This window comes from Carassius carassius, chromosome 23, assembly GCF_963082965.1.
Source record: "Carassius carassius chromosome 23, fCarCar2.1, whole genome shotgun sequence".
Taxonomy (NCBI): Eukaryota; Metazoa; Chordata; class Actinopteri; order Cypriniformes; family Cyprinidae; genus Carassius; species Carassius carassius.
In genome coordinates this window covers 2,148,581-2,220,669 of record NC_081777.1, presented here as the reverse complement: position 1 = coordinate 2,220,669, position 72,089 = coordinate 2,148,581, and the positions used below count along the sequence as shown (strand labels likewise).

The 72,089-nt window shown below is 39.6% G+C and overlaps 4 protein-coding genes across 7 annotated transcripts in view; 3 read left to right on the top strand and 1 right to left on the bottom strand.

Annotated features, from left to right (window-relative positions):
* The window catches only part of LOC132101146 (uncharacterized protein C14orf132), a 10,568-nt gene extending 2,905 nt beyond the window's left edge, over positions 1 to 7,663 (top strand). Inside the window, exon 3 of the mRNA XM_059505861.1 lies at positions 6,738 to 7,663. Within this exon, the coding sequence (XP_059361844.1) occupies positions 6,738 to 6,956 (219 nt within the window). The 3' untranslated portion in view covers positions 6,957 to 7,663. The remainder of the gene's footprint in view (positions 1 to 6,737) is intronic.
* A 7,743-nt stretch (positions 7,664 to 15,406) lies between these two features.
* On the top strand, positions 15,407 to 34,546 carry LOC132101197 (HHIP-like protein 1). The gene is made up of 9 exons (XM_059505933.1): positions 15,407 to 16,210; positions 24,949 to 25,595; positions 26,623 to 26,766; positions 29,128 to 29,456; positions 30,307 to 30,433; positions 30,721 to 30,866; positions 30,963 to 31,044; positions 31,633 to 31,715; positions 33,646 to 34,546. The coding sequence occupies exons 1-9, from the start codon at positions 15,851 to 15,853 to the stop codon at positions 34,305 to 34,307; spliced, it is 2,580 nt and encodes an 859-aa protein (XP_059361916.1). The 5' UTR covers positions 15,407 to 15,850; the 3' UTR covers positions 34,308 to 34,546.
* A 1,893-nt stretch (positions 34,547 to 36,439) lies between these two features.
* LOC132101845 (protein YIF1B-like) lies at positions 36,440 to 52,109 on the top strand. 3 transcript variants are annotated; one of them, XM_059507060.1, is made up of 8 exons: positions 36,440 to 36,677; positions 37,109 to 37,329; positions 39,535 to 39,639; positions 40,813 to 40,891; positions 41,018 to 41,075; positions 43,261 to 43,416; positions 45,387 to 45,499; positions 51,531 to 51,586. In XM_059507060.1, the coding sequence occupies exons 1-8, from the start codon at positions 36,635 to 36,637 to the stop codon at positions 51,569 to 51,571; spliced, it is 816 nt and encodes a 271-aa protein (XP_059363043.1). In that variant the 5' UTR covers positions 36,440 to 36,634; the 3' UTR covers positions 51,572 to 51,586. The 3 variants fall into 3 exon arrangements, with proteins under 3 accessions (XP_059363043.1, XP_059363042.1, XP_059363041.1); XM_059507059.1 differs by lacking the exon at positions 51,531 to 51,586 and adding an exon at positions 51,595 to 52,109 and having other exon boundaries at positions 36,442 to 36,668; positions 45,387 to 45,480; XM_059507058.1 differs by lacking the exon at positions 51,531 to 51,586 and adding an exon at positions 51,595 to 52,109 and having other exon boundaries at positions 36,442 to 36,677; positions 45,387 to 45,480.
* A 4,010-nt stretch (positions 52,110 to 56,119) lies between these two features.
* LOC132101196 (mRNA decay activator protein ZFP36L1-like) lies at positions 56,120 to 71,081 on the bottom strand. Of its 2 annotated transcripts, XR_009423150.1 has the most exons (3): positions 70,928 to 71,081; positions 69,089 to 70,377; positions 56,120 to 56,135 (listed from the first exon to the last, which is right to left on the bottom strand). XR_009423150.1 is itself a non-coding variant. In XM_059505932.1 (2 exons), the coding sequence occupies exons 1-2, from the start codon at positions 70,979 to 70,981 to the stop codon at positions 69,370 to 69,372; spliced, it is 1,062 nt and encodes a 353-aa protein (XP_059361915.1). In that variant the 5' UTR covers positions 70,982 to 71,081; the 3' UTR covers positions 68,405 to 69,369. The 2 variants fall into 2 exon arrangements, 1 of the variants encoding a protein (XP_059361915.1); XM_059505932.1 differs by lacking the exon at positions 56,120 to 56,135 and having other exon boundaries at positions 68,405 to 70,377.
* Positions 71,082 to 72,089: the final 1,008 nt, after the last annotated feature.

The following is a 72,089-nucleotide window of genomic DNA, read 5'->3' as shown; positions in this document are numbered from 1 at the left end:
TTTCAAGTGATTAATTTTTATTTCTTTTTTAGTTAACTATAATGACCGTGTGTCTGACAATGTCCCCCCTGAACCTTCACAAACACCAGTGCCAACAGTTTTTCTTTTTCAAGCTCATTACACATTACATTATTTCAAGATGTAATGAAGACGTTTTAAACCATGGGTGTCGAACAAAATGGTGAAACATCTAACCAGAGCGATTACTTTGAGACCATATGAAGCAGTTCTTCTCCAACCTTCAAACAGCTGTTCTGAGGTCAGATGACGAGCGATGATCTGATGAATGGAGCTTGTCATTGTGTAGATAGAGGAGCAATGAGGTGATGAAGGGCAACAGAACAAAATGAGCATCATTACCCAGAATGCACCTGGAGACTGATGACATCACATGCCAGATGGGAGCCATCAGAACATTATATGACAAATAGTTTTTTTTCCATCATCAAACATCTCAGAGCAGGAAAGTCAAGCTTTTGCGAATGTTATCCAAAACGCTTGTCTATGTGAAATGCAGTTTGCAAAGAATTTTATTTTCATAAACTTTCAACTTTTTTTTATTTTATTTTTTTTACTTTTATTAATTGGGATTTTTATTTTTTGACATTTTTTAACCATTTTTGTTCACACTTTATTTTAAGGTCCAAATCTTGCTATTTACAAACCAGTAAATTTGACTTTTGCCTCATTGAAGTGCTAATTTGCTGTTTATTAATAATTAGCAAGGTTGTTGTTAAGTTTGGGTATTGGGCAGGATTAGGGATGCATAATATGTTAAATAAGTAATAATAAACAGCCACTATATTAATAATAGGCACGCTAATAAGCAACTAGTAAATGGTGTGAATCGGTCCCTATAGTAAAATGTTACCCTATTTTTAATAACATTCTACATAAAATGACCCTACTCTTAATGAACTTTGACACTGTCATTGAACTGAATAGAGCTGAATAATGACACGGTTGTCTTCTGTAGAGCAGCTTTACAGTGGAAATTTAATTTGTTTCATAAATCAACTTTGCAACATTTTGTAACCCCATTGCCTGTGTATTACTGTAAAGCTGCTTTGATACAGTCTGCATTGCAGAACATGCTATAGAAATACATTTGGCTTCACTAGGCAAATCCACTTTAAGATGGAGTTTACACAACACAGTTTTTGACTAAAAACAGAAAGATGTTTATGCATTTTGGCCATTCATTTATTCAACAACAGCGTTTTAAGTGTGTAATAAATGCTAACTTTTGAAAACAAGGTTTTAAAGTGTGTAATGCATTACTTAAAGGGTTGGTTCACCCAAAAATTAAAATTATGTCATTAATAACTCACCCTCATGTTGTTCCAAACCAGTAAGACCTCCGTTTATCTTCAGAACACAGTTTAAGATATTTTAGATTTAGTCCGAGAGCTCTCAGTCCCTCCATTGAAGCTGTGTGTACGGTATACGGTCCATGTCCAGAAAGGTAAGAAAAACATCTTCAAAGTAGTCCATGTGACATCAGAGGGTCAGTTAGAATATTTCGAAAGCATCGAAAATACATTTTGGTCCAAAAATAGCAAAAACTACGACTTTATTCAGCATTGTCTTCTCTTCCGGGTCTGCTGTGAGCGCGATCAAAACACAACAGTTCAATGATATCCGGTTCACGAACGAATCATTTGATGTAACCGGATCTTCTTGAACCAGTTCACCAAATCGAACTGAATCGTTTTAAACGGTTCGCATCTCTAATACGCATTAATCCACAAATGATTTAAGCTGTTAACTTTTTTTTAATGTGGCTGACACTCCCTCTGAGTTCAAACAAACCAATATCCCGGAGTAATGCATGCACTCAAACAGTACACTGACTGAACTGCTGTGAAGAGAGAACTGAAGATGAACACCGAGCCGAGCCAGATAACGAACAAAAGACTGACTCGTTCTCGAGTCAAGAACCGGTTGCATCGGTTTTCGGATCACCAGTAGTTCTTTCGGAAAGTTCGATTCAATAAACCGGTTGAAGAAAACGGTTCAACGGTTCTTTTGCGCTCGACGTAATGCCGTCATTTGCGATGATTGCCCTTGATTCAAGCCTTCGGTTTACCCGCGCTCATAACACTAGCACAGAATCAGTTCAGAATCAATCAACAAAAGAATCAGTTCGGTTCAGACGCTCTGTGTGTCGGTCTGCTTTACATTATCATCAGCTCCTCGATTCTCGAATCGGAATCGTCTGACAGGAATGGTTCTTGACTCGAGAACGAGTCAGTCTTTTGTTCGTTATCTGGCTCGGCTCGGTGTTCATCTTCAGTTCTCTCTTCACAGCAGTTCAGTCAGTGTACTCTTTGAGTAAATGAATTACTCCGGGATATTGGTTTGTTTGAACTCAGAGGGAGTGTCAGGCACGTTAAACAAGTTAACAGCTTAAGTCATTTGTGGATTAATGCGTATTAGAGATGCGAACCGTTTAAAACGATTCAGTTCGATTTGGTGAACTGGTTCAAGAAGATCTGGTTACATCGAATGATTCGTTCTTGAACCGGATATGACAAACTGCTTTGTTTTGAACTCTCTCACAACAGACACGGAAGAGAAGACAATGCTGAAATAAGTCGTAGTTTTTGCTATTTTTGGACCAAAATGTATTTTCGATGCTTTCGAAATATTCTAACCGACCCTCTGATGTCACATGGACTACTTTGATGATGTTTTTCTTACCTTTCTGGACATGGACAGTAGACCGTACACACAGCTTCAATGGAGGGACTGAGAGCTCTCGGACTAAATCTAAAATATCTTAAACTGTGTTCTGAAGATAAACGGAGGTCTTACTGGTTTGGAACGACATGAGGGTGAGTTATTAATAACATAATTTTCATTTTTGGGTGAACTAACCCTTTAAGCCCCTTTCACACTGCACATCGGACCCGGCAAATTGGCAGAACATTGCCGGGTCGCCTTCTGTGTGAAAGCAAACACGTCCCGGGATTGATTCCGGCAAACTGTAATGAAGCAGAGAACAGTTTGTTCCTCACTTTTCGCGCTGACGCCGAGATCGTTCACCAGCTTCAGTGAAAGTATAACATGCCTAACGTTTTCGACTCGTACATTACACGTCGCGTCCTGATGTCACGTGTCGTTATGGGACCTTTACGGGTTGTGTGTGAAAGCACGCACATATCCCGGGTAATCACTGGCAGTGTGAAAGTGCACAATCTAGCTGTCACGGCAGGGATCCAATGAGGCACAGAGATAGAACCAATTGCGAGTAAGTCTTTTATTAAGGGCAATCCAAAAGGGTAAACAGTCCAGGCAGAGGTCGATACCAAACAAAACCAAACCAAACATAAACAAACAAGGACACAAGGCAAGAGCACGACAAGATGACGGACATGAATTAAACAACGACTCCGTGACACATACTAAGACAGACCGGGTTATATACACAAAAGGATAATGGGGAAACAGGAGACAGGTGGGGAACAATCAATTAACTAAACAAGGAGGAAGGTGACCAAATAAGGAGACAGGAAGTGATAATATGATAAACACCGTGGGAACTGAGGACACCTAGTGGAACCCCAGGGAACACAACCCAGACACTGTGACAGTACCCCCCTTCTACGGAGCGGCTCCCAGACGCTCCAAGACAGACACAAAACAGAGACCAGGAGGGAGGTGGACAGGTGGAGGCTCAGGGGGAGGGACGGAGGGCCAGAAAAGAAAAACATGGGGAACAGGCACCAGAATGTAAACACAACCCAGAAAGACCAGGAGGGAGGAGGACAGGAGGAGGTTCAGGGGGAGGGACGGAGGGCCAGACTAACAGAAAGGAACAGGGACAGACATTAACACAAAAACCAAAGGAAAAAACAACATGAAGCCCCCCAGGGCGGAGCAGAAGACCACCACACCCTTGTGGTCAAGGCCAGAGCCCTCCAGGGCGGAGCGGAAGACCACCACAACCGTGTAGTCAGGGCAAGCGCCCCCCAGTGCGGAGCGGAAGACCACCATGTCCGTGTGGTCAGAGCGGAAGCCCCCCAGGGCGGAGCAGAAGACCACCATGTCCGTGTGGTCAGAGCGGAAGCCCTCCAGGGAAGAGCAGAAGACCACTACAACCCTGTGGTCGATGCACAAAGCCCCAGGGCGGATCAGAAGCCCACCACTTCCGTGCGGCCGGATCAACGGGAGGACGAGACTCTGGTAATTCCATGGTGTCTCTACTGGACTCCAGAAGATCGGTGCTGGCCTGACACTGCTCATGAAGATCATTGGTGACTTGCATTTGCTCATGAAGATCAATGGTGACTTGCCTTTGTTCATGAAGATCAGAGGTGACTTGCCTTTGTTCATGAAGATCAGAGGTGACTTGACTCAGTCCTTGAAGATCACCGGTGACTTGACTCAGTCCTTGAAGATCACCGGTGACTTGACTCAGCTCTGAAAGGTCAAAGGTGACTTGACTTGACTCTGAAAGGTCAACGGTGACTAGCCCTGACTCTGGAGCATCAGCGGTGACTAGCCCTGACTCTGGAGGGTTAACAGTGACTAGCCTTGACTCTGGAGGGTCATCTGGAACCCGACTCGACTCTGGAGGGTCATCAATGACTAGCCCTGACTCTGGAAGGTCATCGGTGGCTAGCCCTGGCTCTGGAAGGTCATCGGTGACTAGCCCTGACTCTGGGAGGTCATCGGTGACTAGCCCTGACTCTGGAGGGTCATCGGTGACTAGCCCTGACTCTGGAGGGTCACCGGTGATAAGCCCTGACTCTGGAGGGTCACCGGTGATAAGCCCTGACTCTGGAAGGTCATCGGTGATAAGCCCTAACTCTGGAGAGTTCCCTGGCACCTGACTCGACTCTGGAGGATCAGCGGTGACTAGCCCTGACTCTGGAGGATCAGCGGTGACTAGCCCTGACTCTGGAGGATCAGCGGTGACTGGCACCTGACTCGACTCCGGAGGATCCACGGGCACCTGACTCGACTCTGGAGGGTCAGCTGAGACTCTCATCCTGTGCAGCGGCGCTGGGCAAGCAGCCATCTTGGGCCATGACTCTGGACAGGCGGCCATCTTGTACTGTGGTGCTGGGCTGGCGGCCATCTGGGGTTGTGGTGCTGGACTGGCAGCCATCTTGTACTGTGGCGCTGGACCGGTGGCCAATTTGGGCATTGGCGCTGGGCTAGCGGCCATCTTGTGCTGTGGCGCTAGACTGACGGCCATCTTGGGCTGTGGCACTGAACCGTTGGCCAAAGTGGGCATTGGCGCTGGGCTGGCGGCCATCTTGTACTGTGGCGCTGGACTGGTGGCCAATTTGGGCATTGGCGCTGGGTTGGCGGACATCTTGGGCTGTGGCGCTGGAACGGTGGCCAATTTGGGCATTGGCGCTGGGTTAGCGGCCATCTTGTGCTGTGGCGCTTGGCTGGTAGCCATCCTGGGCAGTGATGCTGGACTGGCGGCCATCTTGGATGGTGGCACTTGGCTGGTAGCCATCCTGGGCAGTGGTGCTGGACTGGCGGCCATCTTGGGTTGTGGCGCTGGAACGGTGGCCAATTTGGGCATTGGCGCTGGGTTAGTGGCCATCTTGTGCGGTGGCGCTTGGCTGGTAGCCATCCTGGGCAGTGGTGCTGGACTGGGGGTCATCTTGGGTTGTGGCGCTTGGCTGGTTGCCATCCTGGGCAGTGGTGCTGGGCTGACGACCACCCCGCCGGAAGAGACAGAAGTGGCTGGGGCATCCCACCGAAGCAGATGCTGCAGGTAGCGCACAAATTCCCAGAATTCCAGTGTCTCTAACTGCGCCATCTCCTCCTGAGACACTGGATCATCCAGCCCGCCATTGAAATAATCCTTGAGGGCCGCATCATTGTAGCCCATGCCCTCGGCCAGGCACCAGAACACCTGAGCCAGGGCACCCACTTCATTTCCCTCTTGGCGGAGGGCGATCAACCGAAGATACTTGGCTCGCCGCTCCGCCATCTTGGCTGGGGAACGGAAAGACGACATACCGATGGTTCCTAGAATGACGGAGTCGTTCTGTCACGGCAGGGATCCAATGAGGCACGGAGATAGAACCAATTGCGAGTAAGTCTTTTATTAAGGGCAATCCAAAAGGGTAAACAGTCCAGGCAGAGGTCGATACCAAACAAAACCAAACCAAACATAAACAAACAAGGACACAAGGCAAGAGCACGACAAGATGACGGACATGAATTAAACAACGACTCCGTGACACATACTAAGACAGACCGGGCTATATACACAAAAGGATAATGGGGAAACAGGAGACAGGTGGGGAACAATCAATTAACTAAACAAGGAGGAAGGTGACCAAATAAGGAGACAGGAAGTGATAATATGATAAACACCGTGGGAACTGAGGACACCTAGTGGAACCCCAGGGAACACAACCCAGACACTGTGACACTAGCGACCCGGGAACAACTGCCGGAACACTTTACCCGTGTATTATCCGGAATCGCAAGTGTGAAAGGGGCTTTAGTAATTAATTACTGTAAGATAATTAGTTTTCCCTTCAAAAGCAAAGCACTGAATTACTAAAATTAATGTAATTTAATTACAGTGATGAATCTGCATTAAATACTGTATAGACTATAAAACAATTCTATATAAAACAATAGAATGAAATAAAACACTTTTGACTTTACTTTGTTCTAGTGTAAATGTACCCTCAGACTGAGAATAATTACATTATTCTTTGCTCCATTACAAATATTTTTTTTCCCTTTTTTTACAGCATTTGCAAGCAGTCAGCTTGGCCTTCATGGATTCTCCATACAATGGCAACACGTCTCTCCAGACGTCCACCTCCAACCTCAACACCAGCTTCTCCAGACCAGCGGAGCAGGAAGAGGAGGGCAAGTTCTCCAGTGATGCCATCTGGCTGTGGGTGGCTGTCATTGCAACCATTGGCAACATTGTGGTGGTCGCGGTGGTGTGCGCCTGTGCCTTTTAGACCCCGTAGTCATCAAGAACACAGCCTGATCCCTCACCCGTCTACACTTAGCACACTATGTAGTATGCAAGCAACAACCTTCTGTCTCCTTCCTCCAAAATCATCTACTTTGAGTGCATTTAAAGGCAGTCTATCGATTTCTATTTTATTACCACTCATTCTATAGATCTGTTTTGTGTCTAAACCAAATAACGGGTCAGTTTATTCCTCAGAAGGGGTTGGTTACAGTTTGCTTGTGTATGTAATCCAGCATTACACAACATCTGTCAACTGTTGATCCACCAAATCCATGGGACACGTGTCTCCGGATAGGGCTCAACTAAGTGTGCACGTTTGTGCGTGTCAGTTCTCGCTAAATCAGACAGATGGTACCATGAGTTAACTTTGCTTCTGGTCATTCTGCCCTCTTCTCTCTGCTTCTGCCTCTTCTGGTGGAGACAACACTGTTTCGGTCTATTTTGGGACAATACAGGACTAATATATGAGCCATGACGACATATATTATCTGCAAGTGTGAAATGTGTTGGTGCATTCAAGTCAAGTCAGAAATACTGCATTTGATTAGAATTTTGTAGCACACTCTGTTCTATTTTTTATCTAAGCTACTCGTTTTCTTTTATTTATTAAAAAAACTTTACCCCCTAACACTAGCATTCACTGTTCTTTTTCTATTCTATCTACTAGTTTTCTTATTTAATATATATATATATATATATAAATGTTCAGGTTAATCTACCTACGAATGACTGATAGTCTCTGCACATTAAACCTGAATAGGACAAGTGTTTTAAAAAAAAAAAAAAAGCAAAAAAAAAAAACATCACTTTTCATATTTTGTCCTGCTTTAGTAAATCATAATACCAACCAATTAGTGGTGCAGAGTCCAAAAACCCAGTGCTCTCTCGTTTAATTGGGTGTTTTCAGCACAGTCTCTTGTGTTGTTAAAAGTAACATTAGCCCTGTCAGCTTCAGTCCGAGTTCATATTTTAGTGATCACGTGCATGATAATATTAGTGCTTGAATGATCCTGAATCTCTTCATCTGTGGGTTGCAGAAATGCCACCTCATTACTTCAATCAAAGCTCATTTTTTTCAAAGCCTGTTGATGGTCCACACAGTTACTAATGGTCTGCTGGATCTCTGAACTGAGACGTGAGTTCAGTTCCAGCGCGTTTAATCAGACGGTCGGGGAGAGCTGCAGGTTCAGAGGTTAAGACACGTTTAGCATGCAGTCGCTCTGTGTTATTCAGTCATGGGGTTTGGTTCAGACATGATGTAGTGTGGTATAAACCCTCTGTTGCATGATGTTGCCTCAGGTCTTTACTCGGCAAACACATTAATGAATATAGAATGGGAATAATACTTAATGATGTGATGAGATTAAGTGAACAAAAAGAATAAATAATAATTCTTGGCACATACATGAAGGATACACATATATTCACACCCAAATTCTTTCAAAATGTGTTTCAATATTTTGAGTTAAGGAATTAAATCTTAAATTCATCAGGCTCAGACTTGTTTCTCTGTGCTGGAGCCGGCTGAAGGCTTGAATAATGCCCTGTAATTTCCTTCAGGAGTTTGGCAGCAGAGCTGTGGTGTTTTTCTGGCCGTGATTTGATCTCAGATATGTGGCACAGCCGGTGTCGTGTTTAACTCTGTTTGTGTGCTTGGCTCCGGAGTCAGTGGAGACATAGGTGTCCATCACACCTCACCACAATGTGTGTTAGAGAACATGAAGCTGCTCCGGCGTGGAGTGAACCGTCTTGTTTTGGAAGTAAGTTTCCTTTATAGTAAATGTGAAGAAACTTAAACACCTTGACCTCAGGCCTGTCAGCTCTAAGCACAATATCCAGGTTCTCTTCCAGGGGCAGTAAGTGTGGCTCACAGCATGACGCTCACATGTGGAGGATGTTATATCCATGCAAAGACCACAAGGACACTCTCAACGGATTATATAATCCATTACTCCACTCTCTGGGATAATTCGTGACCCTGGACCACAAAACCAGTCATAAGGGTCATTTTTTTGAAACTGAGATATATACATCATTTATAAATCAAAGCCGAATAAATAATCTTTCCATTGATGTATGGTTTGTTATTATCGGTCAATATTTGTCTGAGATACTACTATTTGAAAATCTGGAATCTGAGGGTGCAACAAAATCTAAATACTGAGAAAATCATCTTTAAAGTTGTTCTTAGCAATGCATATTACTAATCAAAAATTGAGTTTTGATACATTTACAGTAGGTCTTCATGGAACATGATCTTTACTTAATATCCTAATGATTTTTGGTATAAAAGAAAAATCTAAAATTATTTTTTAATTCAAATACACCCCAGAGACTTGAGACTGGTTTTGTGCTCCATGGTTATATTTATTCTCAGTGGGCATTTGCATCACATGCAGTATTTGCATTCCCTGTCTTCTGCACTGTACAGTAACGCTCAGTAGTTTGGAATCATTTATGTTTTTAAAACAAGCCTTTTGTGTGAATTAAAGCTGTGTTTATTTAATAAAAAAAAAAAAAAACATTTTCTATTTTAATATGTTAAAATGGTTTAAGTGTGTTTCGAACATAATAATAATAATCAGAAATGTTTCTTGAGCAGTAAATCAGTATATTTTCATGATTTCTGAAGATCATGTGACACTGAAGACTGGAGGAATGATGCTGAAAATACAGCGGAGCATCACAGGAATACATTACACTTTAAAACATATTCACATAGAAAATAGTTATTTGACGTTATAAAAAAAAAACAAAAAAAAAACAATATTACTGTTTTTACTGCATGTTTTTATTAAATAGCATAAATACATATACATATTTTTATTTATTTTCATTGGTAAGTAGCCATGTTCTATGGGAAATAATGTACAATCAGGTTTCAGGATCCTGTTGGTTTTTATTTTTTTATTTTTTATAATGACCATGAAAATGGTTATTTACTCTTAAATATTTGCTTCCAGCTCACTCGCCTTGAATCAAAATTAGTCATTGTATCCATTCTGCAACAAAGAAATGATATCCACGGTTCGAAAACATGATTTTAAAGAGCACGGCCATGATAAGAGCTCATCAAAACTGTCCTTGACAGCCACAAATCTGGAGTTCATCATCTGCATGTGTTTGTTCAGAGGATTTGATTTAAAACATTTCTACATTGTTCTGTATTCTTATATATATTACTGACTCTTGCAAATGCATCTACTGTATGAGGTCTCTTCTGAGCGTTGAACATCTCTTCTTGTCTTTCAGACTGAAAGAAACATGTTGCAATCTAACGGACGTTTATATTAAAGCATATTTTCTAAAGAATGAAATGCGTCGAGACTCTTTGTTTGCTGCGAGAGCACAGTGGAAACCTGGTCAGAAGACACAGAAGTGGAGGAGCTTCAAATGAACAATATCTACCGTTGTCTGATTATCAACCGAATTCATGTTGGAGAAACAGAGTCATATATGTGCTCTAAATGTCTTCAAATGTTAGTATTAGTAGAATGAATTAGTTTGTTCTTGTATTTCATAGTTGAGTCACAAAATGCATTTCACATTTTGGCTATGTGGTAAAGACAGACTGTTTAAAATGTGGAGAATTCCTCTCAAAAATGAGCCAAATAATTAAAACAAAGATAACAAATAATCGTTTAATGATAATATGCATCTAATTGTTGATTGTTGTTTATGCATTAATTAAAAACAAGTGCATAGTTGATGACATACATAACATATATTGTGTATAAATGGAGAAAATGCACGCACGTACAGTATGTGCTGGTCAGTAGGAGACTGAGTCTAGCTTTTGAATTCAAGCATCAGCTGTTCACACATGTACAAATGCAAATGAATGAACTGTTTGCTCAAAATCAGTGATTTGTGAGCTAGTATCACCGGACGCTCGGGGATGCTCTTTGTAAACACCAGATTTATACAGCACTGTGTTTCACTCGACTGATTCGTTGCTGGAAAATCCAAGCACTTACCGTCATCACAAATTCTACCGTTAAATGTTTGAAATTAAGTTAAGTAAGGATCATATAAAAACAACCACCAAGAAGTGTCAGAATGTGTCTCATTCATCCCTAAACAAAACATTCAGCCTAGATTTCATTAAAGTCATCACTTCTCTAAGTTTTGCCTTAACTATGTGACGGCGGTTGTTTGCACATGATGTACAATTTAACTTATTTCATTCATGCATATTTTTTTTAGTAAGATAAAACATTCAAAAGAAGATGAATGTTATTTATATATTTATATTTCCCTCCAGTCATTAGCACTGTTAGATGATTGACACTGTCTTGCGTGGGACATATCTCTGTTCTGCTGTTATTTTTATGCAAGTATTATTGTCTATACAGTACGTCCAAAATGTGTAAAACTTAAGGATTCCTTTATGCATCTTTTTTAAATGTTTATGCAGTAAATAAGTTGCACTCACAGTACAGTACACTATTCGTTTCATTTTGGACACAAACAGCCAATTTATGTCATTAGTATTTATTTATTTATTTAACTGTAGTAAAAATTTGCATTGTTTGTGTCTAGATTTATGATCCAGATGTGAACTTTAATGATGTTTAAATAACTTTTATCAAGTTTGTCTTTTTCCTGTATATTCTCAGAAAAGAAAGTGCAAAAGCTGTATTATTTTAATAAGTAATATGAACCTTTTAAACACTAATATGCACACTTTAGGTATAAAGGTGTACCTTTCGAAAAGGTTTCGTCCCAGTAGCATCTTTTGTACTTTTTTTTTTTCAGAGAACGTTCTTCTGTGTTAGTGCTGCAAGAACAAGTCAATATAAAGGTCTATTGGACACAAGTGTGCATATACCCTTTAGTGACTGTTCATCTCTTACAGTTCAGTCACCATGATAGTCTAATGTTTGTTGGGAACAAATGCAATAATCTGCAGTCTTTCCTCTGGTTCTTTTGACCTGGAATGACCTGCGTCCGCCGTCTGGAGGCTTGACCATCTGCTGGAAACCAACCGTGAAACCTCTGTCTCTGCATTTAATGGTCTCTCAATAGTAATTACACACCACAGACCAGCCAGAGATCGCCGATAGAGGGGCATTAGATGATGTAGCACTATTTCTCTCTGTCTCATACACTCTTTTTTTCATCACAAATGCGCTAAGCATTAGCATTTCCGTTCAGCCCAGAAGGTAACTGTGATTCTGTAGTTTTGTATTTAACCAGCAGGGGCCAAGTGGAGAGTGCTGTAACCTGCCAAACACAACAGAAGACAAATTATCATCACGATTTGTTTTCCAGTTTCCCCTGGGCCGGTTGTTCAAGTGACCGGTCATCTAGTAATGGATGCCATCTGCTCTGACTGTGTGTAATCACTTCTGTTGTCTCACACAATGACTAAATGATCCAATTAAACATCATTTGTGAGGATTACAATAATCTTAGCTGTTCTTTATCATTTTCAAAGCAGGTTAACAGGTGAAAACAATTAGTATAACATTATTTACAGTTTCTAAAAATATTCTTGACAAACGTTTATTTTTCCTTTTCCAAAGCTGCAGGATTTAAATAAATAAATGAATAAATAAACTGATATTTTGTGCAAAATTCATAAAAGTTTGGACATTTATATTGTTAATTGTAATTGTTAACTTATTTTCAAAACGGGTTAATATAGGCCATTTATATGTGTTTTAACAGTGAAATTCTGAGATCATTTAAATATTTAATTCTGTAATATTTATTCTGTTAATTAATTTTTAATGTATTTTTTTTGCATTAAGGACAAAAACAATGCATAACGCCAGTTATATCCATTTAAATGTTTTAACAATGACATTTGGGGAAAAAAATAAAATAAAAATCGTCACAAACAGTAGTACCTCATAGATGTAGGATTACAGTTACGGAAAACATATTTTCTGAATTTTTGTAAATGTGTAAACATGAAATAACGTTTAAAATGGAGTAACAAACATTCACACTTGTGTTTGTTTACTGTTGTTTATTGAGTTTTAATTCTTGTATGAGAAGCTGCATGAAGATTCTGCGTGGAGTGATCTGAGTAACAGCAGATTCTTCTCACTGCTGCTGTGTCCTCATGACCACTAAACCCTTGTCTCTCACTACTCTCCTCAAGGACCATCTGAACCTCTCGTCATAACAGAGACAGTGACTCAACACACGTCTAACGGCACGCTACAGCGACACTTAATCTCTACGATAACGAGTCCAACTTCATTCCATCCTCCCGACTGACTGCAACAATTAAAGGGAAAGTTCACCCTAAAAATGAAATCTGCTGTTAATTTATTCGCTTTCAGGCCATTCGAGATGTAGATGACTTTTTAATTGTTTAGCAGAACAGTAAAAAAAAAAAACGTGCTCCTGGGTGATTCTGATTCATATAAATCCAAATCAATGGCTACCATCAAAAAGTAAAAAAAAAAAAAGAGCATACACAGGCAACACATAATTAATACATGTGGCTCCTGATGATAAATTGAGATCTTATGAAGCAAAATGATGAGTCTATGTAAGAAACTGAACATTATTCCCTATAAACAGATTTACCTGTTCGCTGAGGCGGTGGATTACTGCACAGACCAATCGTTTCGCTTCATAAGACCTCAAAACATCATCTCGAGCCACAGGTATTATTTGTGTCTTGACTGTGGTAGACACTGACTTGCATTTTATGAATCATAACCACAGTTTCAAGTAAAAAATCTTCTTGACTTCTACTGAAAAAGTTTCCTTATGAAAATGTATCATGGTTTTATTATGCTAAAAGTGTAGTAACATTATGTTAATGTGCCTTTGATATCACATTATTTTATTACTATAATCATAAATGATTATGAATCGGACGTCTCACACATTGAGTTGTGCATTGTTGCTTATACAGAATAAATTTCATTATTTCCATATCTAAGTAAAGAAACAGATTCAAAAAGGTTTTTCATGACTGGATAATGAACATCCTCCAGATTCAAGCTGAGAAGCTCCCAGAAGTCTTCTTATTATTCAGGATGTTCTTCTTAGAAATGCTGCTCTTTAAGTGTCGTCCAAAACATGCTGGCACTGCCACGTTCCTCTTCTCTATCTGCTGTGTTCAGGAGCCTTGGTCACGTTGACAGACGTCGTTAAGATGTAGTTTCCCAGAAGGTCTCCACATGGTGTGGCGCTGAAACACCAGGTTCAGATTACTGGACTTCCTTCCAAGAATCGCTCACCATTTACAAAACAAGTCCTCTTTTGCTTCTCTCAGACACAGTGGGATGTGGATCAAACTTTGTTATGCTCTTTTAGCAAGAGTCCAAGTTTATTAAGCCTTTGGCAGAGAGTCTCCGGCAAAGACATTCAAAGCAACTGGAGCTCTTGTTTTATAACAAGCAAGCATGAAAGTTTAATTTCCAAAAGACCAATATAATATCATATTCAGAGCAAACAGGGATATTAAGAAAAGTGCACCTGGGTTTACAAAAACAAGCGCAATACAATGCATCATATCTGAACTCAGTCGAAAACATTGAATGGAATCAGGTTTTTCAAGGATGTGACACAGATTCACTGGTATAATCAAATACAAAACCCTCAATATAATTAAACCAAATGAACATTCAGCCTGCACTGTTCTTGTCTCTGTGATTTGATGCTTTGAAGGAGGCTCAAGCTCTTGATCTGCGGTTACGTGAGAGAACCGATGCTCCTCATGGCTGTCTGACAGGACAATTAAAATCAGATGAGACGTACATTCAGATTTCATCTGAGAAATGTATAGAGTTGAAAGAGAGAAAGTTAGAGATTATCAACAGCTGACATACAAGCTCTCTAGCTGCCTATAGACAGGATTTTAAGGCATCATATGCTCTTGGTCGTTTCAAAAGACAAAATCTATACAAGGAAAGCATGTGAAAAACTAACAAACAGACTAACAAACATCTAAGACAGCAGGCAAAGCACTAAACATATTAATTATTGATATACTTACATTTCATTCATTAATGAAAAATGAAAATAGCACTATATATTACACTTGAGCATTTTTATATATATATTTTGTTTAAGCGTGTAGTAAAAATGCTTAACTGTATATATATATATATATATATATATATATATATATATATATATATATATATATATATATATATATATATATATATATATATTAAAGAAATTAAAAATGGCCAAATAATGTATGAGGGGAAATGCCCCATTTTTTTTATTTGTTTGTTTGTTTTCTTCTCTTTTTGATAGCAAAATATTTTTTTCTTTTTTCTATTATTGTTTACCATTGTACTTGGCAATTTCACTACCATTTGCACTACTTAATCTAACACTTTAATGCCATTTCTATTAAATATAAATGTATTATAAAGTTAAACATTTAATTTTAAATTATTATAAAGCACACATTTTAAAAGTTCTTCTTCTTCATCATCATCATAATTTTTTTTAACAAAGATATGTAAGCTGTTTGAAATAGGTCATCGGGTTACTGAGGTGCAGTTTATGTCAGGATCAGATCAGACAGTAAAACAGCTCACCGGTGTTTGGAGAAGAGCCATAAAATCAGTGGAGAAAACCCAGAACCCACCACAAACAGAGAGCAATGTTGCATCATACTGAAAACGTCATTGAACTGACTCAATCTAGGCTACATGGGAGGTTGAGACAATCAGATTTTTATGACAAATGCATAAACAGAAGCTGGCAAAATGAAAGGACTAACATGAGAGAAAGAGGCTCGGGTGTAATCGGGGGAGGCCAGCCGCGAGAAGAAGGAATGTGTCTGCTGGAGAATGAGAGAAAGCGAGGGAAACGCAGAGGAGGAGACCGGGTGGAAAGTGGGAGGGAGTAGAGAGGCATGCATGTGTGTGTGTGTGGCATGGCTGTTGAATGAGTGGGCCTTGTGTAGCTGCTTCTCTAGTAGTATTTCTCAAACTCAGCACAAGCCAGCCTTCGTATAGAGTTCTCTCCTGTGCGATGAGAGGAATGACAGTGTGGAGGGCTCAGAGTGTGTTTCTGGTGGTCCTTGTGATCTCTCAGCAGGGCAATGCCCACCCACAGTGCCTGGACTACAAGCCTCCGTTCCAGCCTCCAGAGCCCCTGCTCTTCTGCAAGGAGTATGCCAAATTTGGATGCTGTGACTTGGACAGGGATAACCAAATATCCCAGCACTTTTATCAGATCATGGACTACTTTGATCAGACTGGTATCATGGCCTGTGGGAAGTACATCCGCAGCATTCTTTGCCAGGTGAGTATCGGGTCATTCTCTGTAGAAATGCACAAAGAGTTACATCATTTTTGTTTTAGCTATTTTTTATAAAGCTGGATTACTTTGATTTTAATGTAAAATATTACTAGTTATGGTAATTTTGTGTGAATTTGAATATATTTCATACATACAGTACAGACCAAAAGTTTGGACACACCTTCTCATTCAAAGAGTTTTCTTTATTTTCATGACTATGAAAATTGTAGATTCACACTGAAGGCATCAAAACTATGAATTAACACGTGGAATTTTATATGGAATTATATACATAACAAAAAAGTGTGAAACAACTGAAAATATGTCATATTGTAGGTTCTTCAAAGTAGCCACCTTTTGCTTTGATTACTGCTTTTCACAATCTTGGCGTTCTCTTGATGAGCTTCAAGAGGTAGTCACCTGAAATGGTCTTCCAACAGTCTTGAAGGAGTTCCCCGAGAGATGCTTAGCACTTGTTGGCCCTTTTGCCTTCTGTCTGCGGTCCAGCTCACCCCTAAACCATCTCGATTGGGTTCAGGTCCGGTTCGATTGGAGCAGCACCCCATCACTCTCCTTCTTGGTCAAATAGCCCTTGATGCCTTCAGTGTGACTCTACAATTTTCATAGTCATGAAAATAAAGAAAGCTCTTTGAATGAGAAGGTGTGTCCAAACTTTTGGTCTGTATATATATATATATATATATATATATATATATATATATATATAAAACCATAATTCCTATCTAGGGGCCAACCAAAACTAAACTAACATCCAATTCAAATTATGGTTGCTTACTTACATCATTGCAACTTCAAGGCTACTGGGATTAAATGATGATAATTTAGCATATGGTTTTGAGATTTCAGTGGGATTGTGGTTGGCTAAGGGAACACCTGATTTATTTGACTACTTAGTGGTGAAGCTGAGCTCAGTGATGGTCTCTGTTTGAACATTTATCCCAGATACAGGGAGCTGCTTGTGTTCTCCAACCTGCAGAGAAGCAAATATATGCTTCCTCTCTAACTAGGCATATCATATTCCTGTGTAAAGGTCAGGGCAGCAAGATACTGAAGAAAGAGAGAAAGAAAGAGCGAGAGTAGACGATAGGCTACTAAATGTTAATAATGCTGATAATAATTTCAACAGCACTATCTGTGTTTGTGCTTTCCAGACATTCATCAGTAGAGATCGACAATGAATTATTCAGCATTTAACACGCTGATTTATTTGGGATCCAAACATGATCACAGTCTATAAGAAGGTATCATTGAATTATTCACTCAACCAGTTCACATGCATTCTTTCTGGATCAAACCAGGTGACCATCTATGAGTGAGTGATTGAATTGTTCACTCAGCCAATTAATTCAACAATTCAGATTCTTTCGGGAACATACTTTAATTACACTACTGTTTGTTTGTTTCTTGGAGAACTTGACAGACCAAAAATAGAAATATCACAATAATATTTTGTTTATTATGAGTGCTCACTGCAGTTCCCTTTCAGTCAGTCACGTTCGACGTTACGAATGGGATCTCGCCCGAGAGCCCAATCACCTTCGAGTGGTACAAAACGAGCCAATGGTACACAAAGTACCTTGAGCTCCGCCCCGCAGAGCGGGTATATAAGGAGCAACATGAGCAACTCGCATTCAAGCTTTCGCTTCGGAGCCGAGCACATCGCTTGCTGCTTTCACCGTAGTGCTACAAGCAAGAGTCACTGGTGTTGGTGTGACGGCGCGATTCAGCGGTTCGTCTGGGTTTCCTGCGACAGCTCTCGCGTTCCCCTGAGCGCTTCAACAACTCTGAAAGAGCAAATTTCTTTCACAAAAGAGATACGGGCCGATTTGCGTCTTTTTAAAGATGTCATTTCGCCCGTGTGTTTCTGGGTGAGGTCGATACATCGCTCCTCGTGACGGCCACGATCGCTGTGTCACGTGTCTGGGCTTCCAGCACGCTGAGACTGCGTTTGTGGATGGCTCATGTTCTCATTGCGGGGACATGACCATCTCGGCGTTGAGATCAAGACTCGATTACCTTAAAAGGTATAGAGTCCCCTCTGCCACACCCAGTTCTAGCTCCTCTTCTCATAAGAGGGCTACTTCGGCTGGTGGCCAGGGTGATCTGAGGGTTACTGTGTGGGCTTCCCCGACGAGCCAACCTCCTCGGGCCACACCCCCCTCACATACGCCGCAGCCGGTTGAGTTTCCGGATGAGTTTGCTGGACCCTCTCAGGCTCCTGACATCTCATTCAGGGCTCGCGAAGAGGACCGTATGTCGATTGCCGCATCACAAGGCGGGCTTGAGTCCTCGGGAGATGAGGATTCGGCTGCGTTGCCTCCCTCGGGAGTGCCAGCGTTGTCCGAGTCCGATCCCGAGCTGACGGCCGTGCTTTCCTGGGCAGCGGAGAGCATCGGGCTTGAGTGGAATCATCCGCCCTGTCCCGAGTGCTCGAGGCTGGATGATTGCTCATGCGGATCGCCAGCACCCCCCTCTGGTTCCTTTCTTCCCGGAAGTGCACAAGGAAGTGACCAGTTCATGGAAGGCACCTTTAACTGCCCCCGAAACTGTTCTGGTACTTCCTCCGCCTTCACTGCCCTCGATGGCGGGGTGGCCAAGGGGTATTCTGGGATTCCCCCGGTGGAGCGTTCTGTTGCAATGCAGCTGTGTCCACAGAGCGCCTCCGCTTGGCGTGGTGGTCCCAAGCTGCCCTCCAAGGCCTGTAATTTCTCATCCACGCTTGTGGCCAAGGCTTACAGAGCAGCGGAAGACAGGTGGGTTACGGCCAATCCTGGACTTGCATGCTTTGAACCGAGCTCTGCACAGGCTCCCGTTCAAGATGCTAATGCCCAAGCGCATTTTCGAATGCATTTGTCCGATGGATTGGTTTGCAGCGATCGACCTGAAGGACGCGTACTTTCATGTCTCCATTCTTCCTCGACACAGACCGTTTCTTCGGCAGGCATATCAGTACAAGGTTCTCCTATTCGGGTTGGCCCTGTCTCCCCGCGTCTTTACAAAGGTCACGGAGGGAGCCCTGGCTCCTCTCAGGGAACAAGGTGTCCGTATCCTCAACTACCTCGACGACTGGCTAATCCTGGCTCACTCTTGAGAGCGGTTGTGCGAGCACAGGGATCTGGTGCTCAGACACCTCGGCCGACTGGGTCTGCAGGTCAACTGGGAAAAGAGCAAGCTCTCCCCTGTGCAGAGGATCCCTTTTCTCGGTATGGAAATATACTCGGTCACCATGTTCGCGCGGCTTACGAACGAGCGCGCGCAGTCACTGCTGAATTGCCTCAGACAATTCGAGGGCAAGAGAGCAGTTCCACTGAAACTGTTTCAGAGGCTCCTGGGGCATATGGCGTCCGCGCCAGCAGTCATACTGCTCAGGTTACTCCACATGAGACTGCTTCAGCACTGGCTTCACGACCGAGTCCCGAGATGGGCATGGCAACAGGGCACGCTCCGAGTGACCATCACTCCGGCCTGCCGCCGAAACTTCACCCCGTTGTTGGACCCCTCATTTCTACAGGCCGGCGTGCCCCTAGAACTGGTGTCCAGACATGTTGTTGTGTCAACAGATGCCTCTGCCACGGGCTGGGGTGCCATGTGCAATGGGAATGCTGCGTCGGGCTCCTGGACAGGACCCCGACTTCAGTGGCATGTCAATTGCCTCGAGTTGCTAGCAGTACGTCTTGCTCTGCACTGCTTCAGGGCCCTGCTGAAGGACAAGCACGTTCTGGTCCGTACAGACAACACTGCGACCTTAGCGTGGATCAACCCTCAGGGTGGTCTACGCTCATGCTGCATGTCGCAACTCGCTCGACATCTCCTCTTGTGGAGTCACAAGCATCTGAGGTCGCTTCGTGCCATTCACATTCCGGGCAGGCTCAATCGTGCAGCCGACGAGCTCTCACGGCAGCAGTCTCGCCCCGGGGAATGAAGACTCCACCCCCAGTCGGTTCAGCTGATTTGGGAACACTTCGGAGACGCTCAGGTAGACCTGTTTGCCTCTCCACAAAATTCCCACTGCAAGTTGTTTTACTCCCTGACCGAGGGCACCCTCGGCACGGACGCCCTGGCACACAGCTGGCCGCTGGGCCTGCGCAAGTATGCGTTTCCCCCACTGAGCCTTCTTGCACAGACGTTGTGCAAGATCAGGGAGGACGAGGAACAGGTCCTCATGGTTGTGCCTTTTTGGCCCGGCCGGACCTGGTTCCCCGAACTTGTACTTCTCTCGACAGCCCCTCCCTGGGCAATTCCTCTGAGGAAGGACCTTCTTTCTCAGAGACTGGGCACCCTCTGGCACCCACGTCCCGATCTGTGGAACCTACATGTGTGGGTTCTGGACGGGTCACGGAAGGTTTAGGTACCTTGCCACCACAGGTGGTAGCTACCATCACTTCAGCTAGAGCCATGTCCACCAGACATGCCTATGCATTGAAGAGGAACCTCTTCGTCACTTGGTGTTTTTGGAAATGTCCGATTGGGTCAGTGCTTTCCTTTCTTCAGGAGGGGTTGGAATGAAGGTTGTCTCCTTCCACCCTCAAGGTCTATGTGGCCGCCATTTCAGCTCACCATGACCCTGTTGAAGGTAAGTCTCTTGGGAGGCACGATCTGATCATCAGGTTCCTGAGAGGAGCAAGGAGGCTCAATCCGCCTCGCCCTCAGAAAGTCCCCTCTTGGGACCTCACAGTGGTTCTATCAGCACTGCAGAGAGCTCCCTTCGAACCCTTGCCCTCAGTAGAGCTAAAGTTTTTATCTTTGAAAACTGCGCTCCTGACGGCTTTGGCTTCGGTGAAGAGGGTCGGGGACCTGCAGGCATTTTCAGTTGACGAAGCATGCCTGGAATTCGGGCCTCTCACGTTATCTTGAGACCCCGGCCTGGGTACGTGCCCAAAGTTCCAACCACTCCTTTCAGGGATCAGGTGGTGAACTTGCAAGCGCTGCCCCTGGAGGAGGCTGACCCAGCCCTGGCGCTGCTCTGTCCAGTACGTGCGCTCCGCACCTACATGGACAGAACTCGGTGCCTTAGGACCTCAGACCAGCTCTTTGTCTTTTACGGAGGCCAGCAGAAGGGAAAGGCTGTCTCCAAGCAGAGGTTATCCCACTGGATAGTGGATGCTATTGTCCTGGCTTATCAGGCTCAAGACCTGCAAAGCCCCCTAGGGGTGAGAGCTCACTCAACTAGTAGTGTAGCTTCCTCCTGGGTGCTAGCGCATGGCGCCTCGCTAGCAGACATCTGTAGAGCTGCGGGCTGGGCGAGATTTTATAATCTCTGTGTAGTGCCCGTGTCCTCCCGGGTACTCGCCCCTTCGGGCCAGTAAAGACCTGCTCGGTGTCAATCCGCTTGCTGCGCCATTCCACTCTGCGGACTGGATGCGTGCGCTATTCCCCTCAGGTGAGCTCCTCAGTCAGAACCCTGGATTCCTCCAGCACTGTTGATGTCCAACACTTGCGTACATGCCCTTTGGTCAGCCCTGTGTGGGACTAGGTGCCTCCATGTGTTGTGATTCCCCTTTTCTGGGCAATCCCACGTGTGTATGTCCACAGTAAGTCTCTCCACAGCATGTGTCTTTCCCTTGGCAAGCCCCTTGCCAGCTCTGTCGTTGAAACTTCCACCCTGCGGTCTGGGTACCTCAGAGTTCTTATGTATCACCACCTTGGTAGATACCTGCCTTCTGTAAGTCCTCCCACGGGCAGGCAGCCTGCTAGCATACGTCCAGCTGGAATATGCTACCCAGTGTATTCGGTGTAAGCTATAGGCCCTCACTCGTGCTGGCCTCACGACAGGATGCTATCACTCACACGGGTCGCTGGAAGACAGCCATGTGGCGTTTTGTAAGGGACCCCATTTGTAACGTTGAACGTGACCGACTGAAAGGGAACGTCTTGGTTACGTATGTAACCCTGGTTCCCTGAAGGAGGGAACGGAGACGTTACGTCCCCTTGCCACATCGCTGTTCCGCTGAACGGCCGGGTCACTGGCTCGGCTACTCAGCGAAGACTTGAATGCGAGTTGCTCGCGTTGCTCCTTATATACTCGCTCTGCGGGGCGGAGCTCGCGATGCAAATCACGCAGACCAAGGTACTTTGTGTACCATTGGCTCGTTTTGTACCACTCTAAGGTGATTGGGCTCTCGGGTGAGATCCCATTCGTAACGTCTTCGTTCCCTCCTTCAGGGAACGAGGGTTACATATGTAACCAAGACGTTTTCTCATCTGCAACTTTACATGCAGTGGCTATTTAAAGCTGGATGGATTTTAATTGGCTGTCAGTGTTTTTTTCAGCTATATAAAAAAAGTGATTTTAATTAAATTGTTTGGTCTAATGATCTAAATATCCACTTGGTTGTGACTCAGAGCCTACAGAGCTCTCTTGCTTATGTTATTGCATTAATTAATAGCTGAATTTGGCATTGAATATGTAATTAGTAATCGTATTCTCATGGTCACAACTTTGAAAGCCCTCCTGGTTTTTCATTTATTTATTTATTTGTTTGAGAACTAAAATCAGATATGTAAGAAATGTTTGTTTCATGATGCATTTCCTATTAAAAGGGTTACAATTATAACTCTTTCAGCAAGTTGTAAACTCATAATTACCTAATGAGTGACGGGCACATACATATAAGGGCACATACATATAAGCTAATGGGCTTTCAGGCCTAGTAGAGTGGAGCAAATGTGCTGATGATTGAAACCCTGCAGGGACCATCTGTTGAACAAAACCTATGAGGAGTTTGACAACAACAGAGATTGTGAGCTCCTACAGACTCTCATAATTACAGAAGCATACAATCAAAATTATACTAAGGACAAAAACAGAAGAACACAATGACTGGGCAAGAACTCACAATAGGATCAGAAGGTATGGAGGGCAAAAATATGCAGTGCATCTGAAGAAAAGAGAGCATTGGAATTGGTTTGGAGTAGACACTTGGCATTTTACTTAGAAGTGTTTACTATAATCTTGCATGTGAAACATGCAACACAAGTCCTCAACTCATCTTATATGATATCCATGAAGAAAAAAATGCATAAAAAGAATTAAAAAAAAAAAGTATTTTATTGGACATTTGAGGGTGATACATTGACCCATGACCAACAGTTTTTTTTTTTAAAGCCTGAAAACTACAGTAGAATTATGTAGATTCAGAAGTTTCCTTGACATAGACACTCATTCCAACTCATTGTTGCCCTTTCTACAAGGTTTTTCCTCAATGCTAACAGGATATTACATAACGTTGTGTGTTGTTTAGGAAAAGCTGAACTCATTTATACCACATAACCCCCCTCAACAGGTCTATATTTTGTTTGAATTGCAATCAAACATCATTAGAGAGCCTTGAAACATTATTCATCCACCTTTTGGCCACATTACAGTGCCTGTGATGTGTTACGAGCGAGTTAGCCCATCAATCCAAGCCACCTTCAGGTCAGCTATTTATTTAATGTCATTATAGTAATCTCGGATATCTTTCAGTCCCGAGCTGGCAGTATCATTGCCAAAGCTTGCTCGCTCCTCTGATGGGTGTGGTGTTGTGGTTAAGGCATAATGAGGGCCTGGTTATCCCAAAATGTCCAAGAGTTACTGTATTTATAGCTCAAACGATCATCAGCAGCTGCTGGATTGAATCCTGGGATCCCGGCTGTAGAGAAGACGTGCAGAATGCCACGTTTGCCAGATTATGAGGAGCGATGCAGAAAGCCTTGCACAGCAAATACTTTTCAGATGCATTAGTTATTTGAGATTAACTGAAAGTTTATTGTGGATAGGAGCAAGTCATTGTTCATGGGTCAATGACATGACACTTTCTTATGGATCTATACATTTATAAAAAAAATGCAGTACATTAAAAAATGCAACTCATACACAAAGGTTATTTATTTGCATATATGGTTCTATGAAAGAGAATCTTTATAGGACATTTTCCCCCCTTTTTTCTTTTTAGTATTAAAGTGTTCTTCACACTAAGCAAAAATGTTTACTCAAAGGTTTTCTAAGAACCCAAAATGGCTCTTCTAATCACATTGCATAAAAATAAAATAAATAAATAAACATTCTGAAAAAACAAAAACAAAAAAAAAATATTGATGACAAACTACTTGACTTAAACCATATTATGCACCAAAATGAGGAACAAAAACATAAATCAGTAAATGCTGTCATATCGGGTCATTTGAAAATGTATTTTAAAATTATTTTCAAAAGTAATAATTAAGATATGTACACTTGCTTTCAGTGTGTAAGAATAATGGCATGTAGCATGTGGCAAGGTTTTATATATATATATATATATATATAAAACTATATATATATATATATAACTAATTGTCATAAAGTCTCATACTCTTACTCTTGCGTAACACTTAATAGTTTATAGTTTACATTATAGTACATTTTGTCATCATTTTTCTCAGCTTCAAGTTGTTCCAAAATGAATTTCTTTCTTCTATTCTTCTATGAAACACAAAATAAGATATTTTGAAGAGTCGATAACCAAAGTTTCAGTCCCCATTGTTCATGCAAATTTGCCACATTCACCATGCTTAAGTAAGGAATAATGCATGGCTAACTGTGCATTACATGATTTTACAGAATACCTGCCAGCCAATCAGAATCCAGTATTCAGACAGACCATGGTATAATATAGCATATCACCACACTAATGACAACAGGTAATAGGGCTTTAGCCAAACCTTCACTAATGTGACGCACTTTGATTTGTTTGTTTCAGGAGTGCTCTCCGTACGCAGCTCATCTGTACGATGCAGAAGACGCAAACACCCCGATGCGGGAGCTTCCTGGCCTCTGCGGAAACTACTGTCAGGATTTCTGGCTCCACTGCCGTTACACTCTCAGCCTTCTGATCAATAACAACCAAACGTATGCTATTGAAGAAGACCGGAGCAAGTTCTGCAAGTATCTTGAGCTGAAAGATCCCGAGTACTGTTACCCAAACGTCCTCTCCAACGCCGAGCTCAATGCCAACCTGGGAGACGTGAAGGCGGACCCGGAGGGCTGCATTCAGTTATGTCTGGAAGAAGTGGCGAATGGGCTTCGCAATCCTGTGGCGATGATACACGCCAATGACGGCACGCACCGCTTCTTCGTGGCGGAGCAGCTGGGTTACGTGTGGACTTACCTGGCCAATGGTTCTCGGATCGACAGGCCCTTCCTGAACCTGACCAGAGCGGTTCTGACCTCACCGTGGGCCGGAGATGAGCGAGGGTTCCTCTGCATCGCACTGCATCCGCGATTCACAACGGTCAAAAAGGCCTATGTTTACTATTCGGTGTCTGTGAAGAAGCAGGAGAAGATTCGCATCAGTGAGTTTCTTGTGTCTGATTCAGATATGAATATGCTGGATCACTCCTCAGAAAGGTGAGAGACAGATATCAGATATTCACATGTTCCACTTAACTCAGCCCGCGTATTTCATGGTTAAAAACCATATATATATATATATATATATATATATATATATATATATTGGTATGCCAATTTCAGAGAGTATTTTTTATTTATTTTTATATTTTTCTTTAGATACTTATATCCAAAGAAACATATACTCTCTGTTTATATATTTATATATATATACACATATTGGTATAAGGTTTTTGTTTTGTTTTTCACTTGATCGGAATGGTACAAATTTTGATAAAGGTTTTGAAACTTGCTATGTGACAGAAAAAAATAATAATAATTTACATAATTCTAAAAAGGTTACATAGTCTAATAAATAATAATAATAATAATAATAATAATAATAATAATAATAAAACATGGAAATAAATAAAGCATGAAAGGTTCAATTGGCCCTTTCATAAATATTATTTTCTATATCCCCTAAAAATACAAAACATTAAATAAAAAACTTTGACAAGCTAAAATATAGTACAATCTTTTTATTGAAATATAATAATTTAGAGTACTTATTTGATAAATAATTACATTATATTTATAGTAAAGGTTTAAAGGTTTACAAATTGGTGCCATACCCTAACTGATCATTTTTTTGCAGTATGCATCACATGCTGTCATTAAGGCTTAAAATTGCACTAAGAAACACTATATAGTTGTAGAGGCTATACTCTATATCTTATAATTATATTGGTGAACTTGTTCAGATCTGCTCTGAACCACAAACCAAGAATTGCATAATGCTGAAGTGCATAAAATAATGATAATAATAAATAAAATAAATAAAAAAAACACTTCCTCTTGCAATACAGGTGTCAAGAGAGCTAGCTTTATTTACATGTCAGGCAGATGCCTTTGTCCAAAGCTACAGGAAAGGATACATTATTTGATTAGTCAGCAGCTCATAGTTAACATATTCTGAAATAAAGGACTTTCTCTTAGATGTTTTTAACTATTTACGACTATTGATGCTTATTTTGGTTCCCAGGACGCTTCTAGAAGTTGACGAGCCTGCATCAAACCACAATGGAGGTCAGCTATTGTTTGGGTCGGACGGATATCTGTACATATTCATAGGAGATGGTGGCAAAGCGGGAGACCCTTTCGGAAAGTTTGGGAATTCTCAAAACAAGTAAAGCATCTTTATTCGACACACTTGTCTTTTACAGAATGCACTTAACACCTTTTTTTTTTTTTTTTTTACTGGAAATCTATGACACAATGCCATGCAAACATTCACATAATCACATCTGCTAACTACAGAAGCCTGTTTCCACCATAGAATTAAACATGAAATAAATAAATAAATAAAATTCTGAATTGAGAAATTTAATCTGAACTCTGAGATTGTGAGTTCAAATGTTTTTCCCTTAGAATTGTAAGTATTTGTTATTAGAATATTGCACATATTAATTAATTCATTATACATATGAACTAAAAAATAAATGAAAACAAATGAACATTTTACAAAAACCAGCTCTTAAGGGGATAATGCAATACAAAAAAAATCTGTATTTACTCATCCTCATGTCACTTATATTAAGAAACATATACTCTCTGTTTAAATATATATACACGCATACATACATACATTCACTCACACACAATGGTATATGTCATTGAATTCTTTTCCACACACTTCTTTTGATTAAAATGTTAAAATGCTTTAACCCTCTGGTGCTATTTGGTCATTTGGCTATTTGCTGGCTCATGTCATTTCAATTCCTTATGCATTTGTTTCTTCTGTGGAACAGAATAAAATAGATTTTGTTGAATGAATTAGCTGTTCTTAACACACTGGTGCAGTCAAGCTTCAAGTATAGGATAAGAAAATCACAATCAAAAAAGTTCAAAACCTACAAAACTTATATTGTAGGCTTTCAACAGATGTAGATGCATCAACTTTATTGCTATTTTAATAATGATGTTTTTGTCATTGCATTATTCAGGTTCAGATTTTGGCGTTGATTTGGCCCGTTTGAGTAATGCACATTTAGTCAGACAGACACACAGCTTCACAATATTAGCCTTGGCTCTGCCGCCCTGTTTTCCCTGCGTGACATAAGCAGAGCTGACAGAGCAGGGTGAATATAGACTCACAGACTCACACGTGCACAGCGAGCCTTTCATCCTCACAAAGAGATCTGTCAGAGCCACAGCGGTCCTGGAGTCCTGCTGCCGATGACGAGCAGAGGAGCACATTACATTGACTCTACATGTTGAATGTGGTTCTTCAGTCTCATCACACTGTTAGGTCTTCTGTGCTTCCACAGTATGGAAAAGCTTAAAACCTTATATCAGCATGATCAGCATCATGGTAACTTTTAATTAAACTTTGTAAAACAGAGCAGTGTAGTTATAAGCAGAGGTTAACTAGAGTATGCTAACCAGCCTTAATCTCCAATAACAGCCTATTTGCAAAGCCTGCATTGAAAATATAACCAATGCATATGACCTGCATACTAATTAACACTTTAACTTTGACAAATGTTGCATACATTTTATAGATGAAACATTTGTGTTCATAAGGTTGAAATAATGTCTGTTTATTTATTTGTTCATGCATTTGATTATTTATTCACTGTGTGAAGCAGTATCACTGAGATACTACTGTGGTTTTTATTTATATTTTGAATTCCATTTTAATTTGAATAAACTTTTTTTTTGTCATTTGAATAATTTGAATAATAAGTCTATATATAGTTTGTATTTCTATCTCAGTTTTAGCTGTAGTTAAAAACATTGCCCTGGAATCTAGCTGAAATAAAACACTATTGTAGGCTACTTTTTTTTCACAAAAAAAAAATAAATAAAAAAAATTGCAGTAAATAAACAAATACTGCAGTGCATTAAATTGTCTTTGCATTTTGATAAATGCACAAAGCCATATCACAATTATGGTTTTGTTTTAGCTGATTATTTTCACCAGTTGTGCAGCCCTTCATTTTTATTGTATTTTATTTTTTAATGTCTAAAACTGTATTAACCTTGGTCTGAATTTGTCTTATCTCAACATTTTAATCCATAAATGTAACTCACAGTGATTTAGATGTTTGTTTGTTCTGTTCTGTGATGCTAGACAATATTTAACCTTGTCAATTAACCAAAAACAACAGATAAAAACAGCAAAAGCAGAAAATAATGAGAGACAGTGAATGAAGGACAGATCTAAGCCAGCAGTCGCTCCAGCTCTTTTCACAGGAGGAAAAATGAGTGAAGAGGCCCTTCTCAGACGGTTCAGAGCCATGCCAGGGTCAATATTGACACAGGGGCATTGTGGGCTACGTGAGGTTAGAGAAGATGCGGTTGAGTGAGAGAAAGAAACAGCAGATGGTGCAAATGTTTATAGGGCAGGTTAAAACTGCAAATGCAATCCTAAGGACAAAGTCTTATTTTAATGTTATGCAAACCCTTTTTATAGAACACAAACACTTCTGAATGCAGCACAAATCATTTATTTCTACTTCGTGTAAAAACAAACGCTGCTTTACAGGTCCACTCTTCTGGGCAAGGCCCTGCGGATCGATGTGGACAACAATGACTATAGCGCCCCCTACAGCATCCCATCAGACAATCCTTTCGTGGGAGAGACGGATGCGAGGCCAGAGATCTACGCCTATGGTGTGAGGAACATGTGGAGGTGCTCCATCGACAGGGGCGACCCGGTCAGCGGTCAGGGCCACGGCAGAATGCTCTGTGGGGACGTCGGTCAGAATAAATATGAGGAAGTGGATCTCATCCAAAAAGGAGGGAACTACGGATGGAGGGCAAAGGAGGGCTTCTCTTGTTATGACAAGAAACTCTGCACCAACTCATCACTCAGTGAGCAAACCTTTCAAATGTGGCTATTTATGTTTAATATAGGCCCGATTCACAAAACACTAAAAGTGAAATTAACCATGTTCTTCATATATTGTCTATTAAGGTTTAGGATGAGTTTGTGTCTTCATCAGTTTTGGAGAAATGTAGCATTGCATCAGTGTCTGCTCTGCAGTAAATGGGTGCCGTCAGAATGAGAGTCCAAACAGCTGATATAAACATCACAATAATCCAGAAATTATATAAAAAAAGAAAAAAAAAGAAAAAGTAAAAGTGCATCTGCTGTTGTCTTTTACATAGAAATCCAGACACATATTTGTTTAGAGCTGTTTGAACAGTGCTTGATCTGTGCAGATTTCTCTCCAGATTCAGACCACTTTTTCACTGGAGGAAGTTATTAAGTCATGTGGATAATTGTGATGTTTTTATCAGCTGTTTGGACTCTTATTCTGACGGCACCCATTCACATCCATTGCTGAGACACTAATGCAATGCTACATTTATCCAAATCTGATGAAGAAACAAATTCATCTAGATTTCGGTTGGACAGAGGATGAGCACATTTTCTTTCTTTTGTTCAATCTTGTCATGAATTCTAAAAGATATTTTAAGGCAATATTATTATTGCTTACTGTTGTTTTCTGTCAGTTAAAGATTTTTAACCTCAATAGACATTTCATGCACTGTCAAACAATTATTTATCAGTGTTGAAGTAGCATTTGTTGTATTAGATAAGGCAATCTCACATGCAGGCTAGTATATAACCAAACTACATCACAGGCCATTAAACATAATGTTAAAGAGTATATGAGAGTAAACATCTAAACTTTTTTTTTCTTCACTTTTTCTCAAGATGATATCCTTCCGATTTTTGCTTACCCACATAAAATTGGCAAGTCTGTCACTGGCGGCTACATCTACAGAGGCTGCCAGATGCCCAATCTCAATGGCCTGTACATCTTCGGGGATTTTATGAGCGGGTATGCATGCATTCTCTACTGTACGGATCTCACTTCATTTATTATAGTAACAAATTATAAATAAGAATACACTGCAAAAAAAAAAAAAAAAAAAAAAAAACAATTTCACTGTTTCTCTAAAAATTTTAACATTTAATGCATTGTGTTACTTAGTCTCTTTGTAATTAATTGTGAAATTTACTATCAATTTCTGTGATACAATTTCTCGTAATGACTGCACTATTGTCATATTCATATATCTACCATGTACTGATTAAACCCCCCTCTTCCCATTCTGTGCATCGCAGGCGACTGATGTCCCTAAAGGAGAACCCTGAGACTGGAAAGTGGAGCTATAAGGAGATTTGTATGGGTGCTGACAAAACATGCAGCTTCCCTAAACTAATAAACAGCTACTACAAGTACATCATATCATTTGGTGAAGATGAGGCAGGTAACATGAGAGCAGCTCTGTGTTTGACTGCTTCATGCAAACGTCTTTATATTGCTCTTCAGTGTAACACACTCATCTCTGTCGTCCGTGTTTCAGGAGAGCTTTACTTCCTTGCGACCGGAGCGGCCAGTGCCACGGCCAGAGCTGGAGTCGTGTATAAGATAGTGGATCCCTCCAGGTACACATACAACATTATACTAGGAATTAACTTTTTTTTTTTCAGCAAGGATGCATTACATTGATCAAAAGTGACATGTTGCAAACAATTTCCATTTCCTTTCTATGCATCTGTTAATTTATTTTAATCCTTAAAAATAAAATGAATCACAGTTTTGACAAAAACATGAAGCATTACAACTGTTTTCTAAATGTTTCTTGAGCAGTAAATCATCATATTATTCTGATTTCTGAAGATCAAGTGACACTGAAGACTGGAGGAATGATGCTGAAAAAACAGCAGCACATAAAAATATTTAACATTTTTTACTGTATTTTTCTATATTTAAATTCTTACACACCGTTTCCTAAACTTTTGAATCCTTGAGTGGTATACCAAAATACCTCTCGCAAGTCAGATTGCTTTTCTGAAGCAATATTTAAGGAATAGTTTGCAGAAGATAACAATCCTGTCATTTATTCACTCACATGATCGATACTAATAGAGATCCTGTTTATCCTGTTATTTACTGTAGGGTGCAATGCATGGTTTTGAACTTCAGATTTCAACAACTGTGAAATAAACAGTTGGATTGTTTCCTATCTTTAGGAGGGCTCCTCCAGGAAAGTGCAATGTCAAGCCTACTCCAGTCAACATAAAGGGCAAACTGATTAATTTCAGTCCTAAAGAAGGTAAGAGAGCCAGCAAACATACCTTTATCCCGCTGGAGATGTGAGTCTTGAGTAGGGCTCTATGATTAATGAATGGTATCAGGATGAAGCGTGGCACAGTGTTCATTTATACACATGAGCAACATGATCCAGTGTTTTCAGCATCTCAGGTCTCAGATCAGCATATCTCAGTTTAGGTCACTTTAACATGCATTTGGGACACAACTTTCTAAACCTATTGTAAAAAGAAGCACTTATCAACAATGGAGAAGCCTTAACGGCTCTCTGCATTTTTCCGTCAAAATATAATTACAAAAAGTATTTAATGTTTAAAAAAATAAGTGGATAATTATAATTTTGCCGTTGTATATAAAAGAACCTTTCTACGGTGGCCGAGAGAGCTCAACGTGCTGCAACTTAAGAAAACACATTCAAATTGAAAAAAACTAATAAAGAAAACATCTTCATCAGTTTGACAACACAAGTGTTGCAAATCCTCACAACACATGCAAATTAAGAAACGCGCTGCAAATCCTCACATTCAATTAAGAAACAATTAATGAAGCATTACAAATTTATTTTCATTAACCTTAAAATTATTTAGTTGAGGATATTAAAGTTAGCCATCTTATATAGTAACATTTCACAGTTAATCATGTAATTATTCATTTTATGTAGGCCAATATCCAAAAGATAAAGGAATCATGCAATCAGGGTGTTTAAAAAAAAAAAAAAAAAAAAAAAAAAAAAAACCTCACCTTGCAGTTCACCAACAACTCCACTGACCAGTAGCCACTGCACAATAAGCAAATCCCAGCCGGGTCCAACACCTTTTGGGGTCTCCTTGACACAATTCCGATGTGGTCAGTGCTATTTAATTTGCATGTGTTGTGAGGATTTGCAGCGCGTTTCTTAATTTGCATGTGTTGTGAGGATTTGCAACACTTGTGTTGTCAAACTGATGAAGATTTTGTCTTCATTTGCTGGTGTTTTTTTCAATTTGCATGTGTTTTCTTAAGTTGCAGCGCGCTGAGCTCTCTCAGTCACCGTACCTTTCATAATTATCCACCTTATTCCTAAATTACGGTTTATTAGCTGCTATAGGAAAATAACGAGAAGAATAACATTGTGTAGTAAACAGTAAATTCATTTGAATTACAAACCAGTGTGTTCAGAATTAAGATAATACACTAAAATAATATAGTAAGACACACCAATTTGCAATACCAAGCAGCAAAATGAGCAGTTTTGTACGGTTTAAAATAGCTGGAAACAAATGAGACTGGAAGCCAGATTCATAAAATGTACACACGGCCACGCAGCTTTTTACGTGAAGAATGAGACGATATAATTTTTCTTAAAATTACTTTTTTTTTCAGTGATGATATATAACAACAGTAATATTTATTATGTAATTTTTACAAATAAGCACAGCGAACCGGCAAACACAGAGTTCTGGCATGAAACTCTAGATGGCACAGTCCAATAGGTCTAACTCAATCTGACCTAATGACATCATCATTACATGGCACAGCTGACTGGTTATCTCCTGTATCAGTAGCCAATGAGCTCCCTGCTCAGTGTTCAAATATATGGCTAGAGCTTGCAGTAACAGTGCAGCTTGCTTCAGAAGCCCCTCCACCTTCCCCAGCTCCACCTGTATAGATCTGCTACGTGGTGATTCATGTATGCTATATGGGGTTATTTCATGTATGTTATATGTGCAGCAGCAATATTCCTACATGCGCAGAGCAGCATGTTGTGGATGTATTGGCAGTAGATATTCTCAGTACTTGCTCTGCAGCAGCAACAGCATAGCAGATCTATTCCGGCAGAACAATTTATTTTAATCGCATTTTGAATGCCAATCACTATTTCAGTCAGACTAAGATTTTTATGCAGCCCTAGGCTTGAGGTAGACTTTTTTGACATGATATTGTTTGTTTTACAGAGTACGTAATTAACAAAAAACCCACAACAACCGCCATTCCCAAACCAAAACCCACCAAACCGAGTGTGACCCCACGACCACGAGTACAACACACGACGCCCCGCCGGGTTCCTCCAGTGACCACCGTCCGGCCGTCTACACAACATCCACGCACTCTCCACACGACCCCACGGCCCAGACCTCCGTCCCTGACCACCCCCAGACTGCCCTACTGGACGACCCCACCCAGAACCACCACAAACACACAAACCAGCAGACCGGGCAAACGAGGCCGAGGCAAGCCCAGGAAGAAAGGGGACCGGAGGGGACGACCTCGAGCCGGGAGGGTAAGGCTGGTCAGCACAGACGGACAGAAGGACCGCGGCCGAGTGGAGATCTTCGTGCGGGGCGAATGGGGCACGGTGTGTGATGACATGTTTAACATACAGGCTGCGGCGGTGGTCTGCAGGCAGATGGGGTTTCCTGTGGCTCTGCGGGTGGCGAAGAGAGCCGAGCTCGGTGCGGGAGACATCGGCGTCAGAATCCTGCTGGACGACGTGGAGTGTGAAGGAACCGAGCGAACTCTACTGCACTGCAAACACGCCAAACTGGGCAAAAACAACTGCTCTCACGGCGAGGATGTGGGGGTGGTTTGTGGCCATTATGAGCATGCAGTAAAGTGAAAGACATTGAGTGGATGTAGGCTGTGATGACACAAGCATACAGACCAAAACTACATCTCACAGACAGAAACAAATCATTTAAAATGACCCACTCTAAAAGTATGACAAACTGGAAATACATCCAATCAAAACCAGAATCAGAATTGTTTAATTTTCTTTTACATTTATGAATTATAATCAATAAATCAATCAATCAAACATTTTAATCTTAACTGTCACCCGTCCCTCAGAGGAAGTTTACTTCAACTATAGGCATATCATTGGACAGGTCTAAGACTCCTAAATACTCAAAAATAATCAAGCCTGTGAAAATCCAGCTGAATTTTTTTTTTTTTTCGTCTGTGATTTACTGTTTTCTACCTAAAATCATCCTTCGTAAAGATGTACAGTAGAACGTTCTGTGAAAACCATATCAAAGGCCATGTCAAAGATTTTAAAATCACAGTGAAATTACTGTTTGAAATCAAACTTTGATGCTTGATATCTCATAATTAGATTTCAAGACTTTAGCTTGGATTTCACAGACAGGGTCACATTTTATCACTGCTTTTTTTTTTTCTTTTTTCTTTTTTACAAATGATAATAGATTAATTTATGACAAAAGTGTACCTCAAAAATCCACATCATAGCAGGAGTTCTGACCTTTGTCACAAAAAAAAGTCTTTCTTTGTTGCCTTTTTTCCTATCACAATTTAGAAATAATCATACATTATATATCAACTGAAAATTAAAATCTCAAAATCCATTCTGTGAAAATCATGTTAAAATCAGACATTGGCCTTACTATGGAAATGGTACAACAAAATCATGTTTCAAAATGTTTTCAAGAAGTATTTAAATGTAAGGTGGATAGTGCACTTTCATGCCTGTGTTCAGAAATGGGAGTGACAGTTAAAGGGTTAATAATCAGTCATTTTCACACTGAATCGTGCAAGATTACACTGCTGTGTGAGTTGTTGATCATCTCACACAACTGAGACAACTGTATTAACTGTTTCTCCTCATAAAACTGGTGAAATTAAAACAAAAACAGATTAAAGTATATCCATATTGCAATCCTGATGAGATCAAGAATTTTCCAGACTGTCTTTTTTAACAGAATTCAGGTTATTGCTATGTAAATATTGCATTATTTTTCTTTTTTTTGCACATATACATTTTTGTTTAATTCCAAGTGATTGTTTTTGAATACAAATGCTGGACATTCTTTGTTATGCTGTAATAATTAAAAAAATGTAAATAAAATTGTTTGCATAAGGATATTTTCAGATAAATCTTTAGTTTTATAACTTATATCAGTTAGACACGTGTCCTGTTGCTCATTGGATGTTGATGATGTGATGGTTTTATTAACCTGACTAACTTTAAACAAATTCAAAATACTCACCAGATATTTAAGCACACCGTTATGATCCAAACTAACCGGACTGAGCGATATCACGTGGTGCCTGCTACTTTTCTCAACATTGCCCAGGCTAGACCAGTCACACGCGTTGTTGGTGTCAATCGACTAGATGTGTATAAAAATACTAATTTTAAAAGAAAACATAAATTTTTATATCAGCCACCAGTCTTATAAATCTCTAATTAAATGAAAAACATTTTGTGATTTGAGCGCGTAATCCCTCAGAGCCCTCTGAAGAACAATTTGCAACATAGGCCATAAGACCTATAAAAATATAATTATTAATTTTGGTGTATGTTTTGCCTATGAATCATCAGAGAGTGCTTGTTCTCTTATATTTAAACTTGTACAGCATTCAGAGGGTCTTTGCAGACATTTAGGAGGTTTGTAACTGATCGATGTCTGCAACTTCACACAAATTGTGTAAAAAAAATACAAAGTGTCTTAATTAGTTCTATCTGTCACTAATTTACCTTAAACTTCCATACGTGTGGCACTAATACATCGTGTTTATATGCATACGTTGCATTCCTTTATCAGGCAACGATGACAGATGTACAATTTTAAAGTACTAAAATAATAAAAGACTAAATAATATGACTAAATAGTAATAATAATAATTTGTCTGTATATTGAACAATACATAAATAAATAAAATAAATCTGCTCACTTTTGACTTATAAAGATAAAGAAAAAATAAAGAAAATCTCAAATGACAGCGCGGAACGGTGAGACGTGACCCGGAAGTGATGTCAGTTACACGCTCGCTTTTCCTCTCTAGTTTCATTGATATTTCCGCGGTGCTAATTTTAGGTTCGCTACCGGCAGCTTCTCTGTGTTTAGGCGTCTAAATGTGTGGATAAATATTTATATGTGTTTTTCGTAGCCTCACTATTTAATTAAAGATACGTTTTTTGGAGCGATGGAGTATTCAAACCAGAGTGGGTTCAGACAGCGTAAGTTACGTACGTGATCTTTCCCATCGTGTTAAATAGCTGAGCGGATAAATTATCTTGTTTGATATAAAAGACACATATTTCATGTTCAGTTGAAAATGACTGTGTGTTGTTTGGTTATTAAATAATTGTCTGCGTTTACAACAAAAGCAAATTCAGTCGTGTTTCCTTTCAGTGTACCGTTATTTATTCTTGCTCTGGTCTGCTTGTTTGCATCTTTTACAGTCTATGGTTTACATACATTCAGTAGATCAAACCTCAGAATGTGACCATCTACATGATTTCATGATTTGGAATCACCCTTTAGATTAGCGGATGAGTTGTGTAATATTCATGAATGATGTGTTGTGACTGTTTGCTATGGGCTTTTGCCAACACGTGCAGTCATTTGTGTACATAATGTGTATTGATGCTGAGTTAGATGTGATTCTTGTGTTCAGAGGCGGGGGTCAGGATGCGAGGGACCCCGGGGGACCCCAGGGACCCCAGTCTGTTATTCGACGACACTAGCGCTGGAGGGAACAAACACGACCTCAGCGGTGTGGGGAAAGGCCCTGGTGTGTGTCCGGGACAGGCTTTGATCTCGGACCCCATGTCTAACCTGGCCTTGGCTTACGGCAGCAGCTTGGCCTCGCACGGCAGAGAGATGATGGACAAGAACGTACGTCAGTCCTTGAGTAGGAACCGCCCTGCGTGTGGACGTCTGTGAGTCTGTCGTGTGGACGTCTGTGAGTCTGTCGTGTGTACGTCTGTGAGTGTGTTGTCTGGACGTCTGTGAGTGTGTCATGTGGATGTCTGTGAGTCTGGCATCTGTGAGTCTGGCGTCTGGATGTCTGTGAGTCTGGCGTGTGGACGTCTGTGAGTCTGGCGTGTGGACGTCTTTGAGTGTGTCGTGTGGACGTCTGTGAGTGTGTCGTGTGGACGTCTCTGAGTGTGTCGTGTGGACGTCTCTGAGTGTGTCGTGTGGACGTCTGTGAGTGTGTCGTGTGGACGTCTGTGAGTGTGACGTCTGTGAGTCTGTCGTGTGGACGTCAGTGAGTCTGGCTTCTCGATGTCTGTGAGTCTGGCTTCTCGATGTCTGTGAGTCTGGCTTCTCGATGTCTGTGAGTGTGGCGTCTGGACGTCTGTGAGTGTGGCGTGTGGATGTCTGTGAGTCTGGCGTGTGGACGTCTGTGAGTGTGTCGTGTGGACGTCTTTGAGTGTGTCGTGTGGACGTCTTTAAGTGTGTCGTGTGGACGTCTGTGAGTGTGTCGTGTGGACGTCTTTGAGTGTGTCGTGTGGACGTCTTTGAGTGTGTCGTGTGGACGTCTGTGAGTGTGTCGTGTGGACGTCTGTGAGTGTGACGTCTGTGAGTCTGTCATGTGGACGTCGGTGAGTCTGGCTTCTCGATGTCTGTGAGTCTGGCTTCTCGATGTCTGTGAGTCTGGCTTCTCGATGTCTGTGAGTGTGGCGTGTGGATGTCTGTGAGTGTGGCGTGTGGATGTCTGTGAGTGTGGCGTGTGGACGTCTGTGAGTGTGGCGTGTGGATGTCTGTGAGTGTGGCGTGTGGATGTCTGTGAGTGTGTCGTCTGGACGTCTGTGAGTGTGGCGTGTGGACGTCTGTGTGAGTGTGGCGTCTGGACGTCTGTGTGAGTGTGGCGTCTGGACGTCTGTGAGTGTGGCGTGTGGATGTCTGTGAGTGTGGTGTCTGGACGTCTGTGAGTGTGGCGTGTGGATGTCTGTGAGTGTGGCGTGTGGACGTCTGTGAGTGTGGCGTCTGGACGTCTGTGAGTCTGTCGTCTGGACGTCTGTGAGTGTGGCGTCTGGACGTCTGTGAGTCTGGCGTCTGGACGTCTGTGAGTCTGGACGTCTGTGAGTCTGGCGTCTGGACGTCTGTGAGTCTGGCTTCTGGACTTCTGTGAGTCTGGCTTCTGGACGTCGGTGAGTCTGGCTTCTGGACGTCTGTGAGTGTGTCGTCTGGACGTCTGTGAGTGTGGCGTGTGGACGTCTGTGAGTGTGTCATCTGGACGTCTGTGAGTGTGTCGTCTGGACGTCTGTGAGTGTCGTCTGGACGTCTGTGAGTCTGGCGTCTGGACGTCTGTGAGTCTGGCGTCTGGACGTCTGTGAGTGTGTCGTGTGGACGTCTGTGAGTGTCGTCTGGACGTCTGTGAGTCTGGCGTCTGTGAGTGTGTCGTGTGGACGTCTGTGAGTGTGGCGTCTGGACGTCTGTGAGTGTGGCGTCTGGACGTCTGTGAGTGTGGCGTCTGGACGTCTGTGAGTGTGTCGTCTGGACGTCTGTGAGTGTCGTCTGGACGTCTGTGAGTGTCGTCTGGACGTCTGTGAGTGTGGCGTCTGGACGTCTGTGAGTGTCGTCTGGACGTCTGTGAGTGTCGTCTGGACGTCTGTGAGTCTGGCGTCTGGACGTCTGTGAGTGTCGTCTGGACGTCTGTGAGTCTGGCGTCTGGACGTCTGTGAGTGTGTCGTCTGGACGTCTGTGAGTGTGTCGTCTGGACGTCTGTGAGTCTGGCATCTGGACGTCTGTGAGTCTGGCGTCTGGACGTCTGTGAGTGGCGTCTGGACGTCTGTGAGTGTGTCGTCTGGACGTCTGTGAGTGTCGTCTGGACGTCTGTGAGTGTCGTCTGGACGTCTGTGAGTGTGTCGTCTGGACGTCTGTGAGTGTCGTCTGGACGTCTGTGAGTCTGGCGTCTGGACGTCTGTGAGTGTCGTCTGGACGTCTGTGAGTGGCGTCTGGACGTCTGTGAGTCTGCGTGTGGACGTCTGTGTGTGTCGTGGTGTAAGAGAGCATGTGATGTGTGTTGTGAGATATGAGTCATAGCTGCAGGCCTATTATTTTGGAGTGAATTATTAAATGACTTTTGGTTCACAGCTGGATCGGTTCATCCCCATCTCAAAGCTAAAGTATTATTTTGCGGTGGACACCGTATATGTGGGCAAGAAGCTCGGTCTGCTGGTGTTTCCCTACATGCATGAGGTAAGATCACACTTACAGACCTACAGAGTTGTTGAATAATAGAGTTGTTATTTTTTGTTTTGTATATAATATGCTTGAAAAGCATATACTTGAGTGTGAACTGAATGTGATGTCTGTTGGACACTTAATTGCTTGTTATTTGCAATGGAAATGTGTTTAAACTTATTTTAAATGCAATTAGTTTAACTTTTTAATTACACATTTTTACCCACTTAAGTGGGACTTCAGTACATCTTTAAATGTAATTTCTTAATTCTATTATCTTTGAATTATGGTTAAAGTTACAAATTAGCATTTATGATCAAATAAAAATAAACTTGAATGTAATTATGTAATGCATTTTGGTATATTTGCAATTTAGTACATTTAAAATATATTAACTTTAAATGTAATATTGAATAACACAGTATAGTTAAAATGATATTCAAGAACTTAAGTGTTAGTCAACACATCTAAAAACAAGTGTACGTCTTTAAAGCATAACTTTTTAAGAAGATTGTTAAAAACGTGACTTAATGTTCAATTTGACATTATTACAAAGTGCACGTTTTAAATGTTTACTTAAGTGTGTTAAGAAACAGATGCACTTCAGTGGCATTTTATACCATTTATAAATCATCTGCAAGTACAGTTTTTTTTAAAGTTAAATACTTTTAAGATTTGAAGCGCACAAGTGCACATTCAGTACTTTTTCACAAGGATCAAGCCGCTGTATTTTACAGGATAGGATTTAGGCTCTTTTTATGATCAGGGTCTGTCAAGCTCCAAAAATGCTATATATATATGTGACCTTAAGTGTCTTAAGACCTATATGTCTTAAGTGTCAATTTTTCGAAATTGAGAATTATAGCCCATCTGAAAGCTGAATAAATCGTCTTTCCATTGATGTCTGGTTTGTTAGGAGGACAACATTTGTCTGAGATACAACTATTTGAAAAAACGAATCTGAGGGAGCAAAAAAAAAAAAACATCAAAATACTGAAAAAAATCACCTTTGAAGTTGTTCAATTGAATTCTTAGCAATGCATATTACTAATCAAAATTAAATTTTGAAATATTCGGTAGGAAATTTATAACATCTTCATGGAACATGATCTTTACTTAATATCCTAATGATTTTTGGCATACAAGAAAAATGGATAATATTGACCCATACAGTGTTTTTCTCTGTAGAACTGGGAGGTGATTTATCAGCAGGACACTCCAGTCGCCCCACGCTTCGATATCAACGCCCCTGACCTGTACATCCCCGGTATGACCCCAAAGCATACGTTTCAGTTCATGAATTTTGATGAGTGACGTGCAGTTTAACAGTGCAGAAGCGGTGGGCTGTTCATTACATGCATGTGTTTGTGTTTGTGTTGTTCTGTTTCCGCAGTGATGGGATTCATCACGTACATCCTTGTAGCCGGACTGGCTCTGGGCACACAAAACCGGTAAGAGCTCTGGACGATGCATGACCTCTGACCTGACACTGCCCTGCTGTTAGTGGACACATTCATCACACAGCACTATTCTAGCCAGTAAAGATTTGCCTTCGAGCCCCTTAAAAAGAATTAAAAAAACGGAGATTTTTGTCTTCCTGATAAAATGTTGATATATTTCACCATTTAATTTCCAAAAATGCCTTTATGCACACTCCTTCAATATGACTTACTATGAATGCTTAAATAATGATTTAAATGTACCATGCAGTAAAACTTGAATGTGTCATTATTATTACAAAGTGCACTTAAGTCATGGAAATTTCTCTCTTTAGTCGCCTTTTATTTCATTAATATTATGTTATCTGCAAGTACAGTTTTACAAATATACTTTCAGTGCAAATTCAACACCATTAAGCACACTTCTGAAGAATCTGAACGACCGAAAATTATTTATTTCTCTTTCTCTTTTATTTTTTTTTAAATACCCAGTTACACAGGAACTGCTGCGTGAAAGTTAATCAATTTCCAAAAATAATACTAAATCATGTTTCGGAATAATAATTTGTTTTAATTATAATATAAATTTCATTTATAACTTATTATTCAGTGGTATATTACAATAATATATTGTAAACGTGTTTTTTGTTCTTTTAACAAGAATGTTAAAAAAAGGTAAATTCTTTAAAAAAAAAAAAAAAAAAAAAAGTCTGAAAGGAAAGCTGTAAAAATAACTTTGTCCATTTAGCTTTTGATTTCTAAGCAGCATCAATAAGAGCTATTAAATTCCCAGTTCGGATGATTAAAAAATCACTCTTTTATTACTAACTTGTGAAGCTTGATTTATAGATGTGGTGTCACAATGGGGATTTGTGTTTTAATGGTGCATGAATGTGACAGGAAAAGGAAAATGTACTGAGACTTCCTGCTATTGTCCTGTCTGCTCTCGACCACATACTGTTCTCAGTTTTTACATGTCAGTTTTCCAACAAATGGGACCAGATTGTCTAAACCTGTCATTCCAGGACAACACACACGTTTTTAATACTAGAAGATCTGCCAAAACCCTTTATCCATGAAGCATATTTAAACAGGGTGTCTGCGGGGATGTAAAAAGTTGGTAAATGAAATTAGCCAAAACTAAGGGCATTAAAAAGTAATACGCGTCATCTGACGAGGTATCAAATTTTCGAGCCCAATTTTTTAATACATTTTAAATTTGTTTTAAGTGAAGGCCTATCTTCTTTTATTTATATGTTGAGAGTAGGACCTGAGCGACATCATCAGAATCAATAACATCTCTGTGAAATCTTGTGAGAAGCATTCATCTTCAGCGAAGAAAGCTGATATCAGAACTAACGCCACTGATGTGGAAACCAGAAAAAACATTGTTCAATAACCACTAGTAGATGGCTGCAGAGATGTACTTATAGCTCATTTCCACTCCCTAATATAGCCTATATATTTTTGTATTCATTAAATTATATTTAGACATTATGAATGACAGTAATAAACGTACATTTTATCAGATGTAATATATTTATTACCTCTGTAAGACGTCTGCTAAAGATCCAGGAACCAGTAATAGTGAGCCACAGCTGGAGAACCAATGATCTAACTTTGACATATCTATCACGGTCTAATGTAGCCCAACACTTGGCTCATGTTTTACTTTAGGTTAATAATGCTATAATTGTAGGCTAAGGTTGTCTAATAATGCAATAAGCCCCGCGAAGCCGTGTTTTCTGCGAATCTTTGTCCAAAACTATGGACAAAGGCCCACTGTGACATTTTGATTAATTCCTCTGCTTTACTTAAATGTATCCGCTTAGTTTATTTTAATAACACCTGTGCTTACTTCATGGCCACCTCTTTTTTTAGATCGCTCACACATCAGACTTACTCACTAATGATCTATGAAGAAGATGTTTCCTTCATCTTCTGTCTTTATTTCTATTCTTCTCTCTGTGGGCAGTTTTTGAGTCCAGTGTTGATAAGTTATAATGACCTCGTTACATTGTGATGCAATATGTTATTCCAATTGGAAAGATATTTAATTTACGTCTTGCTGGTATTAAAAAATATTTTGAAGGTAGCAAAAGGTATTCAATTTAACGTATGAAGTTCTGTATATACCCTGTTAAAGTCAAGCCAAGTACAGTCAGAAGCAAACAAACTCCTTTTTTATTTTTTTTAGGTTTTCTCCGGAGATCTTGGGCATTCAGGCCAGCTCGGCGCTGGTGTGGCTCATCATTGAGGTTTTGGCTGTTCTTCTCAGTCTGTATCTGGTAACGGTTAACACTGACCTCACCACCATCGACCTGGTGGCCTTTTCTGGATACAAATATGTTGGGTAAGACCATTAGTTAGTCAGTCTTTTCCCTAGACTTACAACACTTTTATCATTTTAACACCGGGATCAATGTTCAAACTGGTCCTGGCAGAGTTTTGGACTCTGGGTGGTGCTATCGGGTAGTTTTTTAAATGTTATTTAACTAAATAAAACATGAAAAATAAAGTCAAATGATAAGGCTGATTCACACACTTTTAAAGGATTACTTTAGCCAGAAATGAAAGATGGCTATTATTATACAACCCGAATTCCGGAAAAGTTGGGACGTTTTTTACATTTTAATAAAATGAAAACTATAAGACTTTCAAATCACATGAGCCAATATTTTATTCACAATAGAACATAGATAACGTAGCAAATGTTTAAACTGAGAAAGTTTACAATTTTATGCACAAAATGAGCTCATTTCAATTTTGATTTCTGCTACAGGTCTCAAAATAGTTGGGACGGGGCATGTTTACCATGGTGTAGCATCTCCTTTTCTTTTCAAAACAGTTTGAAGACGTCTGGGCATTGAGGCTATGAGTTGCTGGAGTTTTGCTGTTGGAATTTGGTCCCATTCTTGCCTTATATAGATTTCCAGCTGCTGAAGAGTTCGTGGTCGTCTTTGACGTATTTTTCGTTTAATGATGCGCCAAATGTTCTCTATAGGTGAAAGATCTGGACTGCAGGCAGGCCAGGCTAGCACCCGGACTCTTCTACGACGAAGCCATGCTGTTGTTATAGCTGCAGTATGTGGTTTTGCATTGTCCTGCTGAAATAAACAAGGCCTTCCCTGAAATAGACGTTGTTTGGAGGGAAGCATATGTTGCTCTAAAACCTTTATATACCTTTCAGCATTCACAGAGCCTTCCAAAACATGCAAGCTGCCCATACCGTATGCACTTATGCACCCCCATACCATCAGAGATGCTGGCTTTTGAACTGAACGCTGATAACATGCTTGAAGGTCTCCCTCCTCTTTAGCCCGGAGGACACGGCGTCCGTGATTTCCAACAAGAATGTCAAATTTGGACTCGTCTGACCATAAAACACTATTCCACTTTGAAATAGTCCATTTTAAATGAGCCTTGGCCCACAGGACACGACGGCGCTTCTGGACCATGTTCACATATGGCTTCCTTTTTGCATGATAGAGCTTTAGTTGGCATCTGCTGATGGCACGGCGGATTGTGTTTACCGACAGTGGTTTCTGAAAGTATTCCTGTGCCCATTTAGTAATGTCATTGACACAATCATGCCGATGAGTGATGCAGTGTCGTCTGAGAGCCCGAAGACCACGGGCATCCAATAAAGGTCTCTGGCCTTGTCCCTTACGCACAGAGATTTCTCCAGTTTCTCTGAATCTTTTGATGATGTTATGCACTGTAGATGATAAGATTTGCAAAGCCTTTGCAATTTGACGTTGTGGAACATTGTTTTTAAAGTTTTCCACAATTTTTTCACGCAGTCTTTCACAGATTGGAGAGCCTCTGCCCATCTTTACTTCTGAGAGACTCTGCTTCTCTAAGACAAAGCTTTTATAGCTAATCATGTTACAGACCTGATATCAATTAACTCAATTAATCACTAGATGTTCTCCCAGCTGAATCTTTTCAAAACTGCTTGCTTTTTTAGCCATTTGTTGCCCCCGTGCCAACTTTTTTGAGACCTGTAGCAGGCATTAAATTTTAAATGAGCTAATTAAGTGGATAAAAGTGTAAAATTTCTCAGTTTAAACATTTGCTATGTTATCTATGTTCTATTGTGAATAAAATATTGGCTCATGTGATTTGAAATTCCTTTAGTTTTCATTTTATTAACATTTAAAAAACGTCCCAACTTTTCCGGAATTCGGGTTGTACTATTATGTTTTAAAGTTATTCAAACAAAGTCCTTGATTGCACTTTGAAAGTGTGTTTTCTGAGTTGCATACAGTGTCCCCCTTCTCAAGCAAACGCCATCGTGTGAATTCTTCTTTGTTTGCTCAGGATGATCGTGGGCGTGATCGCAGGACTTCTTTTCGGCCGGATGGGATATCACCTCTCGCTGCTCTGGTGCTGCGTCTCTACTTTTGTTTTTACGGTGCGTATTGAAAGATACAGTGGTGTCATTTATGAAGTGAAGCATTCAATCATTCAATCACCTTTTATTCTAGACACATAGGTCCATATAGACAACAAAATACAGATATATATATATACATATAAAACAATACAAAACCATTAAAGGATGATGCAGACGAGGCATCATTAAAACATATACAGGCTTCAGGTCCAATGTTTCCAAAAGTAAGATGTATACCTTGTGTCACTCAGCTATGGACACAATGATCATATTCTTAGACCCTGTTAGTCTGCACATGAATCTATACATAAGATTTCTTAAAACAGCGTTAAAATGATCATGATCATTATTAGCACAGTTTTGTTTTCTTGTATATGTTAGATTAACTTTTTCATCAGGGTTGCATTACATCTATCAAAAGTGACCGTAAAGGCTTTTATAATGTTACAAAAGATTTTTATTTCAAATACATGCTTTTTTTTTGCTGTTCGTCCTATTTGTCAAGGAAATGAAAACTGTTTCATGTGACACTGAAGACTGGAGTAATGATGCTGACAATTTAGCTTTGATCACAGGAATAAATGACCTTTTACAATATATTCACATAGAAAACGGTTATCGTGGAGGTCCGGTTATGGCCGCCATAGAGTAAGACGCGAGAAGCATCGCTCCCACACAAAATCCTTTTTTATTGCACTATTTTGAGCAAAGCGCGGATTTACTTGTATTTTTCTTTTTCCGAACTGGACTGACATATTTGGGCAACTTTTGAGGATGCCTCCTAAGAAAATATTCGAGAATAAGAAGGAAACAGCTACCGAAGATTCCTCGGCGTTAGCCTTAGGGGCTAGCCCGACATCCCCGCCTCAATGGTTCCAGACAGAACTGGAGAAAGGGCTTGCGAAGCTTCAAGTAATGATCGACGGACGTATGTGTGAAATCCGCGACTCTGTTGACAAAGTACACAGTGACCTTCAGGAAACGAGACTAAAGCTGAGCGAGTTGGAATCGCGTCAAGATGGATTTGAAGAAGCCATTGTTAATGTGCGTGAGGACATTGCTGAGGGTAAAAAGCACGTGGAGTACGAAATACTCACTTTGAAAGATAAGGTCGATGATCTTGAAAATCGCTCCAGACGTAACAATTTGCGCCTTGTTGGCTTTCCTGAAGGAGTTGAGGGGAGAGATGCAGTGTCATTTGTGGAGGAATGGCTCCCTAAAATCATTGGTATGGATCAAGAACGGCCCTTTGAAATTGAACGAGCCCATCGTACCCTTCAGCGCCGGCCGTCGGAACACGAAAGACCGCGAGCCATTGTAATTAGACTCCTTCGTTTTAGAGACACAGTCACGATATTGAATGTTGCACGGGAGAAAAAAGACCTGACATATGGAAACTCAAAAATAATGATCTTCCGAGATATGTCAACAATTCTCTACAAGAAGAAACAGGCGTTTGCTTCTGTTCGAGGGCGGCTCCGGGACCACAACATCTCCTACAGTATGCAGTACCCAGCTACTCTGAGAGTGGTTCTTCCTGAGGGTGCACGATCCTTCGGTTCAAAAGATGCCGCGGAGGCTTACTTAAAAGCCCACCATCCAAAACTTTTGTTGCCAGCAGGTTCGGAGTGAGACTGTAGGTAGGCTACATTATGAATAGTGACTGCATTTACGAAGGACTCTGAGTAGCTACCGAATGGTCGCTACTGAAACCTAATAAATACCAAGTAATGTTAGTCCGAGATTGTTTTGATATTGAGTCACAAGTGCCTTTATGCCTATGGCAACTTTGGTGATTTGTTTGCAAAGTTTTACCTGTAATGTTCGGTAGATGGCGTTATCTGCGCTAATTATTTCCTGGTTAAAGTTGGGATGCCTTAGCTTGAAGTTGTGCACGTTCTGTATGCAACGTTACGCGAATGTGTTGTTTACGGGGAAAGTGTTATGTATGTGGGTGGGTGGGAGGCTGGAAGGGGGGTTTGTGCCACTTTTTTTTTTTTTTTTTTTTTTTTTTTTCCTTCCCTTCTTTTTTGTGTGTTTTCTTTTCAATTTGACTGATAACTGATAGAGATAAGTATAAATATCTGTCCTGGAATGTTAATGGGATTAATAATAATTTAAAGAGGAAAAAAATTATGTTGTTCTTAAGAAAAAATAAGATAGACATTGCTCTCCTACAAGAGACGCATTTGACTGAAGAAGATCACTGTAAGTTATTACGTCAGTGGTCTGGACAAATATTTTTTTCATCATATAGCTCTCATTCAAGAGGGGTTGCTATTATGATCAATCGCAGAGTGCCTTTTGTTTTTGAAAGCATGGTTAAAGATAATTATGGAAGATATATTATTCTTAAAGGATATATTGCTTCTGAGAATGTTACAATAGCAAATGTATATGCCCCCAATCAAGATGACCCTCAGTTTTTTCATAATTTTCATTTTAAACTGTTTTTGCCCTGTACAATCATTGGAGGTGATTTTAATTTGGTTTTAGATTCAGCAGACAGATCACCTAACAAAGGTTTTGTCTTAACTCCATCAGCAAGAGTTGTGAAACATATAATGGCTGAACTAGAACTGTTAGATATTTGGAGAGCTTTGCATAATAAGCAAAATGATTTTTCTTTTTATTCTCGACCCCATAAGAGTCTCTCTAGAATTGACCTTTTTCTTTTACATAAAAGACAAGAACACTTAGTTGAATCATGTGAATACCTTCCACGAACTTTGTCTGACCATTCCCCTTTAGTTCTTACAATTTATACCCCTACTACTAAATCACACATTAGAAGATGGCGGTTCAGTAATTATCTCCTTAACGACCTTGATTTTATAGACCTTCTAAATAACAATATAGAAAATTTCTTGAATTTCAATGCTGGTTCTGCCGCTTCAGGTATGATTTGGGAATCACTTAAAGCTTATCTGAGGGGAATAATCATAGCATACTCATCCGGAAAAAAGAAAAAATATCAAAGTCAACTGAATGAACTTTCTAAAGATATTAAAAAGCTGGAACAGGACTATTCTATATGTGGAGATGAAAGTATTCTACATAGACTAAATTCATTGCAGCTTGAGTATGATATGCTGTCCACTAAGGAAGCAGAGTGTATCCTCCTCAGAACCAAACAACGATATTACGAGCATGGGGACAAAATTGGCAGATTATTGGCCTGGCAAATAAGGAAAGACGATGCAGTGAGGTCTATAAATGCAATTCGTCAAGTAGATAACACTATCATCAGAGACCCTAATCTTATTAATCAGGAATTTATGCAGTTTTATAAGCTGTTATATACCTCACAGCATACAGATATGGCGAACATACACTCTTTCCTAGATAGCCTTGATATACCTTCACTTACCGAGGAATGCAGGGACTGTCTGGAGAAGGACATAACGGAAATTGAAATACAAGAAGCGATATCTTGCTTAGCTGTTGGCAAATCACCTGGTATGGATGGTTTCTCCATGGATTTTATTAAGGCTTTTCTACCTAAATTAATCAAACCACTAAATGATATGTATTTGCAGGCTATAGAGACTCAGCGTTTACCTGACACTCTTGAACAGGCTATGATAACTCTTTTACTTAAGCCTGGTAAAGACCCTCGTTTATGTGGCTCCTATAGGCCGATTTCATTACTTAACTCAGACTACAAGATTTTTGCCAAAATTATTGCTTTAAGATTGGAAAAAGTTATCTCACAATTGGTACACATGGATCAAACAGGATTTATTCAAAATCGATGTCTCTTTGACAATGTTCGGAGACTTTTGAATGTAATTTTTTCTGCTTCTCAAGTTGATTCTCCTGTTATTGCTATATCTTTAGATGCCGAAAAGGCCTTTGACCGTGTTGAGTGGCCCTACTTGTTTACAGTCCTTCAAAAGATGAACTTTGGTTCTAAATTTCTTAATATGGTCAAAATGCTTTACAACCATCCAACAGCAGTCATTCAGACCAATAACGAGATCTCGGCACAGTTTTCTTTGGAGCGGGGTACAAGGCAGGGCTGCCCACTATCTCCCCTTTTATTTTCTCTTGCAATAGAGCCTTTAGCTATTGCAATTCGCTCACATGACAATATCAGTGGTTTTACAACCCTTCAATCTAAACATGTAATCTCTTTATATGCGGACGATATTATGTTGTATTTGACAAATGTAGATTCTTCCATACCAGCCTTGTCAACTCTATTACAAGAGTACGGGATTATATCTGGTTATAAAATAAATGTGAATAAAAGTGTCTCTATGCCTCTTAATAGAGCCGCTTCGCAATTGTCCCTTAAAAATTTCCCTTTTGTCTGGAACAGAGATAAATTTCTATATTTGGGAATACAAATACCTAGAGATTTGTCTCAGTTATATAATTTGAACTATGCTCCCCTGCTTAGAAGTGTAGAAAGAGAATTAGATAGATGGAAATCTCTTCCTATTTCATTAATTGGTCGGATAAATTCTATTAAAATGACTGTGTTGCCAAAATTTTTATATTTGTTTCAGGCACTCCCCTCTGTGTTACCAAAGTCTTTTTTTAAGGATCTCCATAGAGGTATTTCTAGGTTCTTATGGAAAGGGAAAGTTCCTCGGGTAAAATTAAATTCACTGTTTATGCCTTTTCAGAATGGTGGACTCAAATTGCCTGACTTTTATTTATATTATTGTGCAGCTCAGCTGCGCATTGTTTGGATCTGGCAAACAAAATGTATTTCCCCTCCTGCTTGGCGACAATTAGAAGAGGCCCAAGTGCAGGGTATAACCCTTGCTGCAATACCTTTTGTCTCTATAAACTATTTGAAGAAATTGACCTCTAACCCACTAATTGTTGGTACTTCTAAAATTGTTGCAGACCTCATGAAAAAGATGAAATGCAAGCAGACTATTTTCAGATCCACTGCTTTTTATTACAATCCCTTTCTACCCCCTGTCCTCAAAGATGGCATAGCCAAACAGTGGTATGATCAAGGCATCCAAACCTTTGACAAATTTTATGAGGAGGATACACTCATGTCGTTTGAGCAATTACAACAGAAATTTACCCTTCCCTCTAAATTTTTCTTTAAATACCTGCAAATTAGACACTACATTCAGACCCAACAAGGTGGTCGTTTATCTAAGCTCCCTCTTTCACCTCTTGAGGCTATCTTGGCTGAGAAAAAAGGTCATAAGGGTCTCATCTCTTTTATCTATGCCAAGTTGTTACAACTGATGGCGGGTAGCATTCGTGACGTAAAATCTAAGTGGGAAAAAGACTTGGAGTGCTCATTCACAGATGACGAATGGAAAGCAATATGTGAGAAAGCTCAGACTTTTTCTATCAATAGTCGTCATAAGCTCATCCAATTTAATGTGATACATAGAGTTTACTATACTCCAGTTAGATTGCACTCTTTTAAAAGCTCCTACTCAGAGATCTGTCCTAGATGTAAAGCAGATAGAGGGACTCTTCTACATATGCTGTGGTCTTGCCCTGACTTGGAAGAATATTGGAAAGGGGTCTTAGAGATTATTGCTATAGTTGTAGGTACTAATGTGCCTAGAGAGCCTAGACTTACCCTCTTAGGGGATACTACACTACTTGATCAACAAAGAATTAATATGAGATTTGTCAGACTAGCTCTACTAGCAGCCATAAAATGTATAACTTTGAGATGGAAGGATTCTAATTCACCTTCTACTTCCATGTGGATTAAAGAAGTGTCATCTTACATGCCTTTGGAAAAAATTGCATTTCGTTTGAAAAAGCGTCAAGATTTGTTTGTCAAATACTGGGGTAGCTTCATTTCTTACTTGGGTTTAACAGGACAGAATGCTTAGAACCTAATTTTTTATACTTTCTTGTTTCATTTTATTCATGGTTTATTTGTGGCACTATGGGTTGAGGTTTGGGGCATGTTTAGGGTAGTATGTGCGGGGTTGAAAGATTTGCTTTGATTATTCTGTACTTTGTTGTACTTTGCGTTTAACTTGTAAAAACCCAATAAACATAATGTTCAAAAAAAAAAGAAAACGGTTATCGTATTGTATAATTAATTGTATAATATCTAAATAGTGCAGCCCATTTCAGTTTGAATCTGATCTCTAGAGTTCAGATGTGATGGTTCTCCTGTGTTTGGGACAGATTCGGACACTGCGGTTAAAGATCCTGTCTGAAGCGGCCGCGGAGGGTCGGTTAGTGCGAGGAGCCAAAAACCAGCTGCGAATGTACCTGACCATAGCCATCGCTGCGGCGCAGCCCGTCTTCATGTACTGGCTGACCTTCCATCTGGTCAGATAAGAGCCGCAGGTGTCTAGAGGATCAGCCATATCGTTGTACCGCAGGAGTCACAAACATCTCTAGAGACTTAAGCCTATTTGCACTTACATAATAAACCAATGCACACGGACACACTTTGTGCAGCTTCACAGCACAATACGAATGATCTGAACTCTAATTGCCCAGCAGTCTTTTGTATGGACATTTCTAAGAGTTTCTGTTGGCTTTTGTTTTGTATAATATATATAGTGCAATTGTATTTTTTAATGTAAAACTGTGTTTATGTTTGCAAACAAAGGTCGATGTATAGATGCTTTGGCTTGAGAGACCTGTATATGACTGTTTGCTGCCCACGAACCAATGAAACGAACTCCGTGTGATGTCTGTTGTGGATGTGTGGTGGTGCTTTTTTTTTTTTTTTTAACCAGTAAAGCAATCTGTCATTCTTGTCAAACGGACAGATATATAAAGATACAGTCTTAAGGTTAGACAGCTTTCATGTTTCATAAACAAAAAAACAAATGCCTTATACATTTCAGGGTCAATTGCAGTTTTATTCTTTCATAATTTGTAAATGAAATAAACGCTTGTTCTCAAGAGCTAGTTTGCATGTTACTCTGAGTTATTAAGTTTGAGTTTTAATACTTCCTGAAAACCACCTTTAGGAAAAATCTATTCATCAACAGATGTATGCAGATCATTTTCCTTCATATAAAAGTGCCCTGACTGCTGCTAAGTCCTTTTATTCTGCTAGTATTAATGAAAATGACAGACTATTCTCTACTATCAACAAACTATTAAAGCCTGCTGAAACTGCAAATCACCTTACCTCCACACTAGAACCATCGTTATCTACTTTATTGACCTTTCAGCCTATTAGTCAAAGAAATCACTAGACTCACTAGATCCCATCCCTAACACTTCCATACTCACTGCTCACTCAAAAATGCTTCTGTTACCACAGTTCTTAAGAAACCTGACTTGGATCCTCATCATGACCAAAATAATGACTGTCCCATTTCCAAACTCCCATTCATTACTATACTTTAAGAATGGACTATTACAACCCAACTTCAAGCTTATCTTCAAAACAATAACCTCTACAAACCTTTTCAGTCAGGTTTTTGCCAGTATCATAGCAATGAAACCACTTTGGTAAAAATTACTAATGATCTTCTACTTGCATCTGACAACGGCCTTTTATCCATCTTGATCATTGTCGAGCCTTTGACACCATCAGTTCTGTTATAACGTTTGGCTGCTATTTGGATCACTGATAATGCACTAGCCTGGTTCAGGTCGTATCAACACAAAATAAACTATTTAATTCAGGGAAAAAATGTTGCATCAAGAATCGCCATAGTTCCTCATGGTTCAGTGCTGGGACCATTGCTTTTTATCATCTACTTATTACTTTTTGGCAATATTCTCGGTTATTTTGCTACACTGTTGATACAACTCTACCTTTCTACAAAACCAAACACTTCTCACCCTCCCTATGCTCTCACTTCTTGTCAAGCTATCAGCAACTGGATGTCAGTCAACCATCTCAAACTCAATGGAAATAAAAGTGAGGTTCACATTTCTCAGTAGCGTGGTGGTAGCATCAATATTTTCTGAATGAAATTGTGGTAACACTTCTCTATGAAGGCCATATTTATAATACATTATAAGGGTATTCTTAAGGCATTATAATGAATGCATAATGCATTATATATATATTAAAAAACAAACTTATAATGTTATATCAACTCATGAATATTCATAAGAACTTTTTTTTTACTCTAATGAGAGTTAGTTGACATGTAGTTGCAAAGTTGCTTATAATCGATTGATTAAAATTAAACTAAAGTTAAATTAAAATTAAATGTATGTATTTAGCAGACGCGACTTACAGTGCATTCAGGCTATCAAATTTTACTTATTATGTGTTCCCAGGGAATCAAACCCCCAACCTAGCGCTTGATAAAGCAATGCTCTACCAGTTGAGCTACAGGAACGCTTAAGACCATAAAAATAAAAATTCTCAGTTGGAGTATTAAGCTCACATCAATTAATTAACATCAGCTCCACATGAAAGCTGTAGTAAGGTACTGTGCAGATCTTAAAAAATGTCAAGATATGATAGACAATTATACTGTAAATATAGATTCAATATGGTGTTCAGTGTGTGTTATAAATAAACATACTCTTAAATTATAACCACAAATACGTAAGTATTATGATGTATTATAGTTGTTGTTATGATTACTCATGAGTTGATATAGCATATTATACATTTTTTCATAATACATTATGCATTCATTATAATGCCTTAAGAATACCCTTATAATGTATTATAAATTCAGGCTTCATAGAAAGTGTTACCAAAATTGCTTTTCAGTAGAGAAATTATTTTGTTGATAAATAGTGTGGTAGTGTCCACACAAGCTACATTTTCCCAAGCATTTCTGAAGCCCAAATCGGGAAAATAGTTGCTACAATCATTGATCCTGGACAGATCCAACCTGTGTGGCCGACAGAAGTACTTCCCTATGACAGTAGGGCTGCCAACTTCAGAAAAGGAAAATAAGGGGCAATCATGTTTTTACATAGAAAAATGAGGGACAGAAAATGGGACTTATTGATCACTCTTCTTCAGCTAGATGTTTTCTTGCGTGGCTGTATGTTGGACTAATGAAACATAATCACATTGTTTGCATTGATCAAGGACAAAGACTAGAAAAATACAAAAGGGACTTTGTCAAGGATCAAATCGATTAACCATAGCAACAAGCAAATAGCTTTTTAATGCATTTGAGATATTGTTTTTTCCTCAATGCATGACTGACAAACCACAAAGCCCTGAGACCAGAGACACAAAGTCCTTTATTACAATCATTTGAGCATAGAAATGCTTTGAATTTTTACAATCTAGGCCTCAATGAGTCCAGAGGCCTGTAGAACTTTAGAAACAGCTGGTATAAGATCTTTGGCATAGTCCCAGAGATGATCATCACTTACAAGGTTTGTGTTGGGTGGGTATGTAAAGTGTTTATAGTGGTACATGCGAGCGATGGAGTTTTTCACCCGAACTGTAGGCCACCCGTTCACACTGGTCAGCAAGCCATGGACAGTAGCCTTCAAAACCAGCCGAGGATTTACTATAATCTTGAAATTGTTGAAAGTATTAGGGAGGTTGGGTACTCGATCGATATAGTTTAAAATATTCACTCCCTGTATGTTATGCCAGGTGTCTTGATCATAATCTGCATGAGTATTTGCTTCGAATGGGAAATGGTTATTCTCAAACTCAAAGCCCACATCAGAACTGTACTCGATCTCAAGCTCAGGCAACAGCTCCGACCAGGTTTTCACTTTGAGAGGCAGAATGAGCTCATCCATGTCATGTAGAGCCACATAGTGACTTTGGTACATGTAACGATAAACACAGTCATTAAGCGCAGGGATTTGCCCAAAGTAGTGCAGCTGACCTGGCGACTTATTTATCTCCCAGCCACGAGACACATTAATGTGCTTTTTAATCGTCCACGGAATGATCTCCACAAAACCTTTTTTCTCATAATAGTCCAGAACCTTCTGTGTGTCTGAATCGCAGTTGGTTTTATAAATCACCACCCTCTGAGCGCCAAGCAGTCTGAACATCTCCATGGACTGGACTAGATTCAGCACAGTCTTGTAGTCGTACATGGCCGAGATGCAGATTGTGAACTCATATCGGTAGGTTGTTGGAATGTCTCTGTTTCTAATAGTTTGAAAGGATATTACGTTCCCTGAGATGCCACTTGCTGTGATTGCAACATGCGTCGGTGTCAAACACGTTCTTTCGATTGGGCACGTGATAGTAGCAGTGCCGTATTCAAAGTTAAAGTGGTCAGAATGAATTGAGTATTCAGCTGGTAACTTCACGGTCGTCCCATTGCAGCACATCACACAACTTAATGTCACTTGCTCACTTCGCAGAAAAATGGCAATCGTCTTTATTTGTTTTTCACCAAAACGATGCTCCATGTAAGAGCCAATCACGTATGTGTTAAGATGACCGACTTTAATCACAGGCCCATCCTTCACTTGAACACCACATGCTTTTGCAGACGGAGGACTGAAGGATGTGTTAGTGTGTGGTGTTTGGAGAATTGGTAAATCAAGGAAGGAAGGATGAGTTTGAAGGTCAGAGTCTTCAGGTTTGGAATAATGTGCTTTAGAGGAGTCTTGCATATAAATGAAGATAATAATGAAAAATGCAAATAATAGGCAAAACAAATAAAAGATCTTCAATGCACAGATCCTCTTCTTAAAAGGCTTTGCTTCTGATTCACTCTCTAGTTGTTCATATTTCACATCGCATTTCCCTAAAGAAAAGAAAGAAAACAAATGGTATAGTTGTTTCTTTTAAAGCAACACAACTGAACATTTGATCACATTTATTTTCATTACATTCACACAGAACACCTGAGAAGAGATGATGCCAACCCCTCAGAGGACCTCTGATTATGCTAACCTTGAAACAACATACAGAACTAACAATATTGCTACTTACTATGCAATCACATTATAATTGTTGTTAATAGTGTTCACTGTCTAGTTGACTATGTCTTGTATACATTTTTCAGAAAATTTCTGTCATTTGCACATAAACTGATCACCACTTATAAGCTACTACCAAATATTGTAGAAGCTTAATTTTCTGTAAAGTAGCTTTGCAATGATTTGTTTCGTAAAAAGCGATATACAAATAAACTTGAATTGAATTGAATTCAATCCACTTTCACGTGTAAAGGTTTACTTAAAAATCATTCATACACTCCCAACACAAAATAATTATTTAATTTCCAAAAAAAAAAAAAAAATAGAAACCATCACAGACATTCTAATGGTTTCCACTACAAATACCATTACAAACCTTAAAAACCATAATTTTTTATCCATTAAAACCATTAAAAAATGGTATTCTGTAGTGTGTTTTAGGACATATTCCATTTGTATTTAGAGACTTTAACAAGCCACCAATAGAAGGTGACCAATTGCCAAATAACACCAAAAACATTTTAAAAGCTTTAAAATGTATGCATCTTTCTCTCTCTGGCAACTAATAATGTTATTATTATGTAAAACTTGTCCTTGTGGCACTGAATTAAAAAAATAACTCAAACCACATCTTACTATTACTATTTAACTTGCGGATTAGGGCTGTATTTTTATATTTAATTTAAATATACTATTTTATTATTTCCCCTTTCGTGCATCACTTTACCTAATTAATGTTCTGTATAATTATGCTTGTATTTGCTACCATATATTTTGAAAATACTGTAAATGCCTGACAATTATGCCAATACTTTTATGATTGCAGGTTATTTATTCCTGTATGTGATGATAAATGTGCGTGTTGTGTTTTTCGTAAATTAATGAAAAATAAAGCCTCAACAAGTGTTGACATTTCCTAACATCACAGCAGTAATGACTTTATGAACTACTTTACTTCTAAAATCGATACTATTAGAGATAAAATTGTTACCCTTCAGCCGTCAGCTACAGTATCGCATCAGACAGTGCGTTATAGATCCCCTGAGGAACAGTTCCACTCATTCTTTATGTTACATGTATGTTAGACCCTATACCATCTAAGCTCCTAAAAGAGGTGCTTCCAGAAGTCATAGATCCTCTTCTGACTATTATTAATCCCTCATTGTCATTAGGATATGTCCCCAAAACCTTCAAACTGGCTGTTATTAAGCCTTTCATCAAAAAACCACAACTTGACCCCAAAGAACTAGTTAATTAAAGACCAATCTCGAATCTCCCTTTTCTGTCCAAGATACTAGAAAAGGTGGTATCCTCACAATTATAATCCTTCTTAGAGAAAAATGGTATATGTGAGGATTTCCAGTCAGGATTTAGACCGTATCATAGTACTGAGACTGCTCTCCTTAGAGTTACAAATGATCTGCTCTTATCATCTGATCGTGGGTGTGTGACAATCGCGACCCAGTAAGACACAGGGAGAGAGAGATCCAAATGCAGGTATGTTTATTTTAGGGTAATCCAAATCGATATCAAGACAAGCCAGGGTCAAAACCAGAATGCCGTCCAAAAACAAACAAACAAAGAAAGGGAACAGGAATGGGAACTCGGAAGACGAGGAATCTCGGAGGACGAGAAGACTGGGATACGAAAGGAAAGGACTCCATCCAGACAACAGGAAAGGACTGGTAAATATAGAGAGGCTAATGACAATTAAGTGAAGGCACCTGGTGCAATTAGCAGGAGTGCAATTACTGTGATGAAGAGACAAGGCTAGTGGGAATTGTAGTGCCTACGGTGAAGTGCCAAATGGGAAATGAGCCCGTTAGTGGACACCCAGGGAAACAGAGACTAGACAGCGTGACAGGTTGTATCTCTCTATTAGTGCTATTGGATCTTAGTGCTGCGTTTGACACAATTGACCACAACATTCTTTTGCATAGACTTGAACACTTTGTTGGCATTAATGGAAGTGCATTAGCATGGTTTAAATCGTACTTATATGACCGCCATCAGTTCGTAGCAGTGAATGAAGAGGTATCAATATCACAAGTGCAGTATGGAGTACCTCAAGGCTCAGTACTAGGGCCGCTACTCTTCACGCCTTATATGTTACCTTTGGGAGATATCATCAGGAAACATGGTGTTAGCTTTCACTGTTATGCTGATGATACTCAGCTCTATATTTCTTCGCGGCCCTGTGAAACACACCAATTTGAAAAACTAATGGAATGCATAGTCGATATAAAAACTGGATGACGAGTAATTTCTTATTGCTAAATTCGGAAAAAAAAACTGAGGTGTTAATTATAAGACCTTAAAAAACTCCACTGCATGTAATAACCTAGAACACTGTCTAATACTTCATGGCTGCTCTGTCAATTCTTCGTTATCAGTTAGGAACGTATGTGTGCTATTTGATTGCAATCTTTCCTTAGAAAGCAACGTTTCTAGCATTTGTAAAACTGCCTTTTTCCATCTCAAAAATATATCTAAATTACAACCTATGCTCTCAATGTCAAATGCAGAAATGTTAATCCATGCATTTATGACCTCAAGGTTAGATTATTGTAATGCTTTATTGGGTGGTTGTTCTGCACGCTTAGTAAACAAACTACAGCTAGTCCAAAATGCAGCAGCAAGAGTTCTTACTAGAACCAGGAAGTATGACCATATTAGCCCGGTCCTGTCAACACTGCACTGGCTCCCTATCAAACATCTTATAGATTTTAAAATATTGCTTTTTACTTATAAAGCCCTGAATGGTTTAGCACCTCAGTATTTGAATGAGTTCCTTTTGGTTAGAATGTTTTTGGCTCTTAACCCTAATGTTGTGGGTTTGAGTCTTGGTCTAGCAATACCACAACTGAGATGTTTTTGAGCAAGGCACTGAACCTGCAACTGCTCCCTGGTGTGTGATCACTGAAAAAATGCACCAACTCAATCACTGTTGTTTTAATAGAGAAATCAGAATCAGAAAGAGCTTTATTGCCAAGTATGCTTGCGCAGACAAGGAATTTGTTTTAGTGACGTAAGCTTCCAGTACATAGAGACAACAACACAAAAAAAATAAAAAATAAAAATAAATAAGTGTATAAACAATTGTGATATAAATGATAATGGAATAGGATTGAGTAAGATGCAGGGATGTACTAGGATGGAGGGGTAACAAATAAATATAAGGATATTGCACATTTTTATTGCATAAGCATAAGTGGGGAACATTTAACTGTTCATAAGGTAGATTGCCTGAGGGAAGAAACTGATCTTGTGCCTGACTGTTCTGGTATTTGTGGCTCTGAGGCGCCGGCCAGATGGCAAAAGTTCAAAGATGGGGTGACTTGGATGTGAGGGATCCAGAGTGATTTTCTGAGCCCTTTTCCTAACTCTGGATGTGTACAGTTCTTGAAGGGTGGGCAGGGGAGCACCAATAATCCTTTCAGCAGTCCGAACAGTTCTCTGTAGTCTTCTGATGTCTGATTTTGTTGCTGAACCAAACCAGACAGTTATTGAAGTACACAGTACAGACTCAATGATGGCTGAGTAGAACTGTCTCAGCATCTCCTGTGGCAGGTTTACCTTCCTCAGCTGGCGAAGGAAGTATAACCTTTGTTGGGCCTTTTTCACAATGGAGTCAATGTGAATGTCCCACTTCAGGTCCTGAGAGATGGTGGTTCCCAGGAACCTGAATGACTCCACTGCAGTCACAGTGCTGTTCATGATGGTGAGTGGGGAAAGTGCAGGGGGGTTTCTCCTAACTGACTATTGCAATTAGTGTAAGTTCACTGTTATAATATGTTTTGTTTGTTTTAGCTGTTTTCACAATGTAAACATAGAGATTGCATTATTCTTTGGGTTTGATTTATATAATAAAAAGCCAATAATACATCAGTACACTAGATGAGTTAAAAAACACCATGTGTCCACATTCTATTGACTTTTTTTCTTACTGAAGAAAGTGCAATATCTGAAATGCAAAAGTAAATTTCTCAAATGGAAACAATCATTACGATTATAATTTTGAGAGAGAAAAAAAATTAAATACAATAAATTAAAATAAAATAAAATAACAATTTATAGTAAAGCATATAGTATAGTGTAATAAATAAAGATTTCACTGAATAAAACTTCACTAAAATGCTCATACATTTCAACACAAACAGGACAAGTTTGTCTAAAAACGATAGGTTATCGGCGATAACTAAAATCTACATTTGAGTAAGACTAAGACTAAATAAAAAATGGCTGCCAAAATGAATACTGCTGTAGAGTTAATTCATCGTATTGCTAAAATGCCAAGTCTTCATTGACTAAAACCAGACTAAAATACTTTAAATGTTCTTGCACTAAAACTAACTGTTGAAACTTTTAGTCAACTACAACCGGACTAAAACTAAATTGGATAAAGTAGACTAAATGTGACAAAAAAGGACATTTTAACATGGAACTAAGACAAAGACTAAAATGAAAGTAGCTGACAAAGTTAACACTAGTGTTCCTCTAATCTCATAATTGTACAGCCGCCCTTCCTCTTGTTTTGAAGTGTTTGAAGGGGGTCCCCCACACGCTTAAACATTGTTTTACAACAAAAAAACAAAAACAGGATAACCAAAATAGCAAAGCTAAAAAAAAGTCCCACTTTCAAACAAAAGAAAATGTCTAGATAAAGAAACCATTAATAAAACGTCACCAACTTTCACCCAATTCAATCAAAATCAACCCTAAAGTAAATCCTTACGAATTACATAAAAATAAATGTATGCGAGCAGTGCCTTTAAGCCAGCTGTAAGTTTCACATGAACGCACACACTTACATCTGCTTCCTGCTGTAACTGATGTTATATATATATATATATATATATATATATATATATATATATATATATATATATATTCTGTAATGTATTATTAATGTAAGAATCGGTGTTAAAACAATAAGCAAATAAAATAAAAAAAGAATGAAATAAAAGTGAAAATAGGCTATAGTTGGCTATAGCTAATAATATCCTACAACAGGACATTTAGGATAAAAAGGAAATGTCAGACAAAAGATAACAAAGAAAAATTTGCAGTACCTACCTCTCGAAAACATTCCAACAGAAGTGAGAAGCATGCATCAAAAACACAAAAAAACAATGCTCATAATCCATGAAGCTCTCCAGCATGACTGATTCAAGCTGATGCATCTCACAAAATATCCTGCGTAAGTTTATAAACAGTTTCATATGCCATCATAAGTTTCATTTTCAGTTTTGAGAGTTATTTAACGGTCTCGTGGGGTTGAGAAACGCTGCTTCAGTGTGTCTCTATATGTGCTCATGTGTTGGCTGAGCTGGGTTGTGTAACACAGGTCAGTGACCACTCAAATATTTTCAAAGATAGAGACAGAAGCCTAGTGGACAAAAGGCTCCAGGGCTGTGATACGTCTTCACCTAACTTACTGAAAGAGTTGCTGATTTGAGCTAGATTAAGTGTCTTAATAAAATACTTTTTCTTTATGCTTATTATGCAACCATAAATAGAGACCCCATGTCCCAATTAGCCTGAATTTACCCTATAACGTTTACTGAAAAAAATAAATAATAATATGCATAAAGTTTACTTTAGTGACTCTTCCAAAAAAGTTGTAAAAAAAAATGTGTAAGCAATAATAAACAGCAACTTTAATTTTTTTTTTTTTTTATTGACCTTTTCATTTTTAAATATCTGTCTGCAGGTTAGGCTACAAATGAATGTCTTTATGAGTGAGTCATTGAATCACTCATTTAAACGATTCATTTAATTAAGAACAAGTGAATAAGTCATTAAACAAAATGCCACGGTTTAACTTCATGGCGGGAACTATTTCATTGGCGCAGCAAAAACAGACAAACTGGCAACAATGTGTCTAAAATGCAAGTTTCTCTGTATGAAATTATTGTTCATTTAATGGTATAAAATCAGTATCACGGCTAGCTACGTCACGGTATATTCACACTGTTTTTCTGAATATCGGCACGACTGGGATCATGACCTGAGGCAACATCTGGGTCTGGAGAGGATAGGACATCATCGATTGACGATTAGAAACCACAACACGGGACCTTGTGCATTTGTTGGACTACAGTAAAATTGTTAATGTTGTAAATATACTGTTTGCACGTTAATACAGAGTGAGGAAAATATTCTGTGTCAATATTTGGTGCATGTCTGTTCTTGTCTGTGGTCTAAGGTGACCAGACGTTCCCGTTTTCCGGTACAGTTCTGGTTTTTGGTGTCCTGTCCTCGACTGGAGTTAACCCCAGAAATGTCACTGTTTTACAGCACGTTCAAAACAACCCGACCAATTTAACCAGCTGGCTATCATATGATTGCTATTATTTTCACCAGCAGAGGGCGCTGTGAGCTGACTACACAAGCCGCTACTGTAGCCATGAAAACTTGGAGGAGAGCAGAGCGCTATTATCATCAGTTATCAAAAGACACCGCGTTATATACATATTACAACAAACTAATAGTGTTTGTGAGCAGTGTAAAACAAGACATGTAGGTTGTGTCATTGTTTTGCACATAATAAGCATATGATAAGAATAATAATAATGCTAAAATAATAAAATAATAAATTACACTTGCACAATTACATTTGCAGAAAGCACATACTTTGTAGTCAATATGAGCCTAAAATGCTAAATATTAACCCTGATTAGGGATAGAAAAGATACATTTCCAGAAGCATATGTTTATAAACATAAAATTTGAAAGGTTGTAGGTATGAGCACACAGTTGTGAAAGTGTTAAATACAGTTAGAAAATAACATATTTGTTGCTTTATTGTAATATGTTTTTAGTATCATTTTGTTATAATACTAGCCTACTGTTTTGAGATGTTTGCTATTTGCAGGGGTGTAGAATACTGTACTTAAGTATTTTTTAGGGTATTTGTACTTTATTCATGTAAAATGTAAACAGATTGTACTTGTACTTTGACTTGATTACAATTCTGAAGAAAAAAACTTTACTTTTTAAACCATGGGGAACAATATTAGGTGCTTCAGATTTCTGACTGTCGCTTACTAAACACGGTGTAGCTCTTGTGGTTATAGGAAAAAAGACACTTTGTGTTATGAGCATGCAGGGTGTAGCTCACTTAAAGGTATTAACCACTCTGCATCCTCTGAGTAAGTTCAGAACTGACGAGTTTGTGTCCGTGGGTGGATCCTTACAGTGGTGTGGTGAGTGTGCTCAGGGACAACACACAATCTGCCATTTAAACACATTATGTATAGCTCAAAATAATCAGAAACTGCTTATCAATGTGTTAATATGACAAAAATAATCAGCATTACCATCAGTTTGTAATTCTACTAAATTGAAATGAAACAGACAGATGTAAAAATGTTAGCAATTTAATTGGTCAAATGTTGTAAAGATAGAGAACAATGCATGCAGAGGCACAACAAAATGTGTTAAGTCTCAATTTCATAAATTTAATTTTAGATGTTTAGATGACACAAATGCCTTGTTATGTACTACAACTATTAGCTGCAATACAGTATACAGTTAATAGTATACAGATAACATTTGTCATAACAAAAGATCAACTTAGATACAAGATCAGAGGTGAGGTAGTGGTAAAAAAAAGAGGTGGGTGACCATATCGTGGGCCAGTGCCTACCGGTGTATGTGTATCCTGATGACATCGCTATAGGCTTTCACTTGATATTACTAGCAAGGGTATCACTGCTTGTTCCCTCATATAGGTCACACAATCACTATTCAATTCATACATTAATCTAAGTTCTTGTTAAAGAGACTCAAGTAGGAATAATATGGTTGAAATCTATAAAGTTTACTAAATGACAAAACAGAGAAAACATTTTTTTTTAAGAGAGATTGAGAGGGAGGCTTATATCCAGGGGATCCAATGCAATGCACTTGTACGTAATGATTAGTGATTTTGGATTATTTTCATAGTCGATTAATCTGTTGAATATTTTCTCAATTAATCGGTTAGTTGTTTGGTCTATAATATGTCAGAAAGATGTGGATCAGTGTTTCCCCAGAATGGTCCTCAAATGGCTTGTTTTGTCCACAACTCAAAGATATTCAGTTTACTGTCACAGAGGAGAGAAGACACTAGAACATATATTTTTTTAATGTAAGATATCTTCACACTAACCACAACTAAAGTGTAGCTACAAGTGTGCTCATGTTTCATTTCAAATCAGAGGATGATATCTCTAAAATGATGCAGTTTATAATTGTAAGACCATATCATGGGAGGCTTTGGAGAAGATGCTTTCATATATTTTATCATGACACAGACTGCGTCATTGCAGAAGGACATCCTTTTGGTCACGTGGTTCACGTGAGATGATTGACAGCTTTACAAACTAATGATATCACACTGATGTCATAGTATCAATAAGATCAAAAATCAATAAGAGGAGAGAAATTGCTAGCTCTGTTAGCTGTTTGAGCTCTTCGGATCCCATAAATCAGTGCAAAAGTTTTCTCCAAATGTGCGCACCATTGGACTATATGGCCCTGGCGGATCGTGGGTATTGTATGTATACGAACACAAATAAACCGGAGTATTGTGGTATAATATTATATTATATTACAATACTCACAAGCCAGCTGCACAGGATGGCAAATACATTTTATACAAAATGCATGTGTTTCTAATGTTAGTTAATAGTGAAGAGAAGTTACTATATATATATATATATATATATATATATATATATATATGAAATAAATAAATAACATGGAAGTCAGTGGCCACCGTCACCTGTATGATTAGCAACCTTCTTTAGAATATCTTCTTTTGTGTTCAACGGAAGAAAAAACTCATACAGGTTTTGGACAAAATGAGTGGGAGTAAATGGTGACGGAATTTTAATTTTTGGTTGAACTGTCCCTTTAAGAAATGGACATTTGACATTAATTATATATTACTTACAAATCCATCTCCCTTTCCTTTAATCCGACCATGCAAAGATGTGAAAGTAGTCACAAAAACAAGCTTTTCAGCACTTGATGGATAACTGAAAACAGAGCATGTACTATATTAAAACACATAAGAGTCAACTACAACTTGACTCTTAGTGGCACAGTTTTCACTTCTTGTGAAGTGAAGTGACATTCAGCCAAGTATGGTGACCCATACTCAGAATTTGTGCTCTGCATTTAACCCATCTGAAATGCACACACACAGAGCAGTGAACACACACACACACTGTGAGCACACACCCGGAGCAGTGGGCAGCCATTTATGCTGCGGCGCCCAGGGAGCAGTTGGGGGTTCAATGCCTTGCTCAAGGGCACCTAAGTCGTGGTATTGAAGGTGGAGAGAGAACTGTACATGCACTACCCCCACCCACAATTCCTGCCGGCCCGGGACTCAAACTCACAACCTTTCGATTGGGAGTCCGACTCTCTAACCATTAGGGCACGACTTCCCCGTTAGTATCCCCATTATATGACTTGTTAGTCATATAATGGCCCTGATGTGACAGATAGTCATAACTTCACTTATACATGTGATTCCCAATAATGCTCACTGTTAATTCAGCATATATTTATATCAAAATAAATCCAGAATAAGTCATGTAAACCTGATCAAGAAGTCCTCATTTAACATCCTCTGATCGTCATACCTCTGTAAACTTGAGTGCACCCACAGAAAGAAAAAAAAACACAATACTTCCTTCCTCCTTTTTTTTGATTTTGCATTCGTGAATGTTAGTAACTGATTGGAGGCTTCTGTTTTAAAATCACAATTAATTAGTTTTTGGGACTGCACTGTGATCCTTAGATAGACTTTTATAAATGTTAGTATACTACACTATATACTCAGTAAGACAGGCCTTCAGGCAGGAAGTACATGTGACATGGAATGAGAAATAACAACAACTCACTTTATTAAAGGATGGGAGTGTACTTTCTCATAGCTGTGTAATTGCTGTAATGCATATCCTCATATCTGCTTTATGCTGTTTGAAATGATCTTTACAGTGTTGTTCTACTCAGTGTACAGTTTATGATACAGCTTGAACAGTTGCTCACACATGGGACGTGTTATGTGCAGTCTGCGTTCATTCTCACAGGAAGTTAAGTTTCTTATATGTTATTTCATTACTACTTCTACAGACTTCTACAGTCTGACTTATATTGTTAGTGGAGAAACATGGGAGATAAAGAGAGTTTCCTGTGAATAAATAGGGCTTGCTCACTCTATTGTGCAGCGTTATTTAAGGATGTATGTCTTACACTCGTTAGTAGCCTATCTTTAAGATAGACTATGTACGTCATTATCCATCCATAATCATTATCTTTATGGATTAAACATTGTCTTACTGCATCAAATAATGTAATATTTATTCAGTCATGCTTTCGGTGCCAGAGCTGGAAATGCTCCCCTCGCTGTCAGTGGTTTTTCAGTATATTTTCCATCACAGCTGATTTTGGCAGGAACACTTTTTGATAAAGCTGCTTTGAAAACATTTTATGAAAAGCATTATGCTAATGAAATGCACAACACCCATATCATATGCATTAACATACATATTTTACTTAATGCATGTTAAATTGTGCATAATGCAAGAGTCCTTTAATAGCTCCCAGTGGAATATCAGTGAAATGAACGAACTGCTCCGATTTAAATGGATATATTCGTTTTAAACTTTTAGTGAAAGCACTGAAATCTTCTTAATGACTGAGCCCCCAGAGGAAGACAGATCTAACTGTCGTCAGCCAGCAGCTTGTTAAACCAGTGAAAATCTGCTGACCTCGTGTGGCCGGAAACCAGAACTGCATCATTTGCAACATGTAAGGTGTCCCAAGTACCGTAGAAACTTATTATTATTATTATTATTATTATTATTATTATTATTATTATTTATTTTTTAATAAATCTGCTTTTACTACTTTTGCTTTTAAAAATAATTACAATTCAATTCAGTTAAATTTTTAATGACCCTTTACATCTTTTATTTTTAGATTTAAGGCAAGCCAACTGGTGAACACGGTAAACATTTTAACAAATATAAAAATATATATATAAAAATAAAATATATATATATATTAAAAACTCCATCAGCAGCCAAATAAATAAGTAAATTGGGGGGGAATAAAATGTTGTAAATCTGAACAAACTGCTCTGTAAAAAAATACCTTTAAAGGTAGGCTATGTTTTGTGATTTAATTATACAGAGCGAATAAACTTAAATGTGTAATTGGATCTTTAATGTCCACTAGTCTGAAAGAAGACAAATTATGAAATCAAATTAGCCCAAAACTGACCAATGCATGGGGGTAAAGAGCTTTGTCTGTTATGTCTTGCCTTAACTGAGCTTAAAAATAATTTTATTACTTTCCAACCTTGTGCATATCCTATTCAGAGACTTTTTTTTGTATTGACCACAAGGTGGCAGTGGCTCCAAACTAAGTCTGTGGCGTGAGTTGCCCTCGAAAGGCCTTTTACTGAGACAGAGTGGATATTACAGCTAAAAAACACACACACACAAGGACTAAAAGCAACCGCAAAAGTGTTTTTGGGTGTTGAAATGGAGGGATTGCAGCAGTGGTTGTCAGACTGTGGTGATCTGAACTAAGAGCATACACAGATTCAAGCGTCTTGATGAATACCCCCAGCTTCCCAGGTTTCTCAGCTCGAAAACCTGCCGCTCTGCAATAGACTTGCAAATCACTCCACCCTTCTGCCACTGCATTAGCATACAGATGTTGTTAAGAAAAGGAGAGTAGCCTCACAAAGGAGCCCTGATGTGAGAAATGCCCTTGCATTTCATTTACTGCCCAGCCTTGCCTTAATAAAAGGCAGCGAGGCCTTTGGCTATTGTCCATGACCATGTGTGACAGTGGGATGTTTCTTAGTTGCTGGAACAATGAGCAAAGCAACACACAAAAGCCTTCATCTGTTCACTTGTCCGTTGTGTGTTTTTTCAGCTTGAATAATTAAAAGAGCTGTCAAGTGTGCATTTTTCTTTCTTTCTAGAAGGCAGATGGAAAGAGAAGCATTCAACCGTGTTTGTGTTGTGTTTAAAATCAAATCACATGCAACTACTTGTAATAAGCAATGCACGAGAAGTTTCACCAGAAGTGAGAAAAAAGCCACACACACTGACATTCAGTAAGAGAAGCAAAGGAATGAGGCAAAGGATCTTTTTTTGTCCCCTTCAAACTTTATTTTCAAACAATATATTATAATGAAAATGGGCTTTGCCATCCCATGGAATGTAAACAGTTCATTTAAATTAGATATAAACAAACATGAAACGAAAGCACAACACAATACACTGTTTTCCCACTTCGAGAAACAAAATAAATACGTTTTAAGTTAACAAAAGGCAAAAGCGTGTCTTGTCACAAGGCAAAAAAGGTGAGAAACAACCACAATAATACACAACCTACAGTTAATGTTATTATTCGCAAATGACAAGTTTCGACTCTTAGAGTGCAAAAGACAAAGGCCGTGGTATAACTTGACTTCTTTCTGGTACATTGTCACTTTCACATTCACGATGGCTTGCATATGAACATCTCTGACTCTTCCTCGTGGATATCTCTGACTGATATTACTTACAAAGAACGTGGAGTGTGTGTCGATAGCACTTTAAAAGGATCCTGAGATTCTGTGCAGCTGGGCTTCAGTAATTAAAGCTGAGAGATATAGCTCGTGCAAAGCAGACAAACGGGCTCAAAGAAACAAACAAAAAGCCTTATCTACATTGTTCCTTCTTTGAAATGCATTTAAAATGAAAACAACCAATGCATATTAAAACAAAAGCAATAAATAGGTTTTTAGAAAGGACTATGGTTAAAATGTTTAAACATGCCTTAACTAAAGGCTACAGTATGTTCAGGGAGCGGGTTAGACGTTACACTAGATGTATATACTCTAAGTTGCTCAGCTTTGGTTAGACTACAGATGGATGGTTTGGGAAGGTTCATCCTACAGACAAATCACCGCAGAACAGTTCCCCAAACACATAAACCTGAAGTGAAGTTCCCTCTGCAGCTGCAGACTGGTATACAACAGTATACATTACGTTCATCACATCTGCAGAGAAACGACTGCTTGGGCGAGCATGCAATATGCACAGGTAATGGTTTCTAGTCGTCTGAGACAGACAGGCGGCTGAAGATGGGCAGACGTCGGCCCTCGATGCCAGGAGAGTCGCAGCCACTCAGACTGCTGGAGCTGGTGTAGCCGTCCTGATCGGAGAGAGAGTCCGCCGAGGCGCTTCGCTGCAGGCCCTTGAGCGCACACGCCAGGTTCGGCTCGCTCTCCGAGTCGCTGATGGTGTAGAAGCTCCCTCTGCCACCCAGATCTGCGAAGGGCTGACAGTGCTTCAAAGTCCCCAAAGGGGACAGCAGGTCGGGACTCCCGGTGGACGGCGGCGGAGACACAGAAGAAGATCTGGAGAAGGCCAGCACGTCGTGGAAACCGCCGAGGGTTTGTGGTTGCGAGGAGAAGCCGCTGAAGCTGACGCTCTGGCGGAGCTGCGGTCGCGCTCGGATGCTCTTTGTGTTCTCTGAAAGCCCGTTCTGCTCGTCTGCGTTGTGTATGAAGTGACACCGAGCGCCGTAGGGGCAGAAGCCGATGGTGTGAAAGGTGCGACATGGCTCGGTCTTGTACTTCGGGTGTCTGTTGAGATCTCTCAGCTCCAACATCCCGTGAGCGAACTGGCACTTGGCGCCGTATTTGCAGGTGCTGCTTTCCTCGTAGGTGCGGCAGAGCTCTGTCTTGTAGCGGGTGGACATCAGCGCTGTAGAGGTCATGCCGAGTGCCTTCGGGCAGGTCAAGGAGCTGTTGCTGATGCTGAGACCCGGCGGAGGAGGAAGAGGGCTGGCCGTCAGGCTCTCGCAGGCCACATGACCCTCGATCATGCTCACAGACCGGTCGACTCTGAAGGGGATCTGGCTCAGGGATGAGCGCGGCAGCTGCTGCTGCTTCTCGTGGCTCCAGAGCTGGTTGGTGGCCGGCAGAGGCCAGGGGCTGGCGTCATTACTGTTGAATTTAGAGTTGGGAAGAGTCACGGGGCACAGGGAGTGTCTGCGCTGGAATCCCACCACACGCTGCTTCTGCGTGGCTTCTGTCAGATCAATACCTCGGAAACTCTGGGAACGGAGAACGAGAGAGACCTCAGTATACTGTGTGGTGTGCAAGTTTCAATTAAGCAAGAAAGCAACCGTGCATGTGAAACACAAATACACTCTTAAAAAATAAATGTTCTTTATTGGCTTCATTGAACCTCTGTGGAACCTTCCAAATGCAGAAATGTTCTTTAGGTTTTTTTTAAATGTTATTCAAATGGTTCTTTTAGGAACTATTCACAGAATGGTTAAACCAAAAGTGGTTCTTCTATGGCATCACTGCAAAAAAAAACAAAAAAAAGAAACTTCTGAAGCCTTTACTTTTAGGAGTGTAGTTCACAAAAAAGTGGGATCCAAAACAACGGTTTATTTGGACTCCATTGACATACACTGCATGTACAAGAAAATTATATTTAAAGAAATTCACAAAAGATCGGAACAGTATCGCCTAGCTATTGAATCAATATTGAATTTTTTTTCGAGTGAGCTGTTCCTTTACACTGATTTGATTCTTTTTAAATGCATGAGCAGGGTGCATGCACAAGTTTAAAAAAAAAAAAACTCATATTCTTACCTTGCAGAATTCATCATCCAACTCCAGGAAGGGCGTGAGGAAATTTGATGGCATTTTCAAGATGCCTTGCTGTGATTCTTTATGTGCAGTGAAGGATGTGTTGACTGCTCAACAACTGATCAAGCTCTGCTTCTGTGACAACTGTTGCAATCTCACTTTATAAGCAGAAACTTCTAGCCCCGCCCACCTGGACACAAGAGGCGTGTTTAGTGCCTGTTTCACACCCATTCAAGAGTGAGGAAAGTTTGCTCGTGTCCCGTCTAGGGTTTCACAAAGAACAAGCACAAACTTTAATACAACTTGGATCATCTCAGATGAACTCTAATAGCTAAATTAAGAAAGTCTATTTCTAAAATAGCTCTAAACAGGGCTAAGTCCAAGTCTGTGTGTGTATTTTTTACAGTAAAACAAACTTATTTTTGCTTCAGCATTTCCCAGTTTCATATAAAGTTGATGAGCTAAAATAAATGAAATAGTAAACTGTATCAATATAAAAAGATGAATAAAGATGACCAAATCACTACAAAAAATAAAAATAAAAACTAAAACAAATAAAAAATATTAATAACAACTATACTAGTGTTTTACTGATACAAAAATAACATTAGCCAGTTATATTTACTTTTTCGACTTATATAACCATTCGTATCAGATATAGTTTAGAGAAGAACATGCTTTATCAGTCTTGAATGAACCCAGTCCTCCCAAAATTTCAACATTTGTGCAAATAGTTTACCTCATACAATGGTAAATCTCACAGTAAAGTCTTAATATAAGGTGACACACTACGATGAATATTATTCAATGCAGTTATCTCTCCTCTGTTTGTCGTATTCAGCTGTAAATGACTCCTAACTTGAGGACATTTTCACTTCCGTCATTATGTCATTGTGAGAAACCTCACCACACTTGATGGAGCAATGAAGCCCAAATCCCCCTCACAGGATCCAGAGTCCCTGGGAAACCCCCGAGAGGAACAAAAACGAGGCAGTATCGTAATTAATTACAGAGATCCAAGAGTGTTCAGATGCATTAAACAGATCTGTACATAACAGGCCATGGTCACCAATTTTGAGTCAATGGTTTGCAGTAGCAAGGTTGACAGCATACTTGAATCAGTTGGATTTCTTTTGGTGTATTTGAAGCAGATTATAAATCTGAT

What these genes read in the sequence shown, in the direction of transcription:
- LOC132101196 (XM_059505932.1), bottom strand. Translation starts at nt 70,981, where the DNA reads ATGCCATCAAATTTCCTCACGCCCTTCCTGGAGTTGGATGATGAATTC. An exon ending in TGGATGATGAATTCTGCAAG is followed by an intron (nt 70,378 to 70,927) that starts GTAAGAATATGA and finishes CTCCGTTCCCAG; the next exon opens with AGTTTCCGAGGTATTGATCT.
- LOC132101845 (XM_059507058.1), top strand. Translation starts at nt 36,635, where the DNA reads ATGGAGTATTCAAACCAGAGTGGGTTCAGACAGCGTAAGTTAC. An exon ending in GAGAGATGATGGACAAGAAC is followed by an intron (nt 37,330 to 39,534) that starts GTACGTCAGTCC and finishes TTTGGTTCACAG; the next exon opens with CTGGATCGGTTCATCCCCAT. An exon ending in TCTCTACTTTTGTTTTTACG is followed by an intron (nt 45,481 to 51,594) that starts GTGCGTATTGAA and finishes TGTTTGGGACAG; the next exon opens with ATTCGGACACTGCGGTTAAA.
- LOC132101197 (XM_059505933.1), top strand. Translation starts at nt 15,851, where the DNA reads ATGAGTGGGCCTTGTGTAGCTGCTTCTCTAGTAGTATTTCTCAAACTC. An exon ending in CTGCACCAACTCATCACTCA is followed by an intron (nt 29,457 to 30,306) that starts GTGAGCAAACCT and finishes CTTTTTCTCAAG; the next exon opens with ATGATATCCTTCCGATTTTT. An exon ending in TTCGGGGATTTTATGAGCGG is followed by an intron (nt 30,434 to 30,720) that starts GTATGCATGCAT and finishes TGTGCATCGCAG; the next exon opens with GCGACTGATGTCCCTAAAGG.